Source organism: Nestor notabilis, unplaced genomic scaffold (genome assembly GCF_000696875.1).
Source record: "Nestor notabilis isolate BGI_N333 unplaced genomic scaffold, ASM69687v1 scaffold5693, whole genome shotgun sequence".
NCBI classification, from domain to species: domain Eukaryota; kingdom Metazoa; phylum Chordata; class Aves; order Psittaciformes; family Psittacidae; genus Nestor; species Nestor notabilis.
This window is the reverse complement of record NW_009923174.1, coordinates 431-54,359: the sequence shown is the minus strand read 5'-3', so window position 1 is coordinate 54,359 and position 53,929 is coordinate 431. Positions and strand designations below refer to the sequence as shown.

The following is a 53,929-nucleotide window of genomic DNA, read 5'->3' as shown; positions in this document are numbered from 1 at the left end:
GTGCCTGGGGTCGCCGAGCCGGCTTGCAGCACAGCGTGACCTACCCGTGTCACTGGGAGCTAAATGCCGGTGTTAGTGCCGTTTCAGCTCGATCTCCGGTTCGCTCTTTGAGCATGACGGCAGTTCAGCCCTTCCTGTGTGACAAGCTGCTCCTTTGCCATACCTAGCAAGCAAATCTGGCAGTGCGTGCTACCCACCCGTGTGAGCAGAGAGCGCCTTTCCAGCTGTGCCGTGAAATTAGGAGGTGATACAGTGGCACAGTCACATGCAACTCTTTCTGCAGGTAGTATTTTGGCCAGTGCTTAACAGAAGGTGAAAAACAGACAACGACAGAGCATTTATACCTTTTTTCTTTTTTTCTATAGGGGAAAAATTAGAACATTGCATTCTAGTAAATGTCCTTTTCCTGACTAGTTCTAAGATTACATATCTGAAAAAAATACTGTAATTGACCATTCTATGTTAATATTTGTCATAATAGGGACAGTGTCCAGTATAATACTGTATATACTATAATACAGATATGGCAGTTTAATAACATGTTGCTTCTCCCTGTATGCCCTTCTTATTTGTATTGTGCTTCTTTCATAAGGATTTTCTTCAACTTTTATTTTCTGCTTCTTCAATAGTTGAAATAACCTTGAAGCTGGTGTTTTGACAGACTGTAGAGGCTGTTCACACCCTGAATAACCACATGCCATTATTGGGCACGCCCCATTAACCTGTGTACGTTCCTTAAACCAAAAATGCAACCACTGATGAGTCAGACAGATTTTCCATGGTGCAGTTTTCAAAGAGCCAGTGTTCAACGAGTTGATCAGTAAGAAGAAACTCAAGAACAAACCCACTGAAGACCTTGTGTAATAAGTCTCTGGCCTGTTTTCTCTTTTGACAGTCCACTTTTCTTGCATTCCTAAAACTGTTTGGCCACTTCCTAGGTTAGGATGAAGGTTGACAAATTCCATTGTATGTTGACTGTTCCTGCAGTCAGGGCAGGGTGAACTTTCTGCATTTGATGTGTAGGCTTAGTTCAAATACAAAGGAACTTCATCTTTCCAAACAGCTACTTCTTGGGCAAAACCATTAAGTGACTCCATTTTCTAAATTGTAGTGAAGATCCCGTGTTGCAAAGGTGTCAAATGACTCAGCACTACAGTGCTGTTTCAACTGAACTGGAGACCATCGTAGCTGATTGTATATTAGAATAACTACATGTTGGTTTATGTTGTCATCCCTTCTAATAAACGTTGCTTGACCACCAGCAGACAAGACAACTGTAGCACCATTGTCTTTAAGATCTCATTTGAAAACCAGTATATGCTGTAGTCTTAATTCTTCTGGCAAGTACTAATGCCATGAAGACTGCAATCTATTGCATAGCTCGCATGGCCTAAGAAGAGAAACTCAGTAAAGCCAGGGAGGAAAGTGATAGCAGGGAAATAACCTAAAACATTTTAGTGGTGGCAATTTCCAAGAAACTGGGGAATTATCTGAAAAAGCAGTTCACTGAATAATGCCAACTTCACTTAAGAAGGGGGAGGTTATGCTTATTTAATTACATTACCACTTCTCTTATTCAAATCTCGGTTGTTAACTAAGCACGTCTGAAATAGTAATCACTAGAAACACTGTAGGCTCTAAACTTGAGTGCCTGCAGGCCATGTTCTGTAGTGACAGTTTTATGATGACTAGACTTAAAATTGTTTGGTTTTATGAGATACTGGAGACAATATTTGTCCTAGGGATCTGTTTTTAAAAACAAGTTCTGGATGACTATGGCACTTCGTTTTTTCAACAATAGAAAATCAGTTCTGTGTTCCAGTTTCAAAAGATGTTGACAGTCAAATACTCTTTTTTTACTTATTGTTTTATTTTCTATTTTTATAAAGTTCCCAACTTTGTCCTGAGCTCAGAATTTTGCTCATATAAAGCTAATGTAACTCTCATACGCAATAAACAGAGGGCTGCAACAGAGAATACCAAGTAAGTGGGTTATTAACACACTATTCATGTGTCTCCTCTTGAATTTTCCAAAGAAAAAACATTTAAAGAAAAGTTCCCTAGCTTTTTCATGCTGATCTGTGTAGATACCATTGTAGCAGTTAATGAAGTGACAGGTTATTAATTGCACAGCTGCAGTAATGTAATGCTTTGTCTATGGTTTGAGCTAAAACAATCATTTATCTGGAGGCATTAATCCCCGTGACAAGTAGCCATGTACTGCACCCAGTGAACACACTTGGTGCCATTGTATATTCTGTATAAATGTTTGCAGATTAATACCTAGTTCTGATAACTGTTAGTATAACCTTCAAGTTATGCTTGTTGTGAGAACTGTTAATTGCAATTGCTATTTGAAGGAGAACCTCTATCTTAGGTATAGATGCAGAGTTCCAGGCAGCTTACTAACTGTGGGGTTTTCATTCAAGTTAAATTACTAAAAACAAAGTCCTGCCTATTCTGAAAAAGCAGTAATATCCCATGGCATTTTTTGTAACAGTCAGGAATTGTCCTAGATGGCTTTGGGAAAATCTCCATGCCTTCACCCACACAGTAGGATAGCAGTGGTGGTTGCTCTCCTCTGTTCAAAAGGTTGCCAGAAGTATGGAATACAAGTATTTTGGGATGAAAGTTGCTGTAGAAATGTAATAGATTTTCAAACAGGTATGCCTGTTATTGCCTGTGGTGAAAGCCATTAGAAATGTTAAACAGACCACAGAAGCCTTACAATACTTTTTACTGTTGTAAAGGTCTGTTTACAAGGAATTTCTTTTTAAATTTATTAATATATAACTGTATATTAGCAGCCTATGAAGATTTAAGGATGTAATCTGAATGCTCTCTTAATGTAGTTTGGTACATAGAAAAAACATTACTGTAGCACAAAGTAGTTGTTTTGAATAATACTGTGCAAAATAGGTGTGAAATAGAATATGGAACTGAAGGGCGTTTTCCTTGTTAAATTAATTTTATGATGCGTAATTAAAATGTATTAGAAAGCTGAGCTGGTTTATTCTGTATAGCAGATAGAATAAAAATCAGGTTTTTCACCCTTATGGTATAAAGATAAAGCAAGGAATTTATATGATTCTTGCTTTTGTTTAAATGAAAATTAAACCTGTCTGTAATTTTTTTCTACAGAGCAGAGACAACCAACTTACATTGCATGCTGTTGAACTTTTCTGTGTTTGCATTCCAGCCTGTGGGTGAGGTTTTGAGAAGCATGCACGCACATGCATATAGCCACTGAAAGTATTGCTGCAGGCACAGGGACAGAATTTTGTGCCTCTAAACTCTGTGCTTAATTGAAGAACACTATCCCCCTGTACTCAGCGCTGATGAGGCCACACCTCTAATACTGTGTTCAGTTTTGGGCCCCTCATTACAATAAAGACATCTCTGAGATGCTGGAGCATGTCCAAAGGGCAACAAAACTGGGGAAGGGTCTAGAGAACAAGTGTGATGACGAACTGAGGTTGTTTAGCCTGGAGACAAAGAGGCTCAGGGGAGACCTTACTGCTCTCTACAACTACCCAAAAGCAGGTTGTAGCTAGGAAGGAGTCTGTCTCTTCTACCAAGTAGAAAGTGATACGACAAAAGGAAATGGCCTCAAGTTGTGCCAGGGGAGGTTCAGATTGGGTATTAGGAAAAAAGCCTTCACAGAACAGGTTATCAGGCATTTGAACAGGCTGCCCAGGGAAGCATTTAAGTCACCATCCCTGGAGGTGGCACCTAGGGACATGTTTTAGTGGTGGACTTGGAAATGCTAGGTTAACATTGAACTTGATGAACTTGAGGTTTTGAGAAGCATGCACGCACATGCATATAGCCACTGAAAGTATTGCTGCAGGCACAGGGACAGAATTTTGTGCCTCTAAACTCTGTGCTTAATTGAAGAACACTATCCCCCTGTACTCAGCGCTGATGAGGCCACACCTCTAATACTGTGTTCAGTTTTGGGCCCCTCATTACAATAAAGACATCTCTGAGATGCTGGAGCATGTCCAAAGGGCAACAAAACTGGGGAAGGGTCTAGAGAACAAGTGTGATGACGAACTGAGGTTGTTTAGCCTGGAGACAAAGAGGCTCAGGGGAGACCTTACTGCTCTCTACAACTACCCAAAAGCAGGTTGTAGCTAGGAAGGAGTCTGTCTCTTCTACCAAGTAGAAAGTGATACGACAAAAGGAAATGGCCTCAAGTTGTGCCAGGGGAGGTTCAGATTGGGTATTAGGAAAAAAGCCTTCACAGAACAGGTTATCAGGCATTTGAACAGGCTGCCCAGGGAAGCATTTAAGTCACCATCCCTGGAGGTGGCACCTAGGGACATGTTTTAGTGGTGGACTTGGAAATGCTAGGTTAACATTGAACTTGATGAACTTAAAGGTCTTTTCCAACCTAAATGATTCTATGATCTCATCTATAAATACACAAGAGGAATAGTAAGCATTTTGTTCGCATATTTTTTGTAAGGAGCTCAGGGAGCATTTCTAAATAGTGAGATGTTACAGCCATGAAGAAGTTAAAATTATTATTTCTATTTCTCGTGTTAAATAACCTCAGTGCTTGGAGATGATGCAATTTGCTAAAATCTCAGCTAGTTACAGCACTGGGATAGCGCTACTTTATATCACAACTAGTTGCATTCTCTACGTTCATCAGCACATGATCTAAAAGAAAATTTGATTACAATAATAAAAGGCACCTGCCTAGGTGGATGCTATATTTTCAAGTACATGGGAAATTATAAAACTTGTTTCAAAATAAGCAGGCTCAATATTTGCATCAGTGATTTGCTAAGTAGGGCACTGATACATGGATTTGATAAACACCTGAGCATAAAGACATCCTATGCAATATGTTGATGGATTTATATCCAGTTTATAGTAGGGCTAATGATTTTTTTTATTATTTTATTTTATTTTTTTAGATTAGGAAGAATAGAATGGAATGTTACATTTTAATAATTTATACCTAAGCCATATCTATGTTGGCCATCTACACAAAGACAGGTTTCACCCTAAGAAAGAGGTGGATCATGTTATTCTAAGTTGTAAGCAATGCAGTCGGCTGTTTAGTGCTTTGGTCTGATAGATGAGCAACAGATAAGACTATGGATAGGTACACCATATATTGTCAGATACAGGACTAAGAAATTTTTGCCTTTTATAGAAAGTTTTTGCAATAGTTGCCACTACATATAGTAGGTGATCTGACAGGTTCAGATCCAAAAATATTTTCTTCTTTCATTAATACAAACATACTTTGGTCCTGTGTACATTACAGGCATGTACTTTCTTAGAGATACATTGTCCTTTTAGGTGATTATTTAAGATTAGCATGATGCATTCCCTTTGCTACCATTATGTTTTTACTCTGCTAGTGTTTTATTTTTGCCTTTGGATCATCGAGGTGATTGTTTTACCACATTACATGTCATGATTTGTAAGTTACTTTGTTTGTTGAACAATATTTTGGGGAATGCATAAAATAACCATTAGTGAGGTATTTGTGTGGAATAACTTTGCACTTGAATAATATTAGAAAGCTTCAATGGTGTGGAGTAGTGAGTGATTTAAGATAGAGAATCACATATGTCCTGAAGTATATCCTGTTGCAATGTTAATTATTTTTTTAAACAGCTTTGTATAATGCTTTCAAATCATATTAACCATAGCAGCTGCAATGAAGGATAGATAAGAATGAACTTAAATGTTAATCCTACCTAGGGTTTAGAAGAAACTACAAGTTTACTGAATTGCTATCATGCACTAGATTTACAAACTATGAATGTTTGTATATAACTAGGAAAGTATGCTGTGCTAAAATCATCAACACTGCAGTCTGTAAAGTCTAAACACTAAAACATATTTACGAAGAAAAATACCTTTGGAAAAAAATATATTTGTAATATTTGTTCAAGTGATTAGTAATGCATTAGCTTATGTCTTACTGTACAATAACACAAGAAACATAATCTCCTTTTTCTATTAGAAAAATATACTTAAATCCAAAAGAGATGTGGAAATTTCTTTATCAAAGATACAGAAAACGTAGCACTAGTAACCTGTCACAGAAGAGTTATCTTAAGTCCTGAAACCTATATTGCTGTGGTCATACTGCATCATGAAAGCAAAGTGTATTAGCCCAGGGGTAGCTTTATGCTGCACAAATTTGTATCTCTTGGTATTTCAGCTAGCCTGCTCAGAACTAGCCTGGCTAACTAAAGGGCTTGTGCTTTCTGGACTTCCTCTGAGGCATTTAGGTGGAATCTAGCGCCATATGTTAAGATGCTTTTCAAGCATGGAGAGGGAGTTAAATACTTAACGTGGATGTTATGAACTGCATGCTCTGCTTAAACAACTGAGTAAGTGTGGGGGAGAAAGGGAAGAGGTGCTCCTCTTCTGGAATGTTAACAAGAAAGAGATGCTGCCCTGTGTACAGCATTTATTCAGGTATGCTCTAGGGACCTACCATTGGAATGGGCCCCACAACATTGCTCCAGAGGAAAGTATTTATCATGTCTATTTTAAACAAAGGATGGTACTACAATGTTCAGCACAGACAAATCCAGGATAATTCTGGCCACATATGTGCATACACTAAATTCTGGGGACCTGGAAAAAAGCTATTGGTCAAAGAAGAAAGGCTCATCCCACCTTCAGATGGTGGCAGTTTCAAGAATACAACACTGCACTATTTATGTTACACTGCAGGCACATATGCTGCTTCACAAATCCAGAAATTATTAGTGGTCTAAGCTTTTAGAAAGCTGGATTATTTTTTTCCCCCCAGTAAACATTTGCATAAAAGTCATGAACAGGTACTTACATAAAGGTTTCAGCCACAGTACCTGGCAGAGTTTACCAACTGTGACAATTCCCATAACCATTTTCCAACTGTATCACTTATCACTATAATTCTAAGAAGCAAGAATGAATACAGACGTGTTTTTACACAGCTCAAGGCTGTGTACTGGGCTAAATATGGCTTTATGCCTAGTATTTCCCACATCAGAGGAAGGTGAAACACTGGTGCAGAAATTCTTTGAGGTCTTCAGCTGAAAATTATTACTGATCTGAGTTTGAGAGTTTGCATAAATAATTTTAAGTCATTTCAAAGCCCAGCTCTGACTTGTGTTCCTTTTCTACAGTTTGCCAGTGTCTCCTTCCAGAATTACCTCAGTAGTGAGCATCTATGTGTAGTCAACGCGGCTTGTACAGACATGCCAAAGACAGTCTGAAACTAGCAGCTGCTTGAAGCTCAGTATGGGCTAACAACTACTTTTCAGAGCCAGGTTTCCTGGAGAAGCAAAATTCTTTATCTCTTTGGCCATTCTTAGTAGCAGTACACAGGACAGGATAGCTAAAGGATAGCACAAGTATATTCTCTGGTATGAATGCACCAGTATGTGTATCACTGCATTTGCCCTGTAAACAGAAAATGGTAATTAAGCAGCAAAGTAGTCTCACAAATAACAATAAACCCATGGCAACATGGACTGAGAAAGCTGTCTAGCCTTTGCGTGTGTTGCATAAAAAATGTAACTTGTACGCATACCTATTTACTATTGATTTACCAAACCACAATGCATATATTTAGCACCTCAAAACGCTTCTAATTTAAGCAGCTAATTTTTAGCTGAGTTTAATTTTTTTTAAGAAATGTATAGAGCATTTTCTAGCACTAGTTTCCTTTTTTTTTTCAGTTGAGGGGATTGTGTATGTACACCATAGGAAGCATTCTTCCTGACATGAGAGCTGATTAGAGCAGCTTTCGTTCTTCCTTCCCTTTAAACTGCTATGCTAGTTATTGCTTACTATCCAGTGAGTATGGCATGGCTTGGAAAGTTTCATTTATCTCTTGACCCAGCCAGGATGGAAAAAAAGGTTTAACAATCTAGTTTGGGTTCTTTCTGTTTACTATGGCATAAAATCAAATATAATGATGCTTAGAATTCTCACATGTTAATTACTATGTATACATGCAGCAGTTTACATTGGTTATTACTGTACATTAGTATCTGTTAATTCACTCTAGCTAAGTACTGTATACTAATCAGAGACAAAGGTTGCATTAAATTGTCCAGATAGTTCTATTAAAGTAAAAAAATAAACAAGCTGGGCTTAAGCTTTAAATGCTCCACATGAAACCAGCCAACAGAAATGCCCTTACCTCAACCAATTTGGCTTGGGCATTTAACCAGATTTAGAAGACTGTGCAATGTTTTATGCATAGCAGTACCATGGCACAATTAAAAGATCTGAAGGTTCAACTTTTAAGTAGCTCATTAGAGGTATTGTTAACCTTCTCCTTTGAAAAGAGAAAAACCAACTAAATACAGCAAAAAGATTTTGAATCAGCCAGTCCCACTCCATGCGCAATGTGCAGCTCCATTGTCACACATTTATGCCAGATGTGACATTGCCATCATCATTCTATACTGAGCCATAGGACACTCAGCTGCTATAAGAGCACTACAGCTATTTCTGACTTTGTGGAATAGGGCCAATATTTTCTCCAGAAATAAAAGTTAGAAAAAAAAAGGGCACCAGCTTTCTCTCTCCTATCTCTTCCTGGAGAAGACTGGGCAAGTTAATAGGAAAGAAATCCATCAAGAGTTATTAAATACAAAGCACTGTCTCTAGCTCAGGAAGTTCCTGAACCACAGATTGCTTGATGATAGGAATATTTGTGGAAGTATATAGTGTTCCATCAACATCCATTCTTGGACATTGTCTGAGACAGGATACTGGGCTAGATAAGACATTCAATCTGACACAGAGAGGCCATTCTTCTGCTCTGAGGTTCTTGAGATATATTTGGAGGTCTGACTTTGAAACAGAAAGGCCTGATTTTTAATTAAGGTAAAGGAGTGCTATAGATGTCTGTGGTTTCTTTGAACTTACTATAATTATTAGTTCAGGATTTTGCCTTCAGTCTTATTTTTTACATTGTAATGCACCACACCTTTCAAGTATTAGGCATTCAAGGAGATGGTAAAGGCAGTTTGGTGGTGTTAGAAGGTAAATTACAGCTCTGCTGAATGGTTTGCTTGGGTATTGACTTTAGAAGCTCTATGTAAAGTGATGCTGAATGGCCTTATTAACAACTCTGAGGCCAGTGTGTGTGAAAGTGGCAGCACTGGGACAAGGAGATGTTTTATCTCTCCCTAGCAGTGAATGAAATGCTTTTTGACCTGGTTGAACCTTTAAAGTCAGCTCATTATAGTCAAATACAAGTTCTTGGGCTTCATTCCAGGTTGAAGATGCACAAAGATAAGCATGTATATGCTAATTAAATGCATTAGAGTCTATTTAGGCCAAACAGTAGAAAAGTTTGAAACAGGGTTGAGCTGCCCAGATCCAAAAGCAGAAATAAAAAGGGAAACAGTCACCCTAAATGGTTTGTACTCTTTTTTATTTTACTACTTATGAAACTGCATTTGAGAAATAAGCAGCTGTAGACTCTGGCCAACATGGCATCAATTTGGATTGAGTCGCATAAACATTTTTCAAGTGAACTAACTCTTGTCTCTTGATTTTACAGACAGAACCCCGCTGCATAACTCGTTTTAAGCAATTCAAGATGCACCTCAGAAAATCCTTGGCCCAAAGGCAGAAAATTTTTAAAACATTTAAAGTAAATGAAAAAAACAAGGAGATAAAGCTGCACAGTGGCTTAGGAGATAAATTCCTGGAAGGGCAAAAGGAAATTGTTTTAAAACATCGACTGTGATTATCAATGTTAAAAGGAAACATGACATTTTTCAGTGTAAGATATGAAGACTGAGATGACAGGAAGAGAACCAAGAGGTAAAAATGTCCAGCAAGGCCAGACTACAAGTTAAGGAACGTGAAGGTAGAGGAACAGATTCATGGCACAAGTAAAATTAATGTTCTTGGGCTGGACAGATGGTTAAGCATGCATACAAAGGCTTTAATCTCCAAGTCACTCTGTCCTCTCTACATCAGAGTGACTATTAAGCTAGGCTGTATAACTATTCGTCATCATTTCTAGCAAATAAAATATCCCTATAAAATATAATTTTTTTTTCTTTTCAAGCCACCTTTTTCCACGTCACATGCCACTGATGAAAAAAATTAAAAAAAAATAAAAATGCAGAGAGCATAAAGAAAAGTGCAGTACTAATTTTGCCACAATTTCATCCTTAGTCAAGACTGAGAGAGTTTAATGCTGGTATTCTTCAAGGTCTGTGCTCCAATGACTCTGATCAAGTGTCTAAGCCTGAGTCAGGAAATGAGATTTGTTACTGTGTTAATGTATTTAAAGAAGCAAAGCAAGATGCAGCTTCACCAAGCACCTATCATTCACATGTAAACCTGAAAGGCAGTGAATGTGAATCTGAATTCAGGTCTTTCAAACTGAGATGGCAGAGACAACTAGATCTGATTATCTGGACTACTGCAATTTTTGGTTGGAATTACTGAATACAAAATGACGTTATTTTTGCCCATGATTTTCAATGAAATACCAGATTTTTAATCCTTTTTATGATACAGGATAAAAGGGTAGCTGACAAGTAAACTCTAGTTCACGAAGATTTAAATCACTAATAATTAACCTGAATACATCTTTATTCAGTTAATAGGATGCTTATGAATTGCAAATCAGACTAAATATATGTTCTGTTGAAAGCAGAACAAACAATAAAAGTGAATCTGTTGTATTCTAAGAGTCAAGGAGGCACAGAAACATGTATTGCTTCTCCAGTAAAACAAAGCATTACTTCTACAAAGAAGAAAACATACTGATTCACCAATGCAAAACACACAGACACGCTGGATGAACTCCAACCAAGGGCAATATACTTTGTGATTCTTAGAGGTGCAAATGTACCTGATGTTTCAAGGTTCAAGCATAGGTGTTTTCAAGGTTTACCTTCTTCCTACCATTGTCTCATTTTTCAAAGGTCACATATTTAAGTCCCCATTTCTCTTTAAATTAGTGCACAAAAGCAAGTAAAAGACAAGACTTAGATAGGGATCACTTAGATGGGGAATAATGAGGAAGGGGGAATTGTCCTAAACTATTTTAAATATATGAGGAAACTTTCGGATTTTTTTCCCCCCTTTTCTTTCCTAATAAATTTTATGATTGTGGACATTACCTTGCTCTATACATGCCTGTAATGCTACCTTGCGCGCTCTTTCTTTTATTAAGACTTTTAGTCCTGCTGCTGCTTACAGCAGGTTTTTTGTGTGTAGTTTATGATGGAGACTTTAATCATAAGCCTGTTCACCTGCATGAGGCAGACAGCTGGAAACTGCCATGCTACCTTCTGAGAGAATTTGTACTAGGATTTCCATCTGTGCTGCATACGTGCTTGGAAGGGTACCAATAAGAATTTACTGATCATTGCAAAGATCATCCCTAACTGATGGCTCATTCAATGTCATTTTTGAACACATTCCAGTTTTCTCTAAGTTCAGAGAGAGATTTGAGCCACAGTGCTGAGGGAGAAAAAAAGCCAGGAGGCAGATTTCAGAGGAACGGCTTTCTAATATATTGAAGTTCTATCCTGCCACATGTCCATTTTTCTAGTTTTAACTGAGTCTCTCTCTTAAGTCCAAATTAAATCATGAGATATATTCATGAGATATATTCTGAAAGTTACTTCAGTGAAAGAATCCTAGACACCTGGGGCCTGTGATAAGTAATGAAGCACTTTGTAATCTTCAGCAAAATAGAATATGGGGGAGATAGTGAGGGCAGCATTCAGAATTCATTATCACAGTCACTGTGAAGAGAAGCTTCTCTTAAGCGCTGTAGCAATTATGCGTAGCTAACTGTTACAAACAGGAACCTAAGTTGTATACAGTTCCTTAAAAAAAGACTGAAATCTGAAAGCTTATCTGATGACTGTGCAAGTCAAATATCGTCCAAGTAAAAAACAAGAGCACAGAAAAGGTATCTGAGGTCAGTATGATATGACAAAGAACACCAGCAATCTGAAATGTGCTTAAGTCATGGCAACTTTAACCTGATGCTGGGAAGAAAAAAGTGAAATAACATTTCTCAAGTCCTTCCATGCCACACAGCTTACTCCTTGTGTTTATCCAGCAAACCTGCTTTACCAGAGATCTCTCCAGGTTGCACCAGATAGCAGCAAGTATCACACATTGCAAAATGCCATAGTAGACAGCAATCTGATTAGAACTGTAGCATTTCTTTTGCAAACAGTCTGTTTCAGTTACAGATTAACAGAAAGGATTTGATTTATTGAAGGAGAAAATTAGTAGCTGGTACAAGTGAGGTACAAAAAAAAAGGATGATGGAAAATACAGGAAAACCTCAGGACTTGATTTCAGCATATGTTTTAGCTTTTGCATACAGCTTATCACTTTTAGGTGAGAAGTCTCACCAAGACCAAATAAACTTTCGAGAGATTATTAAAGGTTTCACCTTGTAAGATGAAAAATCACAGTGATTCTACTGATTTGTAAAAGTCAGCTCAACACCCCTGAAGTCAGACCTCAAATTTACATAGTAAGCATGACAAAAAAAGGACCTAATTGGAATAGTGGAATTATAAACTAATCTATTAAACTTCTCATGACTGCCACCATGGAACATGGTGGTAAAGGAATGGGTGGTAATGCCTTTTCCCACTTCTGCTAGAAATCTCACTTATCTGCTTCAGGATCTATGTGGCCAGCAGATCCTGCCTGAATAGTATTCATGTTTAATCTGCAGTACAGGAAACAGAAAAGAAGAATAATAAAATGAGTAGAATTCCCTGCCAAACTTATAACAAACAGCAAGTTCCAACAACTCCTCCTGTTCTCGCTTTCACTACCCAGAGGCATACGAAAGTCAGGTAACTTGCAATTTAATCTCTTTAGCAACATCTGACCCAGCAGACTTAAGAGTATTTTTTATATTCCCATACCTAGGCAAATTCACTAAGCATCATAAGCCTAATTTACTAGAATGTTACAGAGTCCATCGTAAGGATGGGGGGGATTCTATAGAAACAGATGTCTTTGTCAGCCAGCAAGAAAAGCTTTCCTGAATTTCTTTCACCTGGCAGTCACTGTAACCCTACTCACTTTTCAAATTGTTAAGGCTCATAAACTATTTTACTGGAAGTGTGAATAAGCAGAAAGGCCTCTGTATTAAATATATGATTGGCAGCAGCAAGTCTTAGCACACCATCTGCGGTGATTGCACTCAAATATTTATTATGTAAGTTCCACTATGGAATAGTCAATAAGCTTTGTCAGAAGGCTGATGAGAGTTCAGAGGAGAACGCTGTGTGTCAAGCAGCTTGTGACAGTATAAAGAGACTACAGAAATATATGCATCCAAGGGGAGAGCTGTCAGGCACTTTGAAGTTGGAATACAGCATTCAGTCACTCTCAGTTTCATGAATACGCACTGGATTATTACATGAAAGGAAACTGCAGTTCTAGCGATACTGTAGTCTGCAATACAGGTGCGTGTGCTGCCAAGGATGACCTTCCTGACAAGCACCTTATCCTCATCTCAATGCCCTGGATTCTCAGTGACATACTTCACGGTCACTTTGACATAATGAATACAGACTTCCTCAGAATATTGTCTTAAACCTTGAATGCCCGAAAGTAGAATGACTAGTCTCAAACAGAGGCAGAAACTCCTCTTGTTCCTCTCTTTTTCTGTTTCTTAAAGCTCTGTTCTGAACTGTTATAGACTGCTAACTTTCTAACACCCATCATTTTCTCTTCCTGAGGCATCTAAGGATAAACAACTATCTCATGAATAGGATCTGGAGTGTTCTGCGCTTCAGGTTGTCTCTTGTGCAGACTAATACTGCCCTGTCAGTGTTTGTTCAGCAGCTGCCATTGTCTGATACAATAGGCCTCGGTTACCATTTATCAGACCTGTTCTTCCAGCTAGTCTACATTCTATGCCCTGGCTACTTCCAGGATGGGAAGATTCTTTATGAAGATACTTCCTGAGCCTCCCAAAGGGACATGTTCCCTTTTCAAGAAAACGACAATAATAACATTCATAATAAATTTAAAACTGAAACAAATGCTCTGAAAAGTATTTTGATTAATAGCCCTGATATAATGATTTTTTTTTCTTTCAAGCTTCTTGGTTCCAAGAAAATAAAATACCATCTTTCTATCTTTTCCAAAATTTTCATATTTGCAACTTTAGCTGCTTTCTGCAAGTTCAGTGCAAGCTCTGTGGAGTAGCTTTATTGAAAAAGAGTAAAGAACTTTAGCACTATGCACAAGTTAAGTATAAAAGTTCTTCAAAATAGAAAGGGTTAGAAATAAATAATAGAAAGAATTTTTAAAACTTTATAATTAAAATGAAAAAGTTCAGCAAGCAAAATGATGGTTTTGCTTAGGAAAATATCTGACCATCTGTTATAACTCTTCTCACAGAATCACGGATTTGCTCACAAGCACATTTTTCAGCTCTTTCATATATACCCAGCTATAGGTTCTCAGATTCTTTGCAGAAGGCAGGTATGCTCAGTAAACCAAGTACCACAAAGCTCCTGATTCATGTACCCTTAACTGAGATAATAAATAATTCCTTGAATTCACTGTGAACTGGAGAGAAATGATGTACTGAATAGTATGACTGCCCTCTGCAGGTAGAACACGAAACCACTGTAATTCTGAGATTGATTTCCATTTGTCTATTTATGAAGCAGGTTCTAAATAAACAAGTCTATATTAGTCCTTATTAGCTTCTTCTGACATTGTCTGAAAATTGTAAACAGTACACTGGTATCTCCTGATATCATCGACAGAGCGTTGATAATCTACCACAGACTTTTCACCAGTCATAAAAACAGGCTGTGTCTACTGCTGAATTATATAGGAACATGGAGCAAGATTGAACTCTACACCCTTGTTCATCAATGCTGCTTAACTGTTACAACACTCCTGGCATGGTGTGACTGTACCAGCTAGTATTCTTTCCTATACCCTCTGTATAAAGCTATCTGTGAGTGTTTTACCAGTCCCATGAGCTGCTGCACATCCTTCACATCCTTCTGAATATCTTGAGCTGAAAAAAAGTCTCACGCAGAGACATGCATGCACACACAAATTATGCCTAGAGCCAGAGCAGTACTCTGTTTTGTCCAGGGGACATACAGGGCCAGCTGATACATATTTGTACTGCAGATATAACCAGTTCTGTGCCATTTGGCCTTTAATCAGGAGACCAGTCCCCTTTCTCTAAAGCCTCTAAAACCTACTGCAAGAGCCAGGTTTTGAGGTAATCAATACTGCATTTCCCTGAAGGGTCAATTTAGTGTGGGGGACACCATATGTTAGGTAGCCCACAAGCATCAGGTGAAAATAGCTTCCTGTTGAAGCTGTTATCAAAACACATGCTAAACCACCAGGCTTACATAGGCCTGCTCTGATCCTACTGTGGTCTGTGCACTACATGTTGCCAGAGATTTCAGAGCCTCTGTCATAGCAGTCCCCTATTCTTCACAGGAAAACAGCAGTCAGCAACTATTGCATGCCTGAACTCTGTGACATTCAGCCCCATGACCTCCATCTCAGCATATCCATGCTGGTTTTCTCATTGGCCAAGTCCACTGTGGATGAGATCAACAAAAATATAAATATATTCACTCAATTTAAGAGAAGAATGATCTCATCCCCTAGGCAAAGATGAATGTGAAACTGTTTGAAGACTATTATGAATTCAGAGCAGGAAACAAGCCCTTTAAACATAGTTGTTACTGGAATAAGAGGACTGATGGACACCATGTGGAGTGCAGTAAATGTCATCTGCAACAAGAGTAACAAAGCAACAAAATTACTAAAAATCAAAACCAAAAAGGATGGTGGTGTGACAAAGAAAAATCTATGGCCACACTTAATTTCAATAGTTGCCATCATCCCTGTTATTCCCAAAGGAGCTCCTGACCACTTCCATGAGAACATGCCCAAAACATCTTGCTTCAGGGTAGATTTCCTCAAACAAACGGCCTTGATTTCAAGCTGCACATGAGCTGCAGTTCTAAATTCATATGCAGTACAGAGTAAGAGCTGCATTCAAAGACTCTAGCCGTATGGACTTTCTCTGCCATGGAAGTTCAGGTAATGCATACAGTCCACAAAATCAGTATAAACCATTACAGTGCTTGTCTTTTCACTAAAAACATGAACAAATGACTTCATTCCTGTATTTCAGAAAGCAATGTGAGGTGTTTTACATACAGAATCCTAAGATGCCAGCAGAATAAGAACTGAGGAGAAGAAAAATGTTTGATCAGCTTTGAGTTCAAAGACATGTCACAACATATGTAACTTAGAAACTGGATTATTGTGACAGTGGCAGTTATAAAAATACCTTTCTTTTCCTGTTCATACCTACAGCATATTTGAAAGTCAGTCTCCGTATATATGGCTTTGGACTTGGGGGGTAGTCCGATTCATTCTCAGTCTGCCAAAGATCTTAAGTCATATTTGAGGTCCATGAAAATCACAAACAGTTTTGAATCCTAGTTTACATTTTAGTTGGGGTTTTGTTGTTTTTATTTTTTTTTTGCTGGAAATACAGCCATCTCAGTAGGTTACAGTGGAAAACCTAGTGCAGAGACAAGCTTCTCATGGATGCTACAGGTGTGCCAAGCACTGAAGAGCATACAGAACAACTATAAGAGCTTTGATTATTTGAAAATGCTTTTTTGAAGGTCCCGTATTAATGCACCTCCTTTTATGTGCAACCTAACAGAGAGGAGATAAATCTTTACTTTTTTCTCCTGATGCATCTGTTAAGACACTAATGGCAAGTTTATTTTTAAAAGTCAGTCTGTAACAATGAACTCAGCAGCAAGAGAGAAGTTCTGTGGTTTATTTGCATGCTGTGTAACTTACCTGTTTTGCAAGTTTGTCCTATTTCTAAATTGTCTTTTCTCCTTTCCAAAGGATGCATGGGTGGTTTGGGGGTTTTTTGGTAGTTTTTTTGTGAGTGGGCTTTTTTTTTTTTTGTGTGTGTGTGTGTATGCACACATATCATGTCTACTTCCTAAACGCCATTATAGTTCAAATTCTACTTGATTTTCCTGGAATTTATATAGCCCAAAATTTGATACTTACCATAAACTTCTTACGTTAATTGTGAGTGCTGTAGCTGTCTCCACTGATATGCAAACTAGCACTGTCTCTGAAGACTAGTCTAATTCATCTTTCCTTCACAAAATGCCACCACCACTATACTGTTTGTCACTTTTTTGATTCTTTGTCAAATCTTTTCTTTCAGTACAGCTACCTCAAGGCAGTTACTGCCAATGTTAAGCTTTTACTATTCAAACAAACCAGCTTAATTAACTTGCCAATACATTTAATTAAAAACAGACTATACACCTTGTGTGGGTTTTGGCAAAGCTCCCAAGCTAGGCCCCTTTTCACACCCTGTTGCATAAACTGAAGTGGACATTTATCGAGGTGTCTGCAAGTGAAATAGCCAGGAAAGCAGGGACTGTAAAGCTGGCAGTTGTCGAAGTACCTGGGCATATCGTTCAGAGCATCTAGAATGTAACATGTCAACAGGTTGTCACAGCCACAGACTGAGACTTAACAGGATGGCAAAGCATGGGAAATTTACTGCATTTTTAACATAGGCCAATGCTGACTTTGTGAATATGAAATTAACATTGACTTTTCTGATTTGCAGGAGGTTTTATGATTAATACAGTGTGTATAAAATTCTCAAGGCTTTTAAGATTCTGGTGTATCTTTGCAGCTTGACTTCATTTCAAGCTGGGATTTTTTTTTTTTTATTATTTAATAACCATCATCTGCAGCTCCCATCACCCCTCCAAATATCATCACAATTATTCTTAAATCTACAAGGCAAACCATCTCAGTCTGAATAGAAGGAAGGCTAAAGTTTTAACATAAAACTGTTAACATTTGAACTGAAAGTAAGTAATACAAATGATGAAATTAAACCCAACAATGATTATTGCTAGAAGAAAACTAGTAAGGATTCAGAGACTGATTTCCAAGAACTGTTCGGTATTCTGTTCCTCCATACTTATTCACATTTCCAGCAATTAAGAAATGTGTGTAATAACTATTCTCTAAAGAACAAAAAGAAAAATAAATGAATTGACAATGCACTATCACAACTCAGATACGCTGCAATTAAATTTTGAGCACCACCTGCTGGTTTGCTTCTAAAACAACAACTACATTCCTCAACTGCTGGTAACACTTGCATACTTATCAGGTCTCCACTGACCTATCACTTACTTTGTTACACATTACTACTACATGTTCCCACGAGTCATGCATTATCATCATACTAGTGGAAATAACAGAACTCATGGAATAATGGAAGGATATAGAAGAGATGTGTTACAAAAGTTAAAATAGCTGCTCTGTTGTTAACATAGGTTGAAATAAGCCTGTCACAGTGATGTTTTTAAGCTGAAAAGGTTTCTAAAGTACACCGAAAATAAAAGCAACTTGGCCACTGTTTTTGCCTTAATATACCATATGTCACCACTACCACAACTCTTCTCAGCAAGGAAAGAAGAGGTATCACTGCCATCTTTTATTTCTTGCAGATTCTCAGACACTACTGGGAAGAGTCACAGAGAAATCCACAAAGACAGAACCTCACCTTCAAATATATTATTATGATTACTTGTTGCTCACCTCTTGTTCCTAGCAATACAGTGCCATCTGCTCTCTTTTCTTTTTTTTTTTTTTTTTTCTGTCTTTCTCCTTACTCCTTTCCAGTAAGAGAAAGATCTAACATTTCCTTTAGGACAAGTTGACAAGGTCCTATGTTAGGAGCCTGGATTCTGACAGGGTTAACTATTAGCAAATCTGGAGTCTTATTCTTTTCTCCTTCTCCTTGAACACTAAATTAATATTTGCTTAGGTTGCATTTACCAAAATATTTTGTAATAGAAGAAATTTTTACTTGCTTTCTGTTAAAGATAATTTGTTTCCAGTTTGAATTGACTTGCAATGTCCAGTTTTGAAGACAGAATTTGAAACTTGCCACTGTCTGAAGTATATATGCTTCCAACAAATACACTTAAATACCAGAAACATATATAATGAACTGAAGTATTTGTAAAATATCAAATAATTTAAACAAAAATTAGTTTCAGTATCAAACTGAAGGTATAAACTGCAAGGCCTAGATATAAAATGCTGGTCTGTGGATATGCTGAACAGTTATTTACTCAATTTGAATACTAAATTATTGAATAGTCACTAAAAATTTTCAATTGAAATATTAATTTATTTATATTCCACAATTGCTTTGTCTACTGCCCAGAATATTGTAGTCAGTCTGGGTATATTCTGTGTAATGGTCAATATTTCACTATAGACTTTTGTCAAGAGTAAAATAATGCTTCCTACAATATGCCAACAAATACTTAAATCTTTTTTTCTTTTTTCATGTTAAGTAAATAGGACTGCTTCTGCATTTTCAGTTAACCATGTATGTTCAGGACTGAGACTCTGGATCCCTATGGAGGCTCATAAAAATTCAAATTCAAGTAAAATAGCATGCAGACTTCTACTGTTCATGAATGGAGTCTTTTCAGAATTAAAACATGCTTCATACTTCAGGGAACACTAACACTTCATACAGGAGAAAAAAAACCACCCAAGTTGTTAGTCTGTATCAAAATGGTTCTAAAAAGAGAAACTGCAGTGTATTCTTAGTGCCCATTAGTAACTTGCAGGAATCCCAAGGGCATTGATAGAGTTTAATTTGCAATAAGACTGATAGTAGAGTTAGTCCAAAAGTGAAGATCCTGTAATAAACATAAATAGAAATGTTTCTGCAATTCTTTTATATTCCAATTGAGACATTATTTTTGCAAAACAGCAGTTTAAAGGTTTGTTTTGTGCTCTCTTGTTTTTTCTGAAAGGGGTTGGTCTACTATGATGAAACTATGTAAACCACTTTTTATTTATCTTAGTTCTATAGAGAAAGAAAGTTAACTAAAAATTTTAACACAACAGTTTATCTAGTTGCCTGGTTGTATCTAGTTCACTTAATCTTCTCCCACTAACAGCCTTTTTCCCTTGGGTCACAGTGATATTCTCATAAACCTGTACCACTCCCATGATACTCTGCCTAGCACCTAGTGACATCCTGATGCATGGGATCTGTTTTAGAATTCAACACTGGCATCATTCCATTTGTAGGAAATGGCTAGAAGCTGTTGCACAAGTTACTAACTATAACCATAAACCATCATTACTTGTAAAACATTCTCAACAGTTTAAAAATACAGTCCAATGAAATGTGATTTACACGGTTGAAGTACTGATGTTACAAATGAGTTCCAAGTGAATTCCCAGCTTATAGCTAACTAAAGAACAACAAAAACAATGTTGGGTTTTTTTGGCTCTAGTTTTGGAAGCATTAACCATCAGTTGGGAATATCTGCAAATTTTCAACAAAGTTCCTTCCTCAGTTCTAGGAGGCTCCTCTTTTGATGCCCTACTACAGTTTCAGGATGTTTTTTTCTGTTGCATCCTGCTTTAGGTCCAAGATAAAACCTCTCTTGGAAGCCCCCTACAAGTTTCACATTCTTCCAAGGAAAAAAAGTACAATAGAATGTCCACCTAAGGAAGAACTGCATCCTAATAAAAGAAGGTGGGAACAGACTGCCAGCAATTATTAACACAAAGTAGCATGCAACAGAACTTGGAAGAATCTTTTAGAGCTAATTTTGCTCCAAGAAGTTCACAGATCTTTATTGTTACAGACTGAGTTAATGTGTGTATTACAGTTTTCCTGTCTGTTAAAGAAGACTTGCATTTTAAATGTTTATACTGATTTCCTGGTTCAGCTGTTGTTTAATAACAGCAGATGCTGCCAAAGTGAAAGACTAGTTCCAAGTTTCCTTGCATATTTCTGCATTGCACTGACCTTTTTAGTCAATAGTTACAGTCAACTTCAGAATAGACATAGATGACTAAATCAGTTCCAGAAGCTTGCATTTTTTTATGGCAAGTAGAATTGTTAGTTTCTTTACCATTGGTATTCTTAAGCAATACAAGATTGGATATTTGCAGAAAGCAGATAACAGTATCAGTTTTTAGCTTAAAATAACAAACTTCCTGTGCCACATTATCTGTGTTTTGCATGTGCAAGAAATGAAACAGGGTCTCTTGTCTCACAGCTACTCAGTTTCATAACGAGTAACTTGAAGTATAATGGCATGTCTCCAGTGCACCTGCAGATCCACAGGACCAACAGCTACTCCATTGCTCTCTTGTTTCTACCTACAAAGGTTAGAATACCATTCCACCTCACTCACTCTATTGGTCTTTTCCTATTACAGTGCTTCACAAATCACTTAATGCAACAGACTGGAAACACAGGATTAAAGGGAGGAGTTATGAGGAGGAAATACATATTATGCCATTGATTCCCACTGCTTTTGTAGCTGAACCCAAATTAAGAAAATTGGCAGTGCTTCACACCTCTAGGGTCCAGCTCCCCTTTCTCTCTCCAACATGCTGGTTTAAGACTGCTGCATCCACATGCTTCTCCCACAGTTCGGACAAGTACAACAGAGCCTACCAGCAATGATTTGATATGCCATCAATTATACAGTTGCATTTCACCATTGAGGCCTATCATTATTTTATAAAACCTGAATTAAATTACGTCTCATTTCTGAATGACTCAAAATGTCCATTATGCTATGATAACTGGGTAACTTCACACTTGTCCCAGCTCTCCAGGCAGGCTTCATAATGGCTTATAAAGTCTCTGGAAGGACAAGCACACTATAATCTGTTCTTTCATAACCATAATTGCAGAAATCTTTAGGATTCCCACACAAAATAGAAGCATAGCATCAGCTAGGTTGGAAAAGACCTTTAAGATCATCAAGTTCAACCCCAGGACTGCCAAGACCACCACTAAATCATCACTGAGGATCTCATCTACACATTTTTTTTAACACTTCCAAGGACAGTGATTCAACCACTTCCCTGGGCAGCCTGTTCCAATGCCTGACCAGCCTTTCTGTGAAGAAATTGTTCCTAATATCCAATCTAAACCTCCCCCATGCAGCTCAAGGCTGTTACCTCTTCACTTGTTACTTGGGAGAAAAGACCAACCCCCACCTCACTGTAACCTCCTTTCAGGGAAGTGTAGAGAGTGATAAGGTGCCCCCCGAGCCTTCTCCAGACTAAATAACCCCAGTTCCCTCAGCCATTCCTCATAAGACTTATTCTCCAGACCCTTCTCCAGCATTGTTGCCCTTTTCTGGACCCACTCCAGCACCTCAATGTCTCTCTTGCAGTGAAGGGCCCAGAACTGAACACAGGATTCGAGGTGCAGCCTCACCAGTGCCCAGTACAGGGGGATGATGACTGCCCTGGCCCTGCTGGACACACTATTGCTGATACAGGCCAGGATGCTGTTGGCTGTCTTGGCTGCCTGGACACAAGCTGGCCCATGTTCAGCAGCTGTCAATCAGCACTCACAGGTCCTTTTCCATGAGCAGATTTCCAGCCACTTTTCCCCCAGCCTGTACTGTTACAACGGGTTGTTGTGGCCCAAACACAGGACCCAGCACATTGCCTTGTTGAACCGCATACCACCGGCCATAGCCCATCGATCCAGCCTGTCCAGATTCCTCTGCAGAGCATTTCTACCCTCCAGCAGATCAATACTCCCAGCCAACTTGGTGGTGTCCACAAGTTAACTGAGGGTGCACCCAATGCCCTCATCCAGATCATCAATGAAGGTATTAAACACTAGCCCTAACACCGAGCCCTGAGGGACACCACTAGTGACCAACTAGATAGGATACAATTTGCCACCACTCTTTGGGCTCTGCCATCCAACCGGTTTCCAACCCAGCAAACTATACACTTACCCAGGCCACAAGCAGCCAGTCGCTGCGGGAGAACACTGTGGGAGACAGTGTCAAATGCTTTACTTAAGTCCAAATAGACAATGTCCACAGCCTTTCCCTCATCAACCAGGCGGGTCACCTTGCCATAGATCAGGTTAGTTAAGCAGGACTTACCCTTCCTGACCCCATGCTGACTGGGCCTGGTCCCCCCCCTTTCCCACATGTGCTTTGGGATCCCACTTAGGACCATCTGCTCCACGGCCTTCCCCAGCTCTGAGGTCAGGCTGACAGGCCTATAGTTTCTGGGGTCCTCCTTCCTGCCTTTTTTTATAGAGACATAAAAATGGGCTATACCGCAATCGTTTTGTACAGTTTAAAAAATACTGTTGTATTATTAGAAGAAACAATTTTTTTTTTCAACCCACTGCACGGTCATTGGATGGGAACAGATTTAATATATGCTTTTAAATATATGAATGGACTCCGAGAGCATCATCTGTCTCACAGTGCAGGCCGACTAGCACTGTTACAAATGTTTGGTGTCAGTATACAGCATGCCACTAATTTAAAATGTTGTAAACCACTGTGTTATGGTATTGTTTTATATCCTACCTCCCTCAAAATTTAATTTTAGGGATTTATCTCTTTTCTGGAAGACAGCTAGCTACCTAGTCCTGGGAAGGCAATAATCCTGTGAAAATTCATGTTATTTTAAGACATCTATTATTCTGTAGTAGGCCAGAGCCAAGAATTTTAATGTAAAGAAAAATAGATGTAAAAGAAAAGACTTTGAGCTTCATACATCAGAAAACAATGCTGGGCTCAGATTCAAAAGACAGACAATCCTTTCCATGAAAAAAATAAAACAGAAAAGACGGAAAGAGAAGTAGTAAATGAGCAGAAGTGACTTTATGTAACCTGAACATTGTTTAAATAGGCTCACATTTCATCATCTCTTTTCCAACTTTTTGGTGGTGTTTTTGTTTGTTTTGATTTTCTTTGTTTTGGTTTTGTTCGTTTGTTTTAAAGTTTTGTTTGGCATTTTTTTATTTGTTTCAGGGTTTTTTTGAGGGAGAGGGTGGGTGTTTTATGTTAGTGCCTAGTCAAGTGACTTCTTCAGTCAAACAGTGTAGGAAGATGTTTGTATTTGCCTCTTCTCAGCTAACATACCTCTTGCAACAGGACAGAAAAGAGCTCAAAACCTACTTGCTGAAGTTCATCAGAAATATTCCTTTCCTATGATACATAAAAGTAGGATGAAAGGAAAAAGCTAGCGCTCAGTATAAGGGAAACAGTTTTAAATACAGCTCTGTAATCATGTAACTTTTTTCCCTCCTGAGCCTATCTTAATCATTTACATTTAATACAAGCAGTTTAGGTTTTAAAAGAAAATATATGTCTTTTGCCCTCAAAATTATCTTTCCAAATGAGTTGAAAGAAGGCCAAAATTAGACAGCTGTCACTTCATCAAATGTTACATGACCCCAGCCATGCCTCCTTTGATGAGTTAATTAGCATTCCAAGAGGGCCATGCCTGCCCTGTATTAGAACAAATTCTGTATAATAGGCAGGGTACTGCTTTTTCACAAGAATTCTCACAAGCACTACAAAAACTAAAATAACTACTAAATATTTTGGCTACATAAATAAGGTATTTGACACGTGTCCTTTTCAGAAGAGCCACAAAATGCAATGAACCAGGTATGGAGACGTCTTCTAAGCCTTTTTTCCCCAAAAAGTATTTGACCCAAAAATAAAAGCAAAGGGACTCTGTTACCCAGTGATGTATTTATGTTACTCATTCGTGATGGGGACAAAATATAACGACAGCGAAACAGTACAATATGGCCAAGATATAATGATTATTGTTTATATTACTACAACACAGAAGAAGCCTTGTCATTGATCAGAAGCCACTGTACTAAGAAGTATATGAACACACACACACACAAAAAGATACCCTAGAAACAGAAGTCATGAAAGATGTGTACAACATACCACCACAAAATCTCAGTCAGTCAGTCTTGGCAGGGCAGCAGTATCACCATCAGTTTTTCCTGCCACCACCAAGACAAAGAACACTGCTGAAGAGTCAGAGGAAAACAGGGGATAACTGGAGCAGGCTGTGTGGAATTATTTTAGTATAAAGCTTTTTACTTGCTACAGCTGAGCCTGCTAAGTGAATTGCTTGAACATAAGCTACCCACTTCAAGCTAATTTGCATGATCCCTCCTAATGCAGGTTTTACAGAACGACATCTGTAATTTATTCCTACAGTGTCTAACAGTAATTTTCACTTAGGTTCCAACTTTCGTTTTATCTTCAGCTCATTACTTCAGTACTTGTATGAATTCAGTAAGTCCATGAATTTTATTGGGAATTTCCAGCGTTTAGTGGCCATTGCCTCCTTTAGGAAACCACATGTGAAAATTCAGACCTTCCTGAAGTTTTCTTGAATACCCCACTGCACGTGATTTTGGAATTCTATACGGCAGCTATAGCTTTTCCATGCATTGTCTTATGCAGTTTCTAGAATCAACATTTAGCTAGGATGGAACAGCAAAATGAGCAGAAAGAGGAATAACCAAATAATCTGATTTATCTTCATAAAGAGTTTTGAGTCATGTTGAATTTGTACTAAGCCGGTACCTGAATCTCATCTTCAGTAGCACTAGATGACAGAAACTGAAAAGCTTCTACTTATTTCCTTCACCAGCCTGAATTCAAATCCTTGACTTTGTAGAATTTATGCCAATTCTAAGAAAAATCCAAACCACAAATGTTGCAACACAGTTTCTAGGCTGAAACTCAAGAACTGCTTTTTAAAATTAAATCTCCATGTTACAGAACTACTATAAAATTATAAACCTCTGTGTCTTACATTTGGGGTTTTTTGTTTTCTCCTTTCTTCCTGCTATGTGAATGTGTTCAATCTCATGTTTTGCGCACAATACATTTGTTTAGTCTGTCACTTTTTTGTCTTTCTCCCTAACTTCTATTCAGTGTTCACACTAGACAGAGTCCAAATAAATCCTAACCCTACATTTAATTTTTTTTTGCTACTGAGTCACAAATACTAAATAGTTTATCTAATAAATAGAAAATATCCTTCCTGTATCAGATCCAGATAACATATGTGATATGAGGTATAAAGATTTTGTGTGTGAAAATATATGGGATTACGTCCATTTAGCAAACCTGAGCCATTCTGCTCCCCCACCATAGAGAAACTTGAAGAGGAAGGAAGATTCTCCAGGAAGTCTATGGTAGTACATGGGGTTTGCTCATCTGACAAACTTTCAGGAGAAAGTATTTTGTGAATGTGCAAAAGTCTGTAACTGCTAAAAGGCACACTGCTCAAGAAAGTCAGAAACTGTCTGCTTAGCTTCTGTAAGAATGGTAATTGTACATCTGGTGTCCTGAAATGCCTTCTCAGCCAGAGAGGAACTTGGAAGAAATAGTGAGTCACACTACCAGCTTTTGATGTGAAAAACCTGCCAGTAAGTGCTTGTGGAATATTGCTGCTCTCCTTCTGCCTGGATTCCATTAAGTCCTGTCACCACAGAACGTTTGGAGTCAGCAATATCACTCCTTCCACTTTTGTGCACAGCACACCTCTGCTTGAAGTGCTACATATGGATCCTGCACATACTGAGGCCAGTGAGAGCATCCCAATGGATTTTATGAAGCTAGAACAAACTCCAGTTTGCACAGTTAACAAGCCAAAACAAGATAAAATTTGAAAAGATATGGAGATGAAAAAGAAAACTTTATCATACTGAAATATTAAGAGCCAGAGGTTGTGATTTGTTCAGTAGGTAAGCAATGCTAAATCCCTCTAGCTTACCAACCAAATCTGCTTTATACCTGCAAATCTGAGGTATACTCTTCAGTGCAAAAGTCTGTTCAGTAGTATAAAACAGGTAGTAACTAGTTTTCATTAATTCTCAATGAGCTCCATTAAAACTATCAGATTGTAAATTGCTGCTTTTGCCTCATTTTTTTAGTCACAGAAAGATACTTGTTTAAAGCTTAAAGTATATTCACTAGTAATTCTTTGGTGCGGTTGCAATTTCTTTGCTGTAATGTTTCCTTTTAAGTTTTCATATCTTTACTATTGCAACAAGATTCACCTACTGTCATATTTATAAGAGCTTTGTTTTTATATCTTTAAATGATTTCTGTTTTGCTTTAGTGATATGTACAACTCTATTTTGGGGAGTCTTAACTGCTTCCAAAAAACATCAACTATCACAGTTTTTATTATGAAATAAAAAGGTGCTTCTTTCTGTATTTGGACCTCCTACGTCCTACGAAAGCATATTGCAGGTTATTGTTACTTGCCACTTCAATAAAGGTAAGCTACACTATATAAAACTGGAAAGGAAGGAACCATAGCTTCAATAAAGCCATTAGCCAGATAGCAGTTAACTTCAAATTCTGGCATCCATGATGTCTGACCTCCCTTTTTCACTGTACTTATGGTTGAGACAGCCCCATCATCACCTGGCAAATTCATGAATGATAATCACTGAGAATATAATTACATGAATGCAATTACTTTTGGCAAAAGAAACTTTTAAGAGCAAAAGAAGCTTTATCCTCAATGAAAACATTTAACTGAACATTACTACCTGAGACTTTATACTTTTCAAATTACAAAGCATCATGAAACAAATTTTATTTAAAACTGCAGTTATAAAGTACAAAGTCACAGAAAGACTTACCCTTCATAAAGTTCAGGTAAATGTGATTTAATATTGACACAGCCTCAAAAGAATCTTTAAGTTGAACAGGCAATACTACAATGCATTCTATAAATTATTCCATTGACCCTCTAAAGCAGGGATAGCTTATAATTAATACTTGAAACAAGGGTAACATACTTAAGAACAAAAAAGCTTATAAGATCAGAAAGATCTAATTAGCCATCTCAAGGAAATATTTAACTCTATTTGGCACAGAAGGAGATGAATCTCACCCACAGCTACGACAAAATCAGCTATTGCTGGATCTACTCTGATAGGTCTATCTACTGGTGAAAAATATTCTCTGTCAACAGTATCACGTACCTGGACAACAGATAAATTATCACCCTTAAAGTTGACTGTGTGTAGGAAAATTAAAGCAGAATAACACTTCCAGGTCTCTCTAATAGCTTTATGACTTAAAAGTAACAAAAAAACCCCAACCCACCACGCCAAAAACTCCAACAATACTTAAAACAGGCTTTCAGAAGAAATGTGTTATTCTTATGAGTATTATCACCATCTAGTGACCCTTGCTTACAGACCAATTTAGCTACTAGCTTGAAAAGAATACCTTTGTCATGCAGGACAAACTGAAGCCAAAAGCTATCATTACCTCATTTAGCACCATAAAAATGAAGTAGCATTACACATGTAGTTGTCAAGGAATGGTGGGCAAAAGGAACCACAATGATCATAATAAGGCAAAAACTAACTGAAAATACACAGTTTGATTTGATAACAAAACATTTTCAAAATCCCAGCACTGATACTGAATATACTAATATTACTCATACTCAACTTTAAATTACTCATATTCTATAGACATATCTGTATGTGCATTTGTATATATATTTGTACATATATATGCATATATATACACACACATGAATCCTTAATGTTGAATGAACTTTGGAGAACATAAAAAAATCACCAAAATTTAACAAACCATGACAAAATCAATAGCCATATAGTGAAAAGAAACAGAGGACTAGAATGATAACCAAGTTCAGAATGTTTTCTTACAGATTTTGTTCAAGCTGCACAGGCCTAGCACATAGCAATGTTTCAATTCACCTTCAGAAATAAACCATGGGGTTATAAATGTCAGAACCAAGCTGTGTTTCTTACACACATTTTCTTCTCTGTCAATCCTGAAATTTTTACAAAGACTATTTACTTGAATCTTTTAAAATTCACCTGTGTAGATTTATTCATGCAGTATCTTTTAATTAGAAGACCACAAGTTGCAACAATTACAGTTGAATTGTATCAGTTACAGTTCAGTCAGAACACAAAATTGCTCTTGACTCAAGAGCCAGTACAAAGGATGCTTTCAGCACTACAGGACACTTATGGCGAAATCAAAGACACAATTAATAGGGCTCTTTCAACTGAAAAGCAGAAGTTTAATACACATAGAGAGACCCAGGCATACTTTTTTTTTTCAGGACTTCAAAAGAACCCCATACTATAGTGTGCTAATAAATATACATTAAAAGATTTTAAAGTTAGTAAAAACTAAACTACAGTAATGAAACAGTTGAGAGGTCTACATTCCTAAACGTTTCATTTACAGTTTTTAAACAGCTGTAAGACTAAGTTAAAAAAAAATAAGATGCAGCCTTTTTTGACAGGTTTGCAAGTTATTCAAGTAATGTCTACTGAAAGTCACCTCTGAGAATTTCTGTTTCAACAGCTAAAATTCAAGTCTTACCTGGAAAAGGATGGCAGCATAAAACCAAGTATGCAATTACAGTTACACAGTTTAAAATTCCTAGCGCATATCAAAACATAAAAGCTCTTTGTTCCACTCTCATTTAAACTGGCATGTATGGCTTGCTGCGAGGTGTACCTGACCTAGTCTGCAGATTGATGTGCTACCTATGGTGGCAGTGTACTGTTGTGAGAAGAAATATTACTAGGGAAACAGTAGAACATTTCTTTTCCATGGCTACATTCCTGGGGATGCAATATAGTCAAAACAAACCCAACTGTCATCACTAGCACACCGACAGCAAGAATCAGGCAGGATATGAGGTTATCTGAATGGTTCCATCGCTCTTTGGACAACCTTAGGTAACACGCTGTTGGGATGATAAAAACAAGTGGGGTAGCACTCAGAACTCCCTGTGTGTGGGAAACAACAATAGAAAAAACCCTCATAAGCACATATATTTAGATGTGAAGAACAAACCCCTAAATTTTTAAATGGTTGTGATCAGACTGGTAACAATGGTAAAGTCAGAGAATAGAGGCCTTTGCCACTGTTGGTATATGCAAAACTTCCTTTTCAAAGTAAAAAGTTACTTGCAGGAATATCTGTAAAATGATTTGAAATAATTCAAATTTATTTAAATGCTTTTTCTTTGCTGATACATAGTAGTATTTTCTGCTGCAAGTACTATTAATTCTGGTTATCAGAAGTTTCTCAGCTTCAGAAGTACAGTAAAAGTCCAAACATACTGGCTCTGCAATACTATAACTGACTTAAAATATTTAAGATCATTCCATGTAGGAGATATAATACACCTAAAAAAAAATAAAGTGTAAACATCATGTAGCAGTTCAAAGAATTCTGATCAGTTTCTACATTTATGACCTGATTTGGGTTGACTTCCCTATGAAAGCAAAGCTCCCTTTGAGAGAATTAAAAATTCAACTCCTCTTTAAATGCTCTCTTAGATAGGGACAGCTAAAACGCACCTGCTTAAATAGTTTTTACAGTAAAGCTGCTGCAAAGTAACATACAAATTACATGCCAAAAGAAAGCATTTTAATGCAGAAATGCTGAATGTTTACTTTGTCACATAGTTAACAACACTATCTTTCAACTTAATTATGGTGAGGTAGTAATCCAGTTTACTGAATATCTTTGCTTCATTGTTTGTACTAACATTTGTGTTACAGGTGTTAAAAGTGATCAGTGTAGAAAACAAAAATCTTCTGGAGAAGAGAAGGCCGTGTAGAGACCTCATAGCAGCCTTCCAGCATCTGAAGGGGGCCCTGTAAGGATGTTGAGGAGGGACTCTTTATTAGGGACTGTAGCGATAAGACAAGGGGTAATGGGTTCAAACTTAAACAGGGGAAGTTTAGGTAAAATATAAGGAAGAAGCGCTTTACAGTGAGGGTGGTGAGGCATTGGAATAGGTTGCCCAAGGAAGTTGTGAATGCTCCATCCCTGGCAGTGTTCAAGTCCAGGCTGGGTGGAGTCTTGCGTGATACAGTTTAGTGAGAGGTGTCCCTGCCCATGGCAAGGGTGTTGGAACCAGATGATCCTAAGGTCCTTTCCAACCATAACTATTCTATCATTCTATAATTCTGTATCTATTCATGCTAGAAAGACTCACTGGAAGTTCTCTGATGTAAATTTATTCTTAATATAGTATACCATATCATAAATGTAAAACATATGTGTGTGTGTATATATATTATATGGGCACACAAAGTTAATTAGGTTCATTAAACCAGTATTCAGATATTTGCCCAGAATATGCATGTATGTATGCACACATTTAAATACTTTTGTTGGTGTGTGTATATATACACACACAGGTGAATTTTCTGCACTTGCAATGTAAAAACAGAGGGGAAAAAAGATGGAAAAGAAATTACCAGCAGATGCCATGAGTGAGAAAATTTTAATGGAAACATGCATCCTCACCAAACCAATAGGAAGAGTGTTTATTTTGAACTAGTTATGATTTGTTATGTAGGTAATTATTTAAAATCCAGGGTAATTAGATAACTTATCTGAATATTCAGACCTGTTCTATAATATTAGTACAAACATAACGCAGTAAAATCACAGCTACAAAATCACTCATTACTGTTCAGTTAGCAGGTAAACTGCACTGTGGATCAAAATGGTGTACTTGTATGTACATACAAGTATGTGTATCACATAGCATAAATAACAACTCCCTCTTTTTTTTCCCATCAATAAGCATGCAATATATAGCTTGAAAATATCAATGATATTTTCATTGGACAGGGATGTAAGAAAGCAATTCCAAAATACTTCTATAATGAAGTAAAGGCTGTCCTTAAAAAGTTTTCTCCATGTTCTAACTTTCATATTCTGGAGTATATTTCCACGTCTTCTTTACTTATTAATAATAGCTGAGTACTGTGTATAGTTCTGGTGTCCCCAACATAATAAGGACATGGAACTCTTGGAGCAAGTCCAGAGGAGGGCCATGATAAGGGGGCTTGAGCACCTCCCATACAAAGACAGTCTAAGAAAATTGGGTCTGTTCAGGCTGGAGAAGAGAAGGCTGCATGGAGACCTGAGGGAAAAATTCCAGTTACTCCCTCTGTGGTTTCACTACTACTGGTTCTTTCTTTATCCCCCTGCTTGTTTTTTTGTCTCTTTGGCACAAAGCAATCTTTAGGATTTGATCCAGTGTTTAGTAATTTGCCAACTTCATCAGAAGCAGGGATTACAGAAAAACATGCTAGATTCAGTCCTGCAATACAGTTAGGATGAGTATTTTAGTGACTTCTGCTGTACTTAAGATACATTTGGTAAGTCATAGCCATTTGCCGTATCTCCAGAACCGCTCTGAAAGCCCTCCCCAACTATATGAACTTTACCTCTGAACTCCCTTTCTCCTGTGATTACCCAATTTTGAAAAAATGAATAATTCCTTTTTTTCCCACTAATATTACTACTGACCACTATGGTGAATTACATAAGATTTTTCAGTAGACCTATGGATTTTTCATAGTTCTGTTTTATAAAAAAGTGATTTATTAAACAAGAGTATACAAGTTCACTTACATTGAGCTCTAAAACTATTCCAAGGCAATCGTATACTAATGATACACCAGTCGCCACAGCAATGATAACTACTGTCACAACAATATGGAAAACTGTGGAGAGGTTCCCATGGAAAAACACATTGGCAATCACCTGAAACAGAACCACAATTTTAAACCTGGGTTTTGATCTTTATGTTAACAAACAGCTTATTCCAAATCTTCCAACATTAGGAAACTAAAAGAGTAGTTGAGAATACACTGACCGAACTCTACCTATTTTGCTTCAAGAAATCATCTTCATCCACTTCCAAAAATAAGTCATAAAAAGCATTACTAAAATTGCAGAACACATGCAAGACTAACTTAGCTATACCTGCAGGATTTAGGGTATACTTACTTTCTTCTCATTTGCCCATTACAGAATAAAAAATTCCAACTATTTACTGAATAGATGGATTTCCTAGATGGAGATACTTTCACAAATCAAAACTATTAAGCATGATAAATATACTATTTTTGGCGACTCTCAACATAATAACAACAGTGGTATCTATGTCAAACTTAGAATTTTAAGCAGTCCTGCTATTAATATAATATTGGATAATATTATAATAAATGGAATACAGCATTATGTTACCAGAATCCAAACAGTACAATTTCTACCCATACTCATTGCATGTAATAGAATAGGATATGATGATATTTATTACAGATCGACCACTGACTTCAGCTACAATATGTATTAATAATGTGAGAATAATATTAATATATCTCAACATTGTTAATTCGAGAATAGTAAATTCTTACCTCTCTGGTCACAAAACATTCAAGGGGGAAGGTCAGAATTACAGTAACTCCATAACAAAATCTTCCAAATGTAGCAAGACTGTCATCTCTACAGTAGTTTTCAAATAGATCTCCTGAGGCATAGCAAAACATCAATTAGTTTGAACTTCATGTCACTGGCCTATTTGCAACTTGAAGTGTAAGTTACCGGAGTTACTGGAGTAATTGAGACTTTCTGATCCCCTTTCCTGACTTATCTCTAAAAACTCTATTTACAGTCACAAATTATGTCCAGGAGGAACCTTCATCTTATCCTGCTAGTAGGAGTGTTTTTATTTCAAGTAGCATTTATCTTTCAAAAATATTTTAACATATATACACTAGAGTTTGTCATCTGCTATTTTCCCCTTAGCACAGCTTTTGTACAAGATGCTGGTGTTTAAGTAAACATGTGACAAATTCAGAAAGAAAGCTTGTATGTGAAAGATACATTTCCTTTAAAAATGTAATTCCTACAACAACAATTACACAAAGACAACCAGAGAGTTACCTCTGGAGAAATGCTTTTTTTGATAGTATCTAATTACAGCTGTAAGCTGCAGTAAAGAATTTCAAATATTCTGACCCCAAAAGACCGTTATAAACATATGAATTATTACCCAGCAAATCTTCTTACATCTAACAACAAAAGCATTGCTAGAGAATTGAGATCATCATCTTGCTTAGAGTTTACAAAGACTCTGGAATAACGACCTCTGAAGCATAACAGACACTGCAAGACAGCGATCAGATGATCTATCGGGTCTTTTCTACCTGATTACTATACTGTCTTATGATTTACTACTTTTATAATCAAAACAGCACTGAAGAAGCAATAAGGCATACTTTAGAGAAAACAGACAAAAGATTTTGACAGGGGAAACAGAAAGTAAAATGGAACCTGACTGCAGTAGAGTCATATGTTGAGGGACAGCTGCAGTCAGAGCTTTCTATGCTTGAAATATCTCAGCCAGTTTGCACTTAGTCTAGTTACAGGTGCATGGAGGACAGTAACTTATTCAGCATAAACAGCACAAGAGGCAGAAAAAAAAAAGACAGATCAACCAGTAATCTACATCCTACAATTCCTGTTCTCAACTAGATGCTGCTACTCTTCAGGAAAGGAAAAGCCCGGAAGCCGCCTATGATTTGGAACAGCACTATTAAATAACAGAAAATCTGCTTGCCTATGAAATGTGTATTTTTCCTGAAGAAGCTAATGCATTGAACAAATTTATGCCTTGTTCTTCTGAAAGCACTTTTTCTACTTCAACAAAATTATGTTAAATAATATGATGTAACATTGATTAGATATATTTATACATATATGTATATTCATATACCCATAGTAGTAACAGTAGGATTAGTTACAGCAAAACAGCTGTTGTAAAGATAGGAAATATCTCCAAGTCAGAGGTAGGATGCTATATTAGCACAGACAGGAAAAGATATGGAATGTACAGAAATATATGCCAGGCACCCTGTAGAAAAATTAAAGCAATTTTTGTTCTTACTGCCCTCTGCTAAATTATTTGGCTAAATTACAGAGGCTTAGTCCTCAGAAATATGCTGATTATGGAAGTATTCAAAGGGGACTTTGACTAGTGAGGCTTACACTTGGGAATCTGACACCTACTAGCATGCAGCTAACATCTTTGTATCCTGTTTTGGTTGTTGGGGAACTACAAGGAATGTCCTAACTATTTCTGTCCAAACACAGTATGACTTTGGCATTTTTACAGTCACTAAGATATTAGCAGCAAAAGTCAGACAGAAAGGTGGAAATGTAAGGGTTACAGCAAGCACCAAAATTGAGGTATCAAGCAGTTTACCTTCTGTGTATCCTGTAAAAGTCATATATCCACATGCAGCGAACACTACACTGATAATAACAGCAAATGAAACAGACACATGTGTGACTCGAGACCAGTTCTTTAATGTGGGTTCTTCCAGAGACCCGTATACTAAAAAGCTGTTATGGTTGCAGATGAACGCTGAAACACATGACAGTTGAAGCAAATGTATGAATTCATGCATATAAAATAAATTCCAAGGTAGGGGAGAGACAGCACAGTTTGAATCCACTCATTATTAAATACAAACATTAATCCTGCAACGAGTGGCAAAGATAAATGGCTTGAACTTCTACTTATTTGATTTGATGAGGTTTATATTCATCCTGCAATGATTCTGATTTCATTACCCTAAAATGCCATACTGTTTCCCACCCTCCACACCTCCATTCCACCTCTGTTTCCTCTTCTTGCTCTTTGCTTAAGAACCCAACAGCAGTTTTGAGATTTATTTTTTTTTAACCACAGACCCATTTGCTACTTTCAGACTTCCTATAACATCCACTTTAGGCCTCAGATTATCACAGCATTAAGAAGCAGCAATATACTGGATCCTACGGGCAAGAACAGATTTTAGAATGAGGATAATGGAAGCGAGTTGAGATTCACCTGAATGTTTCACTGTGAGAGATGAGAAGTAACAGGCACTCTCCAGTGAATAGATGAACTGCAGTCTAAGATTTTTTTGTTAGTGGTTATCCAAGAGAACACAGAATGATGACTTCCCCTTCAGTTTATCGGTTATACTAAGCCTGTTGGTGCAGGTGTTTTAGGATGACCTGGACAGTTGAGCTGGATTCACATGCCACACTGCTGTCTGTGCTATAGTGGCAATAGCCTCTATGGAATTACGAGAATAATGGGAATAATGTCTTAAATCTTAACAATTAAATTCATATGGATGTCTCAAAGTCAATTTTGTTTTTTTCTAAACCATCTTAGTATGAATACATTAAAAAAAACCCAAACAATTTCTAGGTCTGAAATATTAAAGACTTTAACTGTTAGAGTTGATCTGAATATTGAAAATACAAAAAAAAATTACTTACCAAATGACATCACCCCAACAGCTTGTACTGCATTTGATTTTGCAAACATCCATGCATTTTCTGATTTGGGTCTAAAACAGAGATTTGTTTTAATAGATCATCCCCTCTTCAAGTATCAGTTATTAAAAATAACGTAAAATACTATGTTGTAATACAGAACTGCTAGACAGATCTCCAGAACTCTCTCAAGTAGTGTTCATCTCAAGTTGACACTATTCTTATAGGTGAGACCCCTTCTCACCTCCCTTGTTTTGACTAAAGTATTTCTGTAACCAGTTTTTACAGTCAAAATGTCAGCCTGTTTCAGTTTTGTAAATAAACTCTTCAAGTCATCATATACCAAGCAACAGGGAAGGTTAAAACTGTTACTGATTGTGACTAAGGTTATCTCAACCCGAAATCTCTTCTGGCTACTTAGAGGCAATTTCTTCCTTTGAATTTGCACATGTAATCCACACAGTCTAGAGACGCTTTTTTTTTCCTAGTCTACAAATCAAGTAATGCAGTTTGCCTTTCTTTACACCTGTTCCAAATATTCTTCTTAGTAAAGGGATTCTGCTAGTTCCCAAAGGAGTGATAAATCAGGCAAGAATGCAATAGCCCCCACATCTACTCTTGTAAGTTATGCTCACAATTTTGGACCTGTGGTAATTGTAATTCTTAGAGGAGGACCACAGAAAGCCATCAGCAAACTGTTAAAACCCATTTGATGCATGAACTTCCCCTCTGAATAAAGAGCAAAAATGAAGGAAAGGAGAACACAAAACATAATTTTCCAAAACTGCAATTTGCTAAAAATATCAAATGAAATTCAAGAGCCAGTTGAACATTGTGTTTGTAATTAATAATAAAACACAGACAAAAGGAGTAGCACAGAGAACTTGCTCTTAAAAAGATGGCTGCTGCTAACTTTGCTCTGTTTTTATTTAGAGGGAAAGCTGCTGCCACCTGAGGACTTAGCTGCTACTTTCCTACTGCCCTGGAAAGCAGTATGGCACTCATGCCAGTTCTGTGAAGGCAACAAAGGCAGCTTTGTCTCTCCCTCTATCTGGTGGCATAGTGGCATATGCTATGCTAGGTTTCATTGCTTTCAAGTGTTTAAACTCCACTCCCAACCCCTAAAAATAAAAATTAAAAAAAAATAAATAAAAAAATGCTGCTGTTTCCTGTTTCAGAACTTGTCTCTTACTATTTCTTGAGAGCTCAGTCAATCCTTCCTTTTCCATATTAAAAAAAAAACCCCAAAACATATCCAATGCACATTCAGTTCAGAATTAGAGCACTTTTTTGGCTCTTAAACTGTGGTTGCTAAGCTTAACTTTGAAGTGGATGGAACCTGAGCATCAAAATCAAGTTCAGTTTTTTGCCCACAGATGCAGTATGTTGTCTTGACCACTGTAATACACTGCTTCTAGTCTTAAGCAGCTGAATATGGCCCTTCTAAAACATTCTCAGACTCAGCATATAGATGTAATAAATGCTATAGATGAAATAGAGATATCTGGCATTTGTCTGGTGAAATAGGAGTTCCAAATCGCTATAGCTGTTGTAGTTCCTTGTATAGAGCAGCCTCCACTAACCTGATGCCACTGATACCAAATCACTAGAGATGTCTGTGGACAATTCATATCCATAATTTTGAATGTACTATTTTTCAGGAAAACATTCACATCTGATTTGAAGAAAATCAGTATCTCAGAACAAAAATAGAATATAGAAAGTTAACATTATAACTGTTCCATTCGGTAACCACTAGAGGTCATCTTTGATATCAAACATACAGAATGAAAATTTCTTTTACATTATCCTTTGACAACAGAACTTGTGAAAGTATCCTTATCTCCTTTTCTATTAATAATTAACATTTATATTTTGTAATGCCCTATAAATCAATGCACAGAAATAAAGAATGCTTTTGTCTGAAGCACATAATTTCTATGAAAATGGTACTTCCCATGTAACAGCATAACTATATTATGAGCTTCTACAAGTAGGGATTTTAAAAAAATGAACGTAGAAAGCATGTGAATTTAACTTTAAACATTTTCAATAAACTGGCCAAATAATCAATTAAAAAAATAAAAACACAGCACAGGAGATAGTTTTTCCCCTGCACAATGCTACCTTATACACTAGCAATATGCAACAAAACAAAATATAGCTTTGCTTTATGGCTAAATGACAAATCAGATTAAGAGCATGGGGGGGGGGGAATACAAAAGAACAAAATCCTCCTTATTTTGCAGCCTAAGAAGATAAATTCCTTCCATTCTAGTTGCAGAACTGAGGAAGAATATCAGATCCACGATGTGAACACTACCAGCAGACTGCAATGGCATACAGTGCATGATGGTACAGATGACATATGCAACAGCACATGACTCTTCCTTACAGTAAATCATATACTGCTGCATGCATTTAGAAAAACATTTTCATACCCTGGGAACACAGGGATCTCACAGATGTGACACATAAACTAAGAGAAAGCAACACAGTAAGAAATTCAATTTCTGAGTGAGTAGAACTAAGAGTCAACAACTCTAGAGTTCTAACCATATCAACAACAAATCAGGCCCAAGTCCAGTCTGCAGGACTTACAAAGCTCACAGGAAGGGGTGCAGCTGACACGAAAGTGTGTACATAAAATAAGACTTCAGACTGGGAAAGACAAAATTGTGTCAGGAAACTACCTGTTATGGAAGAGCCACACACTGAGTAATTACATAAAATTACTCACAAGACAAAGGGCACCTAATGGCAATATCAAGTATTAAGGTGAACATGCATACATTCATATAAATATGTGTGTCTGTAGGCAGATGCATACACAGGCTGAAAGCGTCTTATCACAAGAATACCAGGTAACACTATGCCTCTTCGGCATTTTCAACCCTGCTGCTACTGTTCAAGATTGAATTCTAGTTTGGCTTTTTTGTGTGGTTTGTTTAGGGTTTTTTGTTTTGTTTTGTTTTTTGAGAAGGACCTTTGTTCTGACCAGTCTGACCTACATTCTTGTTAAGAATTGTTAGGGGAAGATTTTAAGTGCTGCTCATACATTAATAGAATAGCTATGAACGTTCATGAATAACAAAACCAGCTAATACCTCAGTTGGTATATAAAAACACAGGCTATATAGAAACATAGGTTATGTCTGCATGAACACAAAGCTTTTTTCATGCTGGAGAAGATGTAGATAGATAAAACACAATAAAAGTTGCAGAATAAATACATTTGTGACACTAAATGCACTTGTTAAGAGCTGTACTGCCTATCATTCAGTAGGAGTTGTAACAGAATAAAAACTGAGAGGTAATATAACTGATTCTTGGAATGAAAATAGTAAAAGATTGAAGAAAAGACATTCCTAGGGAGATCCCAGACAGGAAAAAGTCTTACCTGAAAGTAAGACAACAGCAAGATAGACTGACAAGAACTGTCTGTAGGAAGGTAATAAAGCCTAGTGACGAAGAAAGCCTAGAGGTTAAGAAAATTACTTGGTCTTCAGTATACTTACTGAAAAGCATAGCATATAAACATGCTAATGACGTTAAAAAAGTTTTGAAAATATTTTTGTTTATCTATATAAGAACAAGGGAAAATGAAAAGAACAAATGAACCAGGCAAAAGTTAAGACTTCCTAACAGCGTAAACCAGGGCATTTCACATCCAGATTACAAGTAAGAGTCGGGAAATTTGTTTGGCAGTTTAAACTAGTGTATCTTCTACTTCTTGTAAAACATTTACAATATAACTTTCCTTAAGATCCATGCTATGCAAAAATCTTTTCTGTCATTTATGTAGAAATGCTTTGAAATGCAGTACAGCAGCAGAGTGCACCTCAAGCAAAATACCTTTACAGAGAGCAAGAGAAACATAGATCTCTGATCTCAACCCAGCTTGCAGGTATGAAACGTTGACTGGGGGAAAAAAAAAAGGTAATACGTAGAGAGGAAGCAAAGTCCTATGTTTGACAGGGGAGTTACATGCCGAATGAGCAAAAGACTTCCATTGTTTTGGATTGAAGATCAGTGTCAAACCTCCAAGTTTAGGTGCAAACTGGCAGTTATCAAAATAATCCAGGAACACACGTCAGATTAATTCAGGTTTAAATCAATGATTTAGACATTTAGGAAATTAATTGTAAAATTTTAGTTCCATTCTAAGCTAAAATACCTCTTTAGTTTTTGTTTAAACTTTAAAAGTTGAAAGATACTGAAAAAATTTATACATGTTGAATATAACTTTCATCAATATAATGGAAAGAAAATGAGTAATGCTCACATCAGCCTTGAATTTTATGTTAATCAAAGTCATCTTGGTTGTTAAAGAACACAGACAAGGCAAAGCTACATGTCAGCCCCACTTAGTTACAGCTGCTTTAATGACTCTTTCTTCCTTAATGAACTACTTAGCAGTTCTGTAAATACATGGTAGTTTAGTTTTATTTTTTAATTTCATCACACATTAAAGTTTCTTTACTTACTATTGGATTATTCTATGAAGGAAAGAATCAACTGTCTACTTTCAAGTTATTTTCCTGAACACTTGGTGTTTCATTCCTGTGATCAGCTGCCAGCTGAGTAATTCTCACATCTTATTTATGTGTAGCAGATGCTCTTGAAGTTTTTCCTAGAGATTTATGTATTATGCAGACACTGACATCATGACATTCTTTCCAAAAGAACACAAAATTAAAATGATGCGTCTTTATAAGCTACATAAAATATTGCTTTTTACAGCAATGGATGTTAGTTTCAGCTTTGAAGCATGAAGTTATTTTATACAGTATTAACATACAGTACGTTTACAGTCCGAGATAATTATAACCCATTGTTTTTGATCACAGTAGAAAAAAACCCATCTAGAAGCAGGTGCAAATAAAGAACAGACTATCAAAATGTGTTTTATCCATCCTCTTAACCTATTGAGAGTAAACTCTGGGTCCAGAACATGGGATTCTACCTGCAGGTTCGTATGTCCTTCAGGCAAACAATAACTATATGGATGATATTAATCAAAAGCAAAACTGGGCAGGAAGCACCTCAGTTTCATATCTGTCTTAAGAGGAAATAAGTTAAATCAAGTCCTTCATCACAAATATATAGTTTTTTTTCATGAGAACTAATCAGAAAATAACATTCCTAAAACGTTCCTGGACAACCACTCCATTCCCAAAACAACTGGAAAAAAAAAAAAAAAGCAACACTCAAAAGACTTATAATTGCTCTTTTTCAGCATACACTTTCAAGCTTCATAAAATCATTAAAAAAAAATAATGTTGTTTTGCTGATGGACTAATGCATTGCAGAAGGTTTCCAGGAAATATAATATTCTCTGTTGTCCATACGATAGATAAAATTTTCAACTAGAACATGGATTGCATTTAAGCAAAATGACAGTTTTATCATCCCCAGATGATCTTGTTGTACCTTTTCAAAGGGAAGCAATCTTCACTTTGAAAAATCTAAAGGTAAGTGAAAACTGATTACTATTCAGAGAATAATTATCAAAGTGAGAATCCACAGGATTGCAGTGGAACCTGACCAGAGTCCAGTACTTTTGAATATGCAGTAACTTGAATGACAGGACAAAACATAAGAAGCATCCTTAACAGAAAGCACCTACAGAGAAGGCCTTGCTGCTTCTATTAGACTGCAAACTTCAGTCATGCCCACAGTGTCATGCTACTTTTCAAAGAGGCAAACATCAAACTAGTTTACATAAACAGAAGTGTGGCAGTCCCCAAAATATACAGTTGAAAGAGACCTCAGAACGCTTTGCATGTAAGATATGTGACTCTTTCTTCTCTGCTCCTCACTGGCAGTTGGGGTACCATAATCTAACTTTAATTTGCAGAGAGTTAAGGCAGCCATTCAGAATGATCAGCTGTAGTAGCACAGGAAATTATGAGAAACATTAAAGGAACTGTGTTTTAGTCTATAGAAAAGATCATCAAAGGGGGACAAGTTACAGCTCTTTACAGGTGTTTTTTAAACATTTGGAAAAGAATGAACAGTTTCCTGTCCGTATCCACTGTGGTTAGGCCAAGAGGAAACCAACATGAAATGCAGTAAGAGAGACATACAATACACATTTAGGAAGAATTCATAAGAAAAGGCTAGTTAAGAGCTGGAATGAGACATCGTGGAATTGCTAAGAACAAACTAGACAATCACTTGTCATCAACGACAAGCATACAATCAGTTCTGCTGTGTAATAATGGGATTAAGTATTCCCTTTTGGCCATATCAAGCCTTTATCTTGGATTGTACAAATTCTTTTCCTGTATGACAAATCTGAGCACTGTGTTTCATAATCATGACTTTTAAAAATCTCTTTTAAAACTCCAGCTTCTACTGTATTTTAATAAGGATTCACAGTAAATACATTATTTATTTGTTTCACTAGTTATAATACTATGATGGGACCCATATTAAAATAAATTAATGTTCCTTGTTTTCACTGGAAAAAAAAAAAAAGAAAAGAGATAGTATAGCATTATACCATTAATAAATATTAGGAGAGGGCTTTAGTAATTAAAGCCTATGTCTAATTCCCACTGTAAAATATGAATAGTAAAAACAGACATTGACAGAATGTTTGTGATGCAAATGACTCTGATTAACAGTTTATCAACTTGCTAGATGCATTTCCGAAAACAAGAGGAGCACAGGCAAAAATGGAAGTCTCTCAAGAATTAAAAAGTGAAACTTCCAGAATCACTCAAAACCCAACATTAGTTATTGTAAGAAAAAATAAACCCATTCCACATTTTTCAGTGCATCACAACTCTTAAGAAGAAATGTTACCATAGTAACAAGGTCATCAGTAACCATTACATATAGCTTCTTCCTTTTTTGGCAAGGGATTTTGATATTGCCCTTTCAAATACCCCTTTAACACGCAGTATGAAAAACATGCTTTCTTTTTCAAGGTGGAGGGGAGGGGAGGGAGAGAGAAGGAGAGTCCCACACAGTTCCAAGTGCATCGTTTTATGGAAAATACACAATATCATCTGGTACAATTTTAGAAGCTGCTATTCCAGCCATCTTCCTACCACTAAACACAAATACCCTGCAACTAACCCACATACCACAGCAGTAAAACAAATGAATAACTATGCATAACACTGCTGAAACAATCATGGTGGAAGAATACAACTCTTAGAGAAACATTAGAAATACCATTAAAACTTCTAATAAATAAAAAAGCACTTTCAGAAACAGTTTATTGTCTTTATTAATATGTCTTCACATTTAAAGGCTAAGGAAAAGGCAGACATTTAGGCCATAAAGGAAAAACAAAAGATTCATAATAGTTTCTTGATGTGTAATTAGAAAAATATTGCCACAACACATATTCATCTGTACTAAATTGTCTAGAATACTCTGATGTTAAATCCAATGTCTAATGTTAAATATTACTTTCAGAGTATAAGTACTGCTGCAAAAGTTTTGCACATTTATATTGTTGTTTTCTCAAATCACAGAATAAAGTTTTTATTATTGTATCATCTTTTTTCTTTTCATTATATGTATTAAGTTTTTATTATGAAATCACTATATTAACATAAAAAGAAACATTACTAAGATGTTATGTATTTTAAGATTGTAAATAAAGGCCATCTGTCAGTAATGGACAAAATTCAAGATTTCGTCAATCTCACACGCCCATTCATAAGCCACCTGCTATTAGCAATATCCCAGTTTCCAACTAATATGTAGCTCTTTTTAGACTTTTCCTAAGTTTGCTTATGTGCAAAGGAGAGGAAAAAAATAGGATAAAATATGTTTTAGCAGTTCATTTTCTACTACCGTTAATACAAATTTATTTTTTCAATTATCTGTCTCTCCCAAAACAGCCATAGTCCAAAACTATGCAGATATAATGCAATCCTGAAATAACAAATTACATATGATCAAAAATTCACTTTGTGGCAAGTGTAAGAATACTCACACTTGCGGACTGAATGTTACTGTTCTCACCATCACAATAATCAGGATGACAATGGTTAAAATCAGAGAAATAAGAGATACCTGTAAAGGTAAAAACACTACTTTAGTCAGAAAGCTGCTGAAAGGCTTTTCTTTAACAGTATAATGTGGTTTTTTTTTTTTGTTCCCTAAGAAGAATAACCAAGTAAAGTTTTAAATATCATGTCAAGTATTTATAATTAGAAAGCTTGTCCTAGGTCATAATATTTTAATTTGTTATTCTTTTAAAGTAACTAGCCAATTACAACTATTTGTCTAATTTTAACTGATATTTCCATTTAAACATTTCTAATCAAGGGTGCTCAGCATTTCAAGATCAGGCCCATATCGTCCAGTGACTTGAGTTGTACTACTAGTAGATGGAAAAATTCCAGCGATTCATGGAGACCAAAATTTTGCTTAAACTATTCCAAGTTTGCCAATATTTCTGGTGACAGAAGATAGCCTGAACTTCTATAACATTCTTTAGCCAGATATAATTGATTTCAAATACATTAAGTTACGACTAGCACTTATTTTCTAATTGCATATAGAAAAGCAAAACAAAAATCAACTGCTATTATGATTTACCTTTCCTAGTTTTGCTATGTCTCGATATAAAGATATAGGCAAGGTAAAGATGATGGTGGTAAGAAGGATTATGAAGTGACGGTCGGTAAGCACGTTATCTGGTCCAACTAAAGCAAAAAAGAAAATAATTTACTTCCCTAAGAGGCAGACATGAGGAACTGTCCAGTTACACTTGAAAGTCTAGAAGTAACAAACTCTGATATTGACTACACTTTTATCCCCTTTACTCAAGCTAAGTAACACTGAAATAAAGACTAGGCATTAGCTAACCTTGTGGAAGCCAATCACAGCATGTGCATAATCACAAGAATTCTACAAATTCATAACAAATGCATAACATATGGGATATTATACCAAACTTTGTGAGTCTGGCATTTTTACATATAATTAGTATTAATTTTTTCATCATGCCTGGCATGATGATTTCTTTCGTCAGCATTGGCAGACTGCAAGTAAAACATTCCACTACTTCTTTCTGCCATTTACTCTTGAGGATTTTTTGACACTGTGTGTTGACTTCAATTACTGTGCTGTTAAAAGCAGCAAATTCTTAAAAAGAATCATCTTAAAATAAGTTAATTTTTAGACTTCTTTTGAGCATCTCCTTTCTTGCTGTCAGCTGGTTTACACTGCAAAATACAGATTACCATGTGTAGGCAAAAATAATGTTATAATATTCTCTGCAATCAGTGAGATTTATTTGTATAACTGGTGGGTTTTCTTTATAAAAGCTAATGACAACTTAAAATAAAACATAATTCAGTTTCAGTCAGGCTACCATGAATCATGTGCTCGAATGAAAGCCTGCTGAATAATTATGGTTGAAAAGTGATTGGCAATTGACATGGAAGTCTGTGTTCAGCTCCCTCTAATCTTTAGGAGATTATAATACTTTCCCATCTCTTTCCAGGCAGGCATTCTACCAGCCAGGTGAAAAGATGTGCCATGCCAGGGGGTTCCTCTTATCACAGAAGTCGTATTGTATATAAATTATTAGATATTCACTGTTGCTATCAACCCGATCAGGTATTCACAGAACAACAGAGTGTGACAGTTAAAACAGCATCCACACTTTGCAGGCTTCACCTGTTGAAACTGATAGTTCTGAGATGGAAATCAAACAGTTTATACAAATACTAATTTCCACTTCATAGCAGACATGTTCTTTTTAGTTTAATTTCCCAGTGAAAAATGCTTTAACTTAGCTGGCTTTGTGCTGAAGTAGATGGCAAACACTCAAACAAATTGCTCCACTGCTTCTGCTGTGAAAATTTACAGTAGAAGGGTAAGAAGTGCATGAGTTAAATAGCTCAAATTGCCACATTTGGTTTTGCAGTGAATATCTAATAGAACTGAAAGTTACATATGCAGTTCATGACCAACTATTATAAATACGCTTTTAAGTAAGGATTAAATCCATTACATTATTTGCAAGTCATCCAGAATTACTCAATAGATAAAATGCAGTTTTGGTATTCAAAATATTGTTATTATTATAGGAAATACCTAAAAAAAGATAGCAAAATATGATGACATTGTAAATATATCACTGTGGAAGACTCCTCCTATTTGCTTAGTATTTCACTGAAGCATGTGGGCTCCCACTGACACTGTGCCCAATAATAACCAAGGACTAGGATTCATAGTTTTTATTTGAGAAAGACTTACTAACAACAACAAGAAACCCCAAGCAAACCCACCCCCCAAAAAACCAAACCTGAAACAACACAAAAAACCTACTCACACAAATATGCAAGTTCTTAACTCGAACTATATTTAAGAGTAATTTAGAAGCAATGTAACAGGTAATCCCTAAATATTTGTTCTGTATTCCTATCAAATGTATTTTCCCCATCCTGAATTTTTAAAATGCATCTTACCTCCAGGAATTCTCTGAAAAACTTTAGTTAAAGTGTCTCCTGTTATTATGTTGTAACTGATCATAGCTTAAAGAAAATACAATTTTTTTGTTAGTACTAGTCAAATATGAAATATCTGATAAACATTTAATACACAATTTGAAGATTTCAGGATTATATGCCACTCTCCCTCTTGGATGAATTCTGGCTAGCACCAACATCTTCTAAGGGATTTTTTTTACTATTATTATTTTTATTTTTTTTTTAAACAGGTACAACCTAAGCAAGAATCCGGCCGATCAGCAAGGCAGTTGTGCTAACTTGCCATATAAGCTAACTACAGAAGAGAGAAAAAAGGCTTTTTAAATTGTTTGTTTCTAACAGCAATTCTTTGTCAGTTTATTTTCAGCCTTGTTTCTAATTAGGAAAGTTCCTGTGTTAGTGTACTCATCAATCCTACAATCAAAAGCTCATGTAAAAAGATAGCAAAGTCTTTAAACCAGAAAAAAAGAGGAGAAAATAGATAAAGGTATCAGATATGGACTTCCATTCTTCCTCTCATTAATAAGAATTGTAGCCTTAACATTCATATTTCATTCTTACCTTATTCTACACTAGAAGTGTGTGTATGTGTACATACAAATTATTTATTTTAAAGACTCATGGGTTTTTTACCATTTATACAGCACACATATAGGTATCTTTGTTGGTGACAGTAGGATTCAGTGCATCCTCAGCAAGACTGCAGATGACAAGTTGTGTGGTGCAGCTGACAAGCTAGAGGGAAGGGATGCCATCCAGAGGTGGGCTAGTGCAAACCACATGAAGTTCAACAAGGTCAACTGCAAGGGCCCCCAACATAAGAAGGATGTGGAGTCCAGAGGAGGGCCAGGAAGATGATCAGGCTGAGACAGTTGGGGTTGTTCAACCTGAAGGAAAGGCTCTGGGGAGACCTGATGGCAGCCTTCCAGTACCTAAAGGGGGCCTGCAAGAAAGCTGGAGAGGTATTTTTTACAAAGGCCTGTAGTGAGGGAACAAGGGGGAATAGCTTTAAATTGGAAAAGGGTAGATTTATATTAAATATTAGAAACAAGTTCTTTACTATGAGGGCGGTGAGGCACTGGAACAGCTTGCCCAGAGAAGTTGTGGCTGCTCCATCCCTGGGTGTTCAAGGCCAGGTTGGAGGAAGCTTTGAGTGACCTGGTCTAGTGGAAGGTGTCCCTGCCCATAGCAGGGGGTTGGAACTAGATGATCTTTAAGGATTCTAAGTACTGACCTCAACTAATGTATAAATATTCACTATTGTGAAAGTCATTAACACTACTTATAGAAACAAATTGAAGCACATACATATGCATAACTAGTTCATGGTAAGGACTGAGGTCTTTACAATTCTCTTCCATGTTCTCTATGAAGTAGTAATTACACTCTTTAAGTCAACATGTATGTTGCCCACAGTGACAGTAACTTGACTCCCTGAAAAATTTCAGTGACCAGTAATAAATTCAGACTGATTATTCCCAAAACAGGAATTTTGATCCGGGACTTCGTGGTCACAAAAGTCTTGGTATCTCAAGTCACCACCTCTTATAGGCCCATGTGTGAAAACAACAAGCTTATTTAAGACTTGACTGAATTGTGACAGATTCAGAATATCCCTTTATTTTAAACTTTCATCTAATTAATTCCTGCCCAGATTATAGCTGTTTGGTTTTTTACTATTTCTTCTTCAAAGGGGTCTTGACTGCCCAATTTCCTAGTAGCTCATTGGGCATGAGGCTGTTGAAGAGTAATGACAGCACATATTACTCAAGCGAGATCTGGTAAGTGGCTTCTCCAATGAGAAAAATACTACATCTTTGGAAAAATATTAATTCAATATACTCCTAAAGTTATCTTTTCCTTTTGTTTCAGGCACATCAACTTTGTGCTCTCTTATTAATTCTAGAACAGAATATCTTCTTTGCTATTTCTCATAGCTACTTTTGTCATTAATTTTTAAGTGTGTGATCATGAATTTCTCTGCTATTACATTTCAGTTAATTTCTATTATTCTGGTCCTCCAATTCATTGAATCCTTCCTCAGTCATTCTTCAGAATACACCAAGTAATTTATTTTTTTTTTTTAAATAGGAAAGAGGCATATACAGCATATTCTTTTCAGAGTTCTTAATATTTAACCAGTGAAAGAATGAGGTAATGTAAGAAACCTTGTATTTTATAAAACTTAAACATTTAAATTTTTATGTAATCTTACCAATAAATGGATATAAAAATTGAAGAGTTGAAAGAATTAGATAACCTACAAGCCCATATGTTTTTCTGACCAGGTCTTGATAGGTGTTGGCACTGGAGAGGTTTCCCCCTTTGATCAGTAATATAATGGAATAATCTGTTAAAATAAAAAATTACTGTTAAAAATATAAACCAACTTGTGGTTGCTGTTCATCTTTTTCACTCCTTAAAAAAAAAATTTAAAAAAGGTCTGTAAAAAGGAGAACAGTGGCACTGGGAAGAGGAGGGATGAAAAATCTCAAAGGATCTCAATCTACCAAATCCAGGAATTCAGGCTCATAGTAGAAGTTTCAGCTTTCCCAGTTAGAGACAGCAAAAAGTCTCATTTTCATTGGTTTCCAGCATGGGCAAATGGAATGAGAACTGCCACAAGCACCAAAAAAGGAAAATTCAACTAACAGCACAGAGGTCTCCTGAATGAATGGAGCATTTGATTATAGCCTGAAAGGGGGTAAAATGCAATGACTGCCTGTGTCATGGTGCTAGAACTCTCAATCACTTTACTTAGCTATTTATCTAAGTTTATGAAAGATAAAGCCTGGTTAGTATTTTGCATCTTCTCCATTGTTTACAATAAAATATTCTAAACATTTTTCTTGGATGCATAAAATAAAACACAGGCAAAGTGATTTTTCTGGAAACCCATGAAGCCATATGCCTTGAGACAGAGCTGATGTCTCAGACAGAATTACTTCCAGATTGAACCTCAACTTTTTATGAGGAACAGTTCAAAATATCGTAGTTATGTCAAGCTATGCTTTTGAATTTATTTGAGCACCATGGGATTTTCCAGTCCAGCACAAAATTTATTACCTTAGTACAGATGTCTTGACAGACAGTAGCTAAACCTTGTCTACTCCTCATCTGTCTTTCACTTAGCTTGTAATTTGTGCTGCAATAGGAACAGTTCCGTTCTGTGAACAGTATCAGTGTTTATTATCTTCTGGGAATGACTGAAATTTACGAAGGAGATTTCTACCATGTGTTAAAGTGAAAGCCAATCCAGAGATTCACATGAGCATATGCAATTCTTACACAGTATATACTCACACTATAACTGGGAGCAGACAAAAAGAGAAGTACAGAATTGCTCATTATCAATTTGTTGCATGCTGAGCTGATCTTGCACAAGAAATATTAAGCAAGGGCTCTTAGACCCACGAAACTTTAAAACAGATTTACCATATTATAGCATTTGTATTTGTCTGTAAAACTAGGACTACACTCAACATAATCAAAAAATATTCCCCAAAATACAGTGAGAATTGCTCAGTAACTGCTATTCACCAATTCCTCAGTAAAATCTATGGAAAATAAATGCTAATGTTAGATATTTATCCTGTATTTTAAACGCTACAAGTTGAAAAGTTGTAACTCTAGTTATAATTTGCTTGTGCAAGATATATTGAGCCAAATCTTCCACATAATAAAATACTAAGTTTAATTCACAGGTTCTGGGCCTATGGCTATAAAGCCTTCAAAATACTTAGAAATACAATAGACAAATCAGATTTCCTACAGAAAAGTAACTAAATTTTCTCAGCTATGTTTATGATACGATTTCATTAATGTATTTTGTTATCAGCAATAGAGAAAATTCTCCATTCATAAGGAATATATCCCTTATGTTATATTGCTCTCCAGTCAAACCTCAATTATTTATGCAGACCCTTACATGGTATTTTAAGCAATGGAAAGCATTAACTGCTGCTCAGCACACAAGTAACAGGATTTGTAACATTCATGTTGACCTGGTTCATCATTTTAAAACTTGAATCCAGACTCTTTATAGAAATTTGCCTTTGATGTCAGTGGATTTATTTATGTTTATTTACCATGTGATTTCGAACCCCGTCCCTTTTTGAAGATAAATCCATTATCTTTTTTATGACTGATAACTAAATAAAATATTCAAAATCATAGTACAACCAAAGGTTTTTATTCTGTGGTGTATTTTTAAAAAACATATATTTTTTAAAATATATAACCCTCTCAAGGATCAGTCTCTTAATTAGGGTAAAAGCAGTGGACTAAACCAGGTGATTATGAGGGACAAGTAAGAGCTATTCTTCCAAAAATCACCTTGACCTAGTCTAAGAAACTATGTTTTATGAAAACAAAATGCACACAAAAAAGCAGCTTTATATGTTGTACAGTATAATTCTCTACTTTTACTAATCTGCTCAAGAGATTAGTGAGGTAAGGAAAAAAATCTGTCATTTTAATTATCATACATATACTTGTTTAAGGTATTATCAAGCTCAAGATAAGCTAAATGTTTCAAGGCTAATTTTCACTTTACAACAGAAACTGCTTTTAAAGTACCTGTGATATAGGCAACCCCAAATAAAAGCAGTACTCCCAGTGGAAAACCAGCTTCCTTCATTGAATATGGCAATCCTGTAAATAACAAGAGGAGAGATTACAGAAAAACCTTCCCAAATACTTATTGTGATAACCAAAATAAAGAAATATTCAGATTAAAAAAAATAATTCTATCAATCACCCAAAATGGACCAGCATGCTTAGTAACTTCAGAAAGATCATTCTTAGTGGACAAAGTGTTGCCTAGGTGTGAAGTTCAGTTAGCACTTGCCCAACTTATTCTCTTATCATGGCAAAGAGGCTGTAGGGTATTTATCAGTGAGAGACATGATCTCAGCTGACACCTCTGCATTTTTGCATAGTAAGCAAATAAAAACAGAAAAAAATCTTTAGGAACAACAGAAGACAGCAAGACAGTGTTATTCTCCAAACTGGACAGTCATGTATGTATAAAGAAGGCTGAACGCAGAATAGTGAAGAAAAGTACACTTACCTATTATTCCTGATCCTATGATAGAGTTTATAATGTTAAATCCAGCTGATGCCAGATCACCTTTTCCTCCTTTCTTCCTGGGTTTACTAACAAGGGCTGTTTGGTCATCCACCTATTTCAGAAAGACAATGATAACATTATACATGAGAAAAATATGTGAGAACAGGGATTTTACAGATAGTCTATTCAAGATTAAAAAAAATAAATAAATGTCATAGACTCAGATTTGTAGAAGTATTTTGATACCTAAATCCCATCTTTTCAGTGAGAAATCAAAGGGATGTTAGGCATCTAATTCCTGTATAAGTCTGACCCAGAATCCTCTGTAATTAATTTTCCTCTGGAAAAAAAAAAAAGAAAAGAAAAAGTGAAAGGACAGAAATGTACATAAACTCAGAGGCACGTTGTTAAACAAAGAGCTTTTTAGTCACTTTCCAAAGGCAGAAATGTGAATCACCTAGTTTTGAAAGTATCTTGGCTAACACGACTGGTCAGTAAAAATGGGCCACTAAATCAGGGGAATTAAATATCAAGAGTTACTAGTAAAGTATGCCAACATCTGAAGATGCTCTAATTCAAGGTTTTATCCAGCATTTTAAATATTTCTGTATCATCCAATGGTTTAGTTCACTATGAATAGTCAACGACACTATAAAATTGGCTAGTCCCAGAAAATTTCTATGGGAAGGTCTGGTACAAACCAAAGCACAATGTGTAGCTGATAGCTCCAAAAATGAAAGCTTTTCTCTTCAAAAAGCATTTCTTCATAAGCATGTGGTGGTCCTCTCTTCAGACCACCACTGCTGCCAGAGAACATTTTAGAGTCATTCATTAGACGGCCAGTATTTTAAATGGAGTTGCATAATTCGGAAGAGGAACATGCATTTAACGAAGAAAATGCTCATCTGTGTTCTGCAAAAGCAAAACATTGTGCGCTTACCATGATCATAAAACCACTGTTTCATGGATGCAGAAGCCTATTTAACATATACAGCTGGTAGCACAAACTCAGGTGCTTGTCACTAATACTCCTGAAAAAGAAATTAAATTACTGACAAAGCTAACTCATCTGTAGATAGTGGTATAAGCTGACAAGCATAAGACTGCCTCAAAGAGGGCTACATATTTAAGTGAAACCTGTAATCCTTAAGCAGTACTAAAAGTACTAACTAGAAAAGTAATACTGGCTCAGATCAAAAGCTAGTATAACCTACTATCCTGTATCTGAGAGTGGCCATAGAAGGCACTTAGGGAAGAGTGTAAGACATGAAAAAAATACAGCAAACAGCTTCCCTGTCTTAGCTTTCATCAGGTTTCATATCCCAGGCTTCCTCAAAGCAGGTATGTTCACAGTGCATCACATGCCTTAACGGACTGCTCCTTGAATTTGCCCCTTTTCTGAAGCCATGTATACTTCTTAGCATCTACATCATCACAGAATCATAGAATGGTTAAAGTTGGAAAGGACCTTAAGATCATCTAGTTCCAATCCCCCTGCCATAGGCAGGGACGCCTCACTAGACATGCCACCCAAGGCTCTGTCCAACCTGGCCTTGAACACTGCCAGGGATAGAGCATATCATGTGGCAATGAATGCAACATCTTAACTATGCATCACACAAAGAGACAGGCACTCTTCTTTATTAAGTATTTCCACTTGAGTTCCCCAAAATTTTTTATATCATCACAGACAACCCAACCCCTATTTCCTACTTACCTTCTCCATACCACATATAGTTTTATAGGTAGCATTCTCCCTCAGCATTTCTCATCCAGACTTACAGGTGCTACATTTTACTTCACCACTGATTTAAGCAGCAAAACCATCACTCTCATTCTCTCTTAAAATTTTAATGCTCTCTGCTACTTACAGCACAATATACATGAAATTGCACTGAACTAGAACAGTCCAGTTGCTTCTCTCCAGTAGTTACAAGAAATGTGTATTGTACAGCTCAAAGACACCATCATGAACACTAGTCCCCTCCCCAACTGGAAAAGACACATCCGAATGGGCACAAAAGACAGGAAAGGGCACAGAAATTGTGACACAGGTGAAATGGTTCCTGTGTGAAGACTAGCAGTGGTCTTGAAGGTGCACTTGGACTACAGAGGGGGGACAAAATGCCTGTTAGGAGGCAAGCTATGACATATGGAAAGCTATTGAAGAGGTGAACGGAATGTGTTGGTCCTCTCCCACAGACAAGTTGTAAGCCAGGAGACAGCCACTATCATACTGTTAGCAGCCCGTCTACCAGGAGGTAGGGTGCCCAAGTTCTGGTCCTCAAGCAACATGGAATTTTAGC

The 53,929-nt window shown here is 36.6% G+C and overlaps 1 protein-coding gene across 1 annotated transcript; it reads right to left on the bottom strand.

Moving 5' to 3' along the window:
* Window positions 1–29,479: 29,479 nt before the first annotated feature.
* SLC38A11 (solute carrier family 38, member 11) lies at window positions 29,480–51,726 on the bottom strand. Its single transcript, XM_010011995.1, has 11 exons — window positions 51,624–51,726; window positions 51,131–51,205; window positions 48,768–48,902; window positions 46,532–46,597; window positions 44,652–44,758; window positions 44,044–44,123; window positions 36,087–36,157; window positions 35,017–35,178; window positions 33,167–33,279; window positions 32,379–32,510; window positions 29,480–29,725 (listed from the first exon to the last, which is right to left on the bottom strand). Exons 2-11 carry the CDS (start codon window positions 51,189–51,191, stop codon window positions 29,480–29,482), a joined length of 1,173 nt encoding a protein of 390 aa, XP_010010297.1. The 5' UTR covers window positions 51,192–51,205; window positions 51,624–51,726.
* Between the last annotated feature and the right edge of the window lie 2,203 nt (window positions 51,727–53,929).

What these genes read in the sequence shown, in the direction of transcription:
- SLC38A11 (XM_010011995.1), bottom strand. Translation starts at nt 51,191, where the DNA reads ATGAAGGAAGCTGGTTTTCCACTGGGAGTACTGCTTTTATTTGGGGTT. An exon ending in ATTTTTATATCCATTTATTG is followed by an intron (nt 46,598 to 48,767) that starts GTAAGATTACAT and finishes ATTTTCTTTAAG; the next exon opens with CTATGATCAGTTACAACATA. An exon ending in GAATAGTTTTAGAGCTCAAT is followed by an intron (nt 29,726 to 32,378) that starts GTAAGTGAACTT and finishes TCCCACACACAG; the next exon opens with GGAGTTCTGAGTGCTACCCC.